At 47.8% G+C, this 72,089-nt stretch overlaps 1 pseudogene; it reads right to left on the reverse strand.

Annotated features, from left to right (window-relative positions):
- Positions 1–15,735: 15,735 nt before the first annotated feature.
- Positions 15,736–38,890, reverse strand: LOC140912996 (prostaglandin D2 receptor-like; annotated as a pseudogene).
- Between the last annotated feature and the right edge of the window lie 33,199 nt (positions 38,891–72,089).

Genomic DNA, 72,089 nt, shown 5'->3' on the forward strand with positions numbered 1-72,089 from the left:
CCCTTCCTAATGCAAATGGACCAGTTCTTAGAGGGTGTTCCTGAGGAAATAGAAAGATACATCCTAGATGGGAAGCCCAAAACTGTAATCGAGGCGGGGGAGATTGGAGCCAAATGGGTGGAGGTGGCAGAAAAGAAAAAAACTGGTCGCAGTTGGAGCGGATACCAGAAGGGACAACCTCAGACCACACCCTTTTACCGGGGACCACCCAAGGCCCCACCTACCTCCCAAAGAATCCTCCAGACACCTTATCATCCCACCACACCATTCTCCAGCAACCCACCTCGCCCCAGTGACCCGTCAGCTAGACGATGTTTTAAATGTAACGAGCCGGGACATGTAAAGGCCAACTGCCCCAAGAACCCCAACAGATTACAGTTCATTGCACCGGAATCACACCAGAGGTCCTCAGGCCCAGATACCTCCCAGATACCCTTGGAGCGGTGGGAAACTGTGAGTGTGGGCGGGAAGCAGGTCACCGTGTGGAGGGACACTGGAGCACAAGTGTCAGCTATCCATGCTTCCTTAGTGGACCCCAATTTAATCAACCCAGAGATCCAAGTGACGATTCAACCCTTCAAGTCCAACTCTTTCAATTTGCCTACAGCCAAGTTGCCTGTGCAGTTCCAGGGCTGGTCAGGAACGTGGACTTCTGCAGTCTATGATGATTATCCCATCCCCATGCTGTTGGGGGAAGACTTGGCCAATTGTGTGAAGCTAGCCAAGAGGGTGGGAATGGTCACCTGCAGCCAGGCTAAACAAGCTGTCGCGCCTAGCTCTATTCTGGAAACTTCTACCAGGACCTGGTCAGAGGTGATGGACCCAGACCCCAGGCCAATGTCTGCAACAGCAGTAGTGGATCCAGTCCCAGAGACCCAGATGGAACCAGTCCCAGAACCGGAACCAGCGGAACAACCAGCACCAGATCCATTGCCAGCACTGAATCCAGTACTTGCAACCCCAACACCAGAGGGCCCCACCGAACCTGAACCGGCAGCAGCCCATAACCCTACACAAGAGGCTCAGCCGGAGCCTTGACCCCAACATAGTGCACCAGCGGAGAGTGGTTCACAGTCCACGGAAACAGTCCCATCCCGTACATCGCTTCCAGAGGGACCAAGCATAGGTCCACAATCCAATGAGGAACTGATGTCTCCAGCATCAAGGGAACAGTTCCAGGCTGAACAGGAAGCAGATGAAAGCCTCCAGAGAGCTTGGACGGCGGCACGGAGCAACCCACCACCTCTCAGCTCTTCTAATTGATCCAGGTTTGTTGCAGAAAGATGACTTTTATACAAGGAAACTCTTTCTGGTGGACACCAGGAAGACTGGCATCCTCAGAGACAGTTGGTAGTTCCAACTAAGTACCGGGCCAAGCTCTTGAGCTTAGCCCACGATCACCCTAGTGGCCATGCTGGGGTGAACAGGACCAAAGACCGTTTGCGGGGGGTCATTCCACTGGGAGAGAATGGGCAAGGATGTTTCTACCTATGTCCGGTCTTGTGAGGTATGCCAAAAAGTGGGAAAACCCCAAGACCAGGTCAAAGCCCCTCTCCAGCCACTCCCAGTCATTGAAATTCCATTTCAGCGAGTAACTGTGGATATTCTGGGTCCTTTTCCAAAAAAGACACCCAGAGGAAAGCAGTACATGCTGACTTTCATGGATTTTGCCACCCGATGGCTGGAAGCCGTAGCCCTAAGCAACACCAGGGCTAAAAGTGTGTGCCAGGCACTAGCAGACATTTTTGCCAGGGTAGGTTGGCCCTCCGACATCCTCACAGATGCAGGGACTAATTTCCTGGCAGGAACTATGGAAAACCTCTGGGAAGCTCATGGGGTATATCACTTGGTTGCCACTCCTTACCACCATCAAACAAATGGCAAGGTGGAGAAGTTTAATGGAACTTTGGAGGCCATGATACGTAAATTTGTAAATGAGCACTCCAATGATTGGGACCTAGTGTTGCAGCAGTTGTTCTTTGCTTACAGAGCTGTACCATAACCCAGTTTAGGGTTTTCACCATTTGAACTTGTATATGGCCGCGAGGTTAAGGGGCCATTACAGTTGGTGAAGCAGCAATGGGAAGGATTTTCACCATTTGAACTTGTATATGGCCGCGAGGTTAAGGGGCCATTACAGTTGGTGAAGCAGCAATGGGAAGGATTTTCACCTTCTCCGGGAACTAACATTCTGGACTTTGTAACCAACCAAAAAAACACCCTCCGAACCTTTCTAGCCCTTGCTAAAGAAAACCTACAGGATGCTCAAAAAGAGCAAAAAGCCTGGTATGATAAACATGCCAGAGAGCGTTCCTTCAAAGTAGGAGACCAGGTCATGGTCTTAAAGGCGCTCCAGGCCCACAAAATGGAAGCATTGTGGGAAGGGCCATTCACAGTCCAGGAGCGCCTGGGAGCTGTTAATTATCTCATAGCATTCCCCACCTCCAACCGAAGCCTAAGGTATACCATATTAATTCTTTAAAGCCCTTTTATTCCAGAGAATTAAAGGTTTGTCAGTTTACAGCCCAGGGAGGAGAGGACGCTGAGTGGCCTGAAGGTGTCTACTATGAAGGGAAAAGTGCTGGTGGCGTGGAAGAGGTGAACCTCTCCATGACCCTTGGGCGTATGCAGCGACAGCAGATCAAGGAGCTGTGCACTAGCTATGCGCTGACGTTCTCAGCTACCCCAGGACTGACTGAACGGGCATACCACTCCATTGACACAGGTAATGCTCACCCAATTAAAGTCCAACCTTACTGGGTGTCTCCTCAAGCTAACACTGCTATAGAGCGGGAGATCCAGGATATGTTACAGGTGGGGGTAATCCGCCCCTCTGGCAGTGCATGGGCATCTCCAGTGGGTCTAGTTCCCAAACCAGATGGGGAGATACGTTTTTGCATGGACTACCGTAAGCTAAATGCTGTAACTCGCCCCGACAACTATCCAATGCCACGCACAGATGAACTATTAGAGAAACTGGGACGGGCCCAGATCATCTCTACCTTGGACTTAACCAAGGGGTACTGGCAGGTACCGCTAGATGAATCCGCCAAGGAAAGGTCAGCCTTCACTGCCCATGTCGGGCTGTATGAATTTAATGTACTCCCTTTCGGGCTGCGGAATTCACCCGCCACCTTCCAAAGACTTGTAGATGGTCTCCTAGCAGGATTAGGAGAATATGCAGTCACCTACCTTGACGATGTGGCCATATTTTCGGATTCCTGGGCAGAACACCTGGAAGATCTACAAAAAAGTCCTTGAGCGCATAAGGGAGGCAGGACTAACTGTTAAGGCTAAGAAGTGTCAAATAGGGATAAACAGAGTGATTTACCTTGGACAGCAGGTGGGTCAAGAAACTATCAACCTGCTACAGGCCAAAGTGGATGCTATCCAAAAGTGGCCTGTCCCAAAGTCAAAGAAACAGGTTCAATCCTTCTTAGGCTTGGCCGGTTATTACAGACGATTTGTACCATAATACAGCCAAATCGCCGCCCCACTGACAGACCTAACCAAAAAGAAACAGCCAAATGACGTTCAGTGGACCAAAGAGTGTCAGAAGGCCTTTAAACAGCTTAAAGCGACACTCACGTCTGACCCTGTACTAAGGCCAACAGACTTTGACAAACCATTCCTAGTAACCACAGATGCGTCCGAGTATGGTGTGGGAGCAGTTTTAATGCAGAAAGGACCTGATCAAGAATTCCACCCTGTAGCGTTTCTCAGCAAGAAGCTGTCTGAGAGGGAAAGCAACTGTTCAGTCAGTGAAAAAGAATGTTACGTCATTGTCTACGCTCTGGAAAAGCTACACCCATATGTTTGGGGACGGTGTTTCCACCTGCAAACCGACCATGCTGCGCTACAGTGGCTTCATACCGCCACGGGAAATAACAAAAAACTTATTCGATGGAGTTTAGCTCTCCAAGATTTTGATTTCGACATCCAACACATCTCAGGAGCTTCTAACAAAGTGGCTGATGCACTCTCCCATGAAAGTTTCCCAGAATCAACTGGTTAAAATCATCCTTGAGATGTGGAAAATATTGTTAGTCTTTATGTACTTGGTAGTATATTTAGAGGTGCCTGTGTCTTATTAACTCCGTTTTTTCCTAGAGCTCCAGGAAGAAATCCCAGCCAGCGTTTCACCCTATCTGTGATTTGTGGGGCGTGTCATAAATATAAAGGGAAGGGTAAACACCTTAAAATCCCTCCTGGCCAGAGGAAAAACCCTTTCACCTGTAAAGGGTTAAGAAGCTAGGATAACCTCGCTGGCACCTGACCAAAATGACCAATGAGGAGACAAGATACTTTCAAAACCTGAGGGGAGGGAGAAAAAAAGCCTCTCTCTCTGTCTGTGTGATGCTTTTGCCGGGGACAGAACAGGAATGGAGTCTTAGAACTTAGTAAGTAATCTAGCTAGATATGCATTAGATTCTGATTTCTTTAAATGGCTGAGAAAATAAGCTGTGCTGAATAGAATGGATATTCCTGTCTGTGTGTCTTTTTGTAACTTAAGGTTTTGCCTGGAGGGATTCTCTATGTTTTGAATCTAATTACCCTGTAAGGTATTTACCATCCTGATTTTACAGAGGTGATTCTTTTTACTTTTTCTTCTATTAAAATTTTTCTTTTAAGGCTCTGAATGTTTTTCATTGTTCTTAAGATCCAAGTGTTTGGGTCTGTGGTCACCTATGCAAATTGGTGAGGATTTTTATGAAACCTTCCCCAGAAAGGGGGGTTCAAGGTTTTGGGAGGATTTTTTGGGGAGGGGGAAGACGTTTGCAAATGGACTCTTTCTAAATTATATCCCGGTTAGACGTTTGGTGGTGGCAGCAAAAGTCCAAGGGGAAAAGGTAAAATAGTTTGTACCTTGGGGAAGTTTTAACCTAAGCTGGTAAAAGTAAGCTGAGGAGGTTTTCATGTAGGTCCCCATATCTGTACCCTAGTGTTCAGAGTGGGGAAGGAACCTTAACAGCAGCCCACACTGGAAATGCCAAAGTCAGGGCAGGCGCTGATGTTTGCAGTGTTTTCCACAGGCACTGATGGTTTTAGCTCATAGCTCACTCCCAAAGATAACAAAGACACAGAGAGCACAGCTGCTAATGGCGACCTGAAGCTGCCCAGGCCCATACTCCTCTAGCTTGTTTACTGCAATGGTACCAGCTGAACTCATCGCTAGGTGGTGCGGGTAAGTGTCCCATGGCAGAGGAAGAAATAGGCAGTTGTTCCTAGAAACCTATGGGAGAGAACTGCAGAGTAACTCCATGAAATTTTCATTGAAATCTCTCAGGAGTATACAAGGGACATCCCTTATGCACATACACAAACTGGTCCACATGCCCCTCACCCCCCACATAGCACAACAAGAGAATGAAAAGCAAATGTTTTCTAAACCTTTAATCATTTTTGTTCCTCTTCTCTGGACTTTCTCCAATTTGGCCACATCTTTCCTGAAATGTGACGCCCAGAACTGGACACAGTACTCCAGCTGAGGCCTAATCAGCACAAAGGAAGCTCATAGAAGGAAGGTAATATGGATGGGAAGCGTTCAGCTGTTGTGACCTGCACTGGATGTGCCATGTTTGTCTTTCTTCCACAGGACAGAAGTGACAGAAGTGGAAGAAAGTGTAAGCTGGTCTCCATATTGGAAGAGAAGATTCAAGGTCTGGAGCAACAGGTATTGACCCTGTGGTGCATAAGAGAAACTGAAGATTTCCTGGTCAGACATCAGGATATGCTTCAATGGGCACAAGGTTCTGAAGATTCAGAGCAGGCTGCACATCGGGGACAGGAGGACGGTGAGGAAATTTGGCATCATGTGACCTCCAGAAGAAGAAAGGGGAGCGTCCATGTATCAGCAACGCAGATACAGGTAAGGAACCGTTTTCATGTTCTCTCCACAGGTACTAATGCAGAGAGTGGACTAGATCATGTGTCTGAGGGAAGGGAGCAGAAGGAGACTCTGCCGATTGGAAGGCATGAGATGCACTGTCCTAGGGTTGGGGGTTCCATGACCAGCGCTCCCAAGAGAAGGAGGCGGGTGGTGGTGGTCGGGGACTCTCTCCTCAGGGGGACTGGGTCAACTATCTGCCGCCCCGACCGGGAAAACCAAGAAGTCTGCTGCTTGCCAGGAGCTAGGATTCACGATGTGACAGAGAGATTGCCAAGACTCATCAAGCCCTCGGATCGCTACCCCTTCCTGCTTCTCCACTTGGGCACCAATGATACTGCCAAGAATGACCTTGAGCGGATCACTGCGGACTACGTGGCTCTGGGAAGAAGGATAAATGACTTTGAGGCACAAGTGGTGTTCTCATCCATCCTCCCCGTGGAAGGAAAAGGCCTGGGTAGGTACCGTCGAATCGTGGAAGTTAATGAATGGCTACGCAGGTGGTGTCGGAGAGAAGGCTTTGGATTCTTTGACCATGGAATGGTGTTCCAAGAAGGAGGAGTGCTAGGCAGAGACGGGCTCCACCTAACGAGGAGAGGGAAGAGTATCTTCGCAAGCAGGCTGGCTAACCTAGTGAGGAGGGCTTTCAACTAGGTTCACTGGGGGAAGGAGACCAAAGCCCTGAGGTAAGTGGGAAAGTGGGATACCGGGAGGAAGCACGAGCAGGAGCGCATGAGAGGGGAGGGCTCCTGCCTCATACTGAGAAAGAGGGGTGATCAGCGAGTTATCTCAAGTGCCTATACACAAATGCACGAAGCCTGGGAAACAAGCAGGGAGAACTGGAAGTCCTGGCAAAGTCAAGGAATTATGATGTGATTGGAATAACAGAGACTTGGTGGGATAACTCACATGACTGGAGTACTGTCATGGATGGATATAAGCTGTTCAGGAAGGACAGCCAGGGCAGAAAATGTGGGGGAGTTGCACTGTATGTAAGAGAGCAGTATGACTGCTCAGAGCTCCGGTATGAAACTGCAGAAAAACCTGAGAGTCTCTGGATTAAGTTTAGAAGTGCGAGCAACAAGGGTGATGTTGTGGTGGGAGTCTGCTATAGACCACCGGACCAGGGTGATGAGGTGGATGAGGCTTTCTTCCGGCAACTCACATAAGTTACTAGATCACACGCCCTGGTTCTCATGGGAGACTTCAATCACCCTGATATTTGCTGGGAGAGCAATACAGCGGTGCACAGACAATCCAGGAAGTTTTTGGAAAATGTAGGGGACAATTTCCTGGTGCAAGTGCTGAAGGAACCAACTAGGGGCAGAGCTCTTCTTGACCTGCTGCTCACAAACCTGGAAGAATTGGTAGGGGAAGCAAAGGTGGATGGGAACCTGGGAGGCAGTGACCATGAGATGGTCGAGTTCAGGATCCTGACACAAGGAAGAAAGGAAAGCAGCAGAATACGGACCCTGGACTTCAGAAAAGCAGACTTTGACTCCCTCCGGGAACTGATGGGCAGGATCCCCTGGGAGAATAACATGAGGGGGAAAGGAGTCCAGGAGAGCCGGCTGTATTTTAAAGAATCCTTACTGAGGTTACAGGGACAAACCATCCCGATGTGTAGAAAGAATAGTAAACATGGCAGGCGACCAGCTTGGCTTAACAGTGAAATCCTTGCTGATCTTAAGCATAAAAAAGAAGCTTACAAGAAGTGGAAGATTGGACAAATGACCAGGGAAGATTCTAAAAATATTGCTCGGGCATGTAGGAGTGAAATCAGGAAGGTGAAATCACACCTGGAGTTGCAGCTAGCAAGAGATGTTAAGAGTAACAAGAAGGGTTTCTTCAGGTATGTTAGCAACAAGAAGAAAGTCAAGGAAAGTGTGGGCCCCTTACTGAATGAGGGAGGCAACCTAGTGACAGAGGATGTGGAAAAAGCTAATGTACTCCATGCTTTTTTTGCCTCTGTCTTCACAAACAAGGTCAGTTCCCAGACTACTGCACTGGGCAGCACAGCATGGGGAGGAGGTGATCAGCCCTCTGTGGAGAAAGAAGCGGTTCATGACTACTTAGAAAAGCTGGACGTGCACAAGTCCATGGGGCCGGATGCATTGCATCCAAGAGTGCTAAAGGAGTTGGCGGATGTGATTGCAGAGCCATTGGCCATTATCTTTGAAAACTCATGGAGATCGGGGGAAGTCCCGGACGACTGGAAAAAGGCTAATGTAGTGCCCATCTTTAAAAAAGGGAAGAAGGAGGATCCTGGGAACTACAGGCCAGTCAGCCTCATGTCAGTCCCTGGAAAAATCATGGAGCAGGTCCTCAAGGAATCAATTCTGAAGCACTTAGAGGAAAGGAATGTGATCAGGAACAGTCAGCATGGATTCACCAAGGGCAAGTCATGCCTGACTAATCTAATTGCCTTCTATGAGGAGATAACTGGTTCTGTGGATGAAGGGAAAACAGTGGATGTGTTGTTCCTTGACTTTAGCAAAGCTTTTGACACTGTCTCCCACAGTATTCTTGCCAGCAAGTTCAAGAAGTATGGGCTGGATGAATGGACTATAAGGTGGGTAGAAAGTTGGCTAGATTGTCGGGCTCAATGGGTAGTGATCAATGGCTCCATGTCTAGTTGGCAGCCGGTATCAAGCAGAGTGCCCCAAGGGTCAGTCCTGGGGCCAGTTTTGTTCAATATCTTCATAAATGATCTCGAGGATGGTGTGGATTGCACCCTCAGCAAGTTTGCAGATGACACTAAACTGGGAGGAGAGGTAGATACGCTGGAGGGTAGGGATAGGATAGAGAGGGACCAAGACAAATTAGAGGATTGGGCCCAAAGAAATCTGATGAGGTTCAACAAGGACAAGTGCAGAGTCCTGCACTTAGGACGGAAGAATCCCATGCACTGCTACAGACTAGGGACCGAATGGCTAGGCAGCAGTTCTGCAGAAAAGGAGCTAGGGGTTACAGTGGACGAGAAGCTGGATATAAGTCAACAGTGTTCCCTCGTTGCCAAGAAGGCCAATGGCATTTTGGGATGTATAAGTAGGGGCATTGCCAGCAGATCGAGGGACGTGATTGTTCCCCTCTATTCGACATTGGTGAGGCCTCATCTGGAGTATTGTGTCCAGTTTTGGGCCCCACACTACAAGAAGGATGTGGAAAAATTGGAAAGCGTCCAACGGAGGGCAACAAAAATGATTAGGGGACTGGAACACATGACTTATGAGGAGAGGCTGAGGGAACTGGGATTGTTTAGTCTGCGGAAGAGAAGAATGAGGGGGGATTTGATAGCTGCTTTCATCTACCTGAAAGGGGGTTCCAAGGAGGATGGCCCTAGACTGTTCTCAGTGGTAGCAGATGACAGAACGAGGAGTAATGGTCTCAAGTTGCAGTGGGGGAGGTTTAGGTAGGATATTAGGAAAAACGTTTTCACTAGGAGGGTGGTGAAACACTGGAATGCGTTACCTAGGGAGGTGGTGGAATTTCCTTCCTTAGAAGTTTTTAAGGTCAGGCTTGACAAAGCCCTGGCTGGGATGATTTGATTGGGGATTTGTCCTGCTTTGAGCAGGGGGTTGGACTAGATGACCTCCTGAGGTCCCTTCCAACCCTGATATTCTATGATTCTATGAGAGTAGAGTGGAAGAATTACTTCTCGTGTCTTGCTTACAACACTCTATGATTCTATGATTCATGAGCATTTTCCACAGTCCAATCTGTCAACCTTAAGAAAAGTGTGGGTTTTTTTCAGGTGGCTGTATCTCAGGAACCCCTTGATCAACTGACTCCAAATTTGGATCATGAACCCAATCCTATACGCCCGTGCCCCCCACCGAGGCATGCCAAACATCGAGGCAATCTGAGTAGCCATGGGTCTCCAGGCATGCTTTCGGGGTACAGATCTTCTGTCTATCAACCGCTCCTGAGAGCTGGAATCTGCTGTCAGCTTCTAGCCCCTGGGTGTAATGCTGACTCTTCAGACTCCCTCACACTTAAACACATCCTCTCCCAGAATCCCTCCCCAAAGGTGGGAAGTTTTGCAGTTACAGTTTAACTCTCTTGAGAGGCACATGATAATTGTGAGGCAGATACACATACACAGTTTGCCCAGAGTCCAACACAATAGCTCTTTTATGTCATCACATAAAGCACAGGAGAGAACAGAGAAAAGAAACATCCTAAGATGTTCATCATTAGCTCACCCTTCCCTTGGGAGTCCTTGGGGTACCAGGTGTGTTCAGGAAACAGGCACAATCCAGCCTTATGAAGCTGTTACATGCTGGGTTGGTTCTCCCTTGTAGAGATTTCTTCCCAGCTTCTGTGACCTTCCTCTCTCTTGCCCCATGCTTTCTTTTCCTGTGTGTCTGTCCTCCCTTCTCCCCTTTGTGACTCCTTATTTAAACCTTTGACTAGTCACCTGACTTTCTTTGTTCTGCATCTGGTAAATTTCCACTGCTCCTGCTTTCCCCACTGTGATGGAGCGGGACTGTTCTTAATGTTTTTTCTGAATATTGTGGGGGTGCCTCAGTTTCCCCTAGGCAGTTCTTAAGTATCTAGGTGGTGGGATAAGGGTGTATGATCTTTGCAGAGCCCTAGAGGGCAGGTGTGTACAGGGGTCTGGACACAGAGAATGGCTGACACCCTGTTTCCTGGAAACTGATGGCCTGGTCCTTCCCCCCTGCCAGGTGAGAACTAAAGGGTTGGAGAACAAAGGAATCAGGTGACCTCCTGGCCTGGAAAAGGGACAAAGCCCAGAGGAGGAGAGGCTGGAGAGAGTTTTCAGTTTTGGGCTGGGTGGTCGAATGCAGGGAACCCCAAGGCTGGGGTCTAAGCTCCCTGCCCCCCAGAAGAACTTGGCTGAGGGGTCCTGGTTGTACCCATAAGTTCTGTTTTAGATTGTGTTGCTATTGTCCAATAAACCTTCCATTTTACTGGCTGGCTGAGAGTCATGGTGAATCCCAAGCAGAGGGGTGCAGGGCCCGGACTCCCCCACACTTTGTGACAACTGGTGGTAGCGGTGGGATCTACTGCACCCCGTGGATGGTGCTTCCTGCAGTAAGTGACTGGGGAGCAGTAAAATGAAGGGGGATGGATGAGGACCAGGTGTGCTGAAGGCTCAGAGAGGAGCAGTTTTGGGGGGGCGGTTAACCCCTCGGAGCGTGTGACCAGCGACAAGGACTTTTGCAGTAACTGGGTCCCCCTGGGGATTGCAGTGAGCGGTCCCAGGGGCGGAGGAGTCTGCAGCTCAACCCTGGCAAAGAGGTGGTGACCTCGAGAAGGGCTGGCACCCTAGGGGTTCTCCCTGGAAACTGTGGGGAGCGGCGAGCACACAGGCCTGCGAGTGGCCAGCAAGGAGATGTACAGCAAGCGCCTTAAGAGCGACCTGGCGGAGCTGTGCAAGCAGAGGGGGCTGCGCATTGGGAGGCTCACCAAAGAACAGCTGATTGCCCAGCTGGAGGAGGGAGATCGCTGAAACAAACTGATCCCTGTCTCTGAGGGAAGCAGTCTGGCAGATGCAGTGCAGACACCGGTGTCTGTCCCAGCGGGGAGTGAACAGGCAGCTGCTGAGGGCTTCCCGAGACCCCTTCTACCTATGCCTAGGGGAAGGGCCGGGAGGAGCCCAGAGAATACTGAGGGCACTGTGACCCCTGCGGCCAGCAGGGGATCCTCCTGGCAGAGCTCCCCATCGCTGGATCTGAGGCGGCTGCAATGGGAGAAGGAGCTAAAACTGAGAGAGTTGGAGCTCAGGCAGCGGGAACTGCAGGAGGGCGGGAAGAGCTGGAAAAGCAGTGTCAGGAGCGGGAAAAGCAGCATCAGCACGAACTGGAGGAGAAGGAGAAACAGAGGCAGCATGAGCTGGACTTGGCCAGGCAGAGAAGCAGCGAGCCCCCGGCTGCGGTGGGTGATGGGGAACCCCAGATGGCACAGAGCTTTGATAAGTGCCTCCTGGCCCAGCGTAAGGAGGGGGAGGACATGGATGACTTCCTGGATGCCTTTGAGACAGTCTGCGAGCTGCACCAGATTGATCCTGCAGGCAGGCTCTGGTCTCTCACCCCCTTACTGGACCCCAAGGCTGTGGCATTGTACTGCCGACTAGAAGAGGTGGAGAAAGGGGACTACGAACTATTCAAAAAGGCCCTGCTCTGCAAGTTTGGGCTGACTCCTGATATGTATCGGGAAAGGTTCCGGAGTTAGTGTAAAACCCCTGAGGCCTCATATCTGTAACTAGCCGTCTGCATGGAGGGATATGCCACCAAGTGGGCAGAGGGGGCCCAGACGAAGGAAGACCTCGTTAAGCTGATCGTATTAGAGCAACTGTATGAGCAATGCCCATCTGACCTGAGGCTATGGTTGGTGGACAAAAAGCCAGAGAACCCATGACATGCAGGGTAGCTGGCCGATGAGTTTGTGAAGAGCCGGACAGGGGGTGGCAGGGAGGAGTCCCAAAGGAACAAACCCACCATGATGCAAAGAGAGAGTCACCATGGGACCTCCCAGCGGGGAAATATGGAGAACCCCTTCCCAAGGGGAACATCCAGTGTCAGGGCCAACCGACTGGCTCGAGGGGACCAACGGGACATGGGCTGCTATCACTGTGGCCAGAGAGGCCACATACGGACCCAGTGCCCCAAGCTCAGGGACAAACTGAGCAGACCGAACCCACACAGGGTTAACTGGGTAGGGATCCAGCCGGATGAGGGGCAAGCTTCCCAGCAAGGGGGCTAGCAGCTTATCAACTGCTCACGAGGGGGGAGGGCCCCAGGCCAGCTCCTCTGGGGGGCTGGATGCCCCGGACTCAAGGTTCTCCGTTTACTGGGTGGGCGCGGGGCTGTCCCTGCGGAGTGAGTGCCTTGTTCCCCTGGAGGTGGATGGGAGGAAGGCCCAGGGATACTGGGATACAGGCGCGGAGGTGATGCTGGTCCTGCTCGAGGTGGTGGCGCCAGATTGGGTGATGCCCGACACCTACCTGACCCTGACGGGGGATGGGCGGGACCCCATTCAAGGTGCCCGTAGCGTGGGACGGACCATGAGGAGAGGCTGCCAGGAGAGGTTCCTGTGGGAGAAGGGGTTCCTGTACCGAGAATGGGCTCCCCCAGGGGAAGTGGAGCCATGGGGGATCAGGAGGCAGCTGGTGGTACCCCGGAAATATCGCCGCAAGCTGCTGCACCTGGCCCATGACATCCCCCTCGCAGGGCACCAGGGAATCCGGCTTCCCCGGCAGAGGCTGCTGCAGAACTTTTACTGGCCCGGGGTCTTTACCACGGTCCGGCAATATTGCCGATCCTGTGACCCCTGTCAGAGGGTGGGGAAGGCCCAGGACAAGGGGAAAGCGGCTTTGAAACCTTTGCCCATCATAGAGGAACCTTTCCAGAAGGTGGCCATGGACATAGTGGGACCTCTCAGCAAGGCGACCCGGTTGGGGAAGAAATACATTCTGGTGGTGGTAGATTTCGCCACCCGCTACCCCAAGGCAGTGCCTTTAGCTTCCATTGAAGCCAACACCATGGCAGATGCGCTGCTGACCATTTTCAGCTGAGTGGGGTTCCCCAAGGAAGTCTTGACAGACCAAGGGTCCAACTTCATGTCGGCCCTGCTCCGGTGCTTGTGGGAGAAATGTGGGGTCTGGCACAACTGGGCCTCTGCTTATCACCCCCAATCCAATGGGCTGGTAGAGAGGTACAATGGGATGCTAAAGATGATGCTGAAAACCTTTATGAACCAGCACCCGCAGGACTGGGACAAGTACTTACTGCACCTGCTGTTCGCATACAGGGAGGTACCCTAGGAGTCTACTGGGTTTTCGCCTTTCAAACTGTTATATGGCAGGAGGGTAAGGAGACCCCTAGACCTGATGAGAGACGAATGGGAGAGGAAGACCACTCCTGATGGAGAATCAGTGGTGGAGTATGTTCTGACCTTCCAAGAGAGACTTGCTGAGTTCATGGGCCTGGCTGGGGAGAATTTAGCCAGAGCCCAGAAGGTCTGGTATGATTGCACGGCGCAGGCCTGTGCCTATGCCACCGGGGATCAGGTGATGGTTCTCATCCCCATAAGAAAAAACAAACTGCAGGCCACCTGGGAAGGTCCCTTCAAGGTTGTCCAGCAGCTAAATAGGGTAAACTATGTGGTGGAGCTGTCGAACCGGGCGCACCACCGCCGGGTGTATCATGTGAATATGTTGAAGCCATATTATGCCAGGGGGAATGTGGTGTTGGCCGTGTGTGGACATTGGGAGGAGCAGTGAGATGACCCTTTAGTAGTGGATGTAGAACTGTCAAATCCACTAGATTCATCCACTAGAACTGGTCAAATAATTTTTAACAGTGTATGATTAATTTAGCCTATTTGATTTTTACAAATTAATTAATTTGTTATTAAGCATTCTGACAGTTTGTGAGAACAGCTTTTCAGCCCAGGTTTTGTTCAAGAACAGCTTTCTGTAACTATTTAGCTGACTAGACTTAAATATTATTTTTCCCCATTTTATTTACTTGTGTCCAACTGGAGCCAGGTTCACAGATCCAGGTGAGACCTGCAGTGGGTCAGGATGTAGCATAGAGGCACAGGACCTTTGCATGGATGTACCTTGCCTCCAACAGTTCTCTCACAATGTACCCAGAACTCAGGAAAGTGGAAAGACAAAGTGAATGTGAAATGAATGGGTGAGACATGAACAATAGTTAAATGTAAGTGAGACAAAGCAGCAACATTTATATGCAAATGTAGGCAAATACATGTAAATATATGCTTTGATTGCAAATTTTGTCAGGTATGCAGCAAGGAGCAAGGCAGGCATATTTCTGAATGCAAATGAAAGAAAGTTTATGATGTTTTAAATTCTCATGGTTTTTAAAACTATCTATTTTTTTGGAGGGAGGAGTCTGACTTAGGATTGTTGAACATAAGGTTGGCAATGCTGCTCACATGCAGCCTCTGCCAGCAACCCACCAACATGGAGCTTCGAACTGCAGGGGGAGGAGGAAGTGCTGCAGGGTTTGCATTTCCTGAGCTCCCTGCAGCCAGTTTAGGGTCAGCCATTTGAGTGTCACATCCTGATTTAAAAACCAACCAAAACCCCCATCTTTTTTACATGCTTGTATAACTCCAAAATGGCCAAACTGACTTTTCAAGCAACAATGAAGCTGTCACTGGACTTGGCTTGGGCTCAAAATTAATTTTGTTGAAAAAAGTACAAGGACTTTTGTGTACATATATAATCAACTTAGGCCTGGTCTACACTTAAAAGTTACATTGGTTTAGCTATGTTGGTCAGTAGTGTGAAAAAATCACAGGCCTGACCAATATAGCTATGCCGACAAACCCCCCATTGCAGACAGAGTGTCTTTTGGGGAGGGGGTGTTCTTACACTGACAGAAAGATGTGGAGGCTCATCCACAAAAGGGGCATGGTACACCCTGCTGAGAGCACAGCGATTTTAACAGGTTTTGGCAGGACTCCTATGAAGGCTGAAAAATTTCAGGACCACACCTGTCTGCATAGGCACTGAATTCCTTGCTAAATTCAGTTTCCCTAAATTCACTTTGGACTAGTGAAGAATATGAACCTGCCATTTGATCCAGGCTTTGCTTTAGTTTCTTACTCCCATCTCTCCCAAGCAGTTCAGCAGATTTTCTGTGAAGCAGGTGATTACCCTCTTTTGCAGCCTCACTCACTACTGCAGTTACTTCTGCTTCATCATTTGCTCTCTGAATTCTTCCATCAACAAGGTTTGCCAGGCCCTTCATGAATGTGATTTGCTGACTGGTTAGCACATTTCCCAAACCACTGAGATTTAACACAATATTGATAACTACCGGCTCCACTTTTTGTAACCATTCCAATTTCTACTTCAACTCTTCCTTCTTCTCCTGCTCCCTGTCAGGTTTTTTCTCCAGTGCGGCTGCATCTTCTCTTTCCATCTCATTCAGAGTTTTCTTGATCTTTTGAGCATAAAAAGCGAATATCGCCTTCACTGTCTGCAATGACAGGAAACAGAAATGAAACATTTAAAAGAATTAATTTAAGCCCATTACAAAGGCAGAAGTGATTGAATCATAGACGACGATACTGTCCTATATAAAACCCCAAATCTGGGATGCTGTGGCCAGTGGCAGATCAGATTTCACACACACACACACGGTGACTGATACACCGTACTGTTGAGCTGACGGGACTGTCTGTGGAGGGGGGAAAAGGAGTTAGGTCTACATGGCTCACATAGTCCCTGGTGTCTCTACTGACAACATTAACACGGGGGACTTAATGCTAGTTCTGTTGGCAGTGTTTCTGAAGGGACACTTGTCCCCTAGGAAGAGGACCAAGACCGCCAACTCATTTGTCAAAGGGCACTGACCAGCCATCAGATCATCCCAACAGTGTGATGGAAACTCCACCTTGTTCACCCTGGGGCAGCCTCCCCTGCTCCCCCAAGCACTTCCATGGGTTTTCTCATGGCAGTGGGTGACTTGACCCATCAGCAGGTGTAGACACTGTAAAACTTCCCCAAGGTACAAATTAATTTTACCCTTTGCCCTTGGAATTTCCACTGCCACCACCAAACTTTAACTGGGTTTACTGGGAAACGTAGCTTGGACACGTCTTTCCCCCCCAAATCCTCCCAACCCTTGCACCCCACTTCCTGGGGAAGGTTTGGTAAAAATCCTCACCAATTTGCATAGGTGACCACAGACCCAAACCCTTGGATCTTAGAACAATGAACAAGCATTCAGTTTCCTTACAAGAAGACTTTTAATAGAAGTAAAGGAATCACCTCTGTAAAATCAGGATGGTAGATACCTTACAGGGTAATTAGATTCAAAACATAGAGAAACCCTGTAGGCAAAACCTTAAGTTACAAAAAAGACACACAGACAGGAATAGTCATTCTATTCAGCACAACTCTTTTCTCAGCCATTTAAAGAAATCATAATCTAACACATACCTAGCTAGATTACTTACTAAAAGTTCTAAGACTCCATTCCTCTTCTGTCCCCGGCAAAAGCAGCATACAGACAGCCCCAGACCCTTTGTTTTTCTCCCTCCTCCCAGCTTTTGAAAGTATCTTGTCTCCTCACTGGTCATTTTGGTCAGGTGCCAACAAGGTTACCTTTAGCTTCTTAACCCTTTACAGGTGAGATGATTTTTCCTCTGGCCAGGAGGGATTTTAAAGGGGTTTACCCTTCCCTTTATATTTACGACAGTGGGTCAATATCAAGTCATCAAATTAATCTAATTTTCAGGCGGATTTAAACATATAAAATAAACTAGGGAGGTTCTCACATTGCATAACTCACATAGGCTGAGCTCATTGCACCCACCTTGGGTTCCCTGCATCCCTCCATTTCCCCAAGTAGCTCCCTGCATCCCACCCACCCACCCCCCTCTATTTCAGGGGTTTCCTGCAAGTCTCTCCAAACTCTCCCCCCACACACACACCAGAGGTTGTGTGTGCCTTCCATTTCCCCCTTCTCCCATGGCAGGGGTTCTGTGCAGGGTCCCCTTCCCATTCCAGGGTCTCCTAATCTCCCCCAAACCAGGACTTCTGTGGGCCCCCCATTCACCCTTCCTCCCATGGCAAGGTGACCCATTCTCCTCCCATAGCACTGGCTCTGTGAGAAACTGCATTACTCCTTTGCCCTCATTTCTCCTTTTCCCCCCATGCCAAGGGCTCTTTCTGTCCCCCATTCCCTCATGCTAAAGGCTCTATGTGCCTCCTTCCCCCACTTTCTGCACCCCCCCCACCCAAACCAGGCATAACTCCATAACTCCATAGTAACTAGGGTGACCAGATTTAACAGGGAAAATATCAGGACACACAGAGGAAGCAAAAAACAAAAACAGAACCCGCCAGAGCTGCAGAAGAAAAACAAAACAAAACCAAAAAACGCCGGAGCAGCGAAAGCTGCAATATCGGGACAAATGGTGTCCTGACCGTGCATCAGTCGGGACGTGGGACAAAGACCTTAAAATCGGGACAGTACCGATTTTATTGGGACATCTGGTCACCCTAATAGTAACAAAGATTTTAGTCTGGGAAATGCCTTGGCTTCTTAACTAAAAGTCTCACACATGCTCACTAAACCAGAAACCTCATTAGAATGTGACCATGTGACGTTCCTAATGATTTGAAGATTGGTAGTTGTGAACAATGGAGATGTGGCCCTTCCTAAGGCATTAAAGCCCTCTATCCCTTTCATAACCATATAATTTTGACAGATTTCTATGTCCTCCTTTTGGCTTATGTCCTCCACTCTTATTTTTGGACTGTACAGTTTTAGTGTGGTGGCCATTTTGAATTTTTTTATGGGGAACATTAGGATATTTGTGTGTGTGTTTCACATTTAGAGCCATTGTAAAGGTTAGAAGAAAAATATTTTCAGAAGAAAATAGGCTTTTTACACATTTTAAATAAAGAGAGGCTATAGAACAGCTGAGCAAAGCAAACGTTTCAGCCTGTTATGGACAGAGAGAGAAAATAAACTTGGAGAGGCTGCAGAGAAAGTTTCAAAACAACAGGAAAAGAGGAAAGCCTGTAACCCTGGCCAAGATACACACAGCTGGGAGCACATGGCTCTCCTTTGTCTTAGATAACTCTGTTTTAGTTCTACAAAAAGCCTTACTTCTTAGAGTCCAGACTGTGCCGCCTTCTTATGAATACGCAAGCGAACATAAGGTACCGGAGAGAGGCAGAAGAGAGGACAAAGGAAAGAGGACTGTGTGATGGAGTCATCCTGGAGATGGAGCAACTAAAATCCCCCGAGGAGCAGAAACTCTCAGGTAATGCAGCAGACTCCTGGAAGACACTCCAGAGCCTCCTCATCAAACCTACCTCTATTCCCTCCTCCCCCTATCTCCTTCTCCCCCTAACCCTCCTTCCTCTGCCTGAACAGCTGATCACAGGCACACAGGAGCCACGGGGGGCGGAGGGGGAGGAGCTTATCGGGGGGGCTGCCGATGGGTGCTGAGCACCCATCATTTTTTTTCTTTGGATGCTTCAGCCCTGGAGCACCCACAGAGTCAGTGCCTATGGGCATGGGCAGCGAGTTCTATGGGCCCATGGAGCTCGGGCACCAGGAATATTCCTGTCCCAGGGGGCCGGCTCCAGCAAAGAACCCCTGCCGCCCCCGGGCGATTTAAAACAGCCCGAGGGCTCCCGCCGCCACCCAGCGGGGCTGAGCAGCTTCCCGCGCACTAGTTCCATGGGGCTGCCAGCAGGTCCTTGCAGCCCGTGTGAGGGGGTTATGCCGCTGTGCGCTGCCCCTGCCCCAAATGCCCCTGCGGCCAATGGGAAGCTGCAGGGGTGGTGCCTGGAGACAGCAGCGTGAGGAGACCCCCCGGCCTGCCCCACCTGGGAGCCGCTGCCGGAGGGGGTGCCCCAAGTAAGCATCAACCCCCCCCATCCACTTCCAGAGCCGGCACCCACACCCCCTCCACAAACACACCCTCTGGCCCCCAAATTTCCTCCTGCACCCCCACCGCCGCACCTCCTCTCACCCCGAAAACTCCCTCCCAGAGCCTGCACCCCTCACCCCCTCCTGCACCCCCCTCCTGCACCCCACACCCCCTCCACAAACACCCCCTCCGGCCCCCAAATTTCCTCCTGCACCCCCACCGCCGCACCTCCTCTCGCCCCGAAAACTCCCTCCCAGAGCCTGCACCCCTCACCCCCTCCTGCACCCCCATCCTGCACCCCACACCCCCTCCACAAACACACCCGACCCCCAAATTTCCTCCTGCACCCCCACCGCCGCACCTCCTCTCGCCCCGAAAACTCCCTCCCAGAGCCTGCACCCCTCACCCCCTCCTGCACCCCCATCCTGCACCCCACACCCCCTCCACAAACACACCCTCCGGCCCCCAAATTTCCTCCTGCACCCCCACTGCCGCACCTCCTCTCGCCCCGAAAACTCCCTCCCAGAGCCTGCACCCCTCACCCCTCCTGCACCCCCATCCTGCACCCCACACCCCCTCCCCCAACTCCCTCTTGCATTGCCACCCCTCCCCTGCACCTATTTTTGTCCCCAAACTCCTCCCAGAGCCTGCACACCCACCCCCTCCTGCACCCCCGCCCCCTGCCCAGAGCCTGCACCCAGCACCCAAACTCGTTCCCAGAGCCTGCACTCCAGACCCCCTCCCCACCCAAACTCCCTCCCAGAGCCCGACCTCTCACCCCTTCTGCACCCAAATTCCCTTCCAGAGCCTGCACCCTGCACCCCTCTTGCACCCCAATCCCCTGCCCCAGCCCAGCACCTGCACCCAAACTCCATCCCAAAGCCTGCACCCCAGACCCCGTCCCCCACCAAACTTCCTCCCAGAGCCCAACCTCTCACCCCTTCTGCACCCAAATTCCCTTCCAGAGCCTGCACCCTGCACCCCTCTTGCACCCCATCCCCTGCCCCAGCCCAGAGCCTGCACCCAAACTCCATCCCAGAGCCTGCACCCCAGACCCCGTCCCCCACCAAACTTCCTCCCAGAGCCCAACCTCTCACCCCTTCTGCACCCAAACTCCCTCTCAGAGCCTGCATCCCCACTCCCTCGTGCACCCCAATCGCCTGAACCCCAGACCCCCTCCCCCACCCAAACTCCCTCCCAGAGCTTTAGGCAGGTGTGTGGGGGGAGTTTGGGTGGGGGGGGGGTGAGGGTTCTGTGTGTTCTGGGCACCACCAAAATTTCTACAAACCTGCCGCCCCTGCCTATGGGTAGCCCTGAACACACGTATCTGTTTATCAGGCTTCTGTCCTTAGTATCCTCCTTTATGGCTGTGAAAGCTGGGTCACATACTCCAAGCAGGAGTGGAGATTGAACAGTTCCCACCTCTGCTTTCTTGGAGTCACTTGGTACCAGTGGATCATCAATAACGAGATCCATGAGAGAACCAGCCTACAGTCTATGCAGACTATGCTGGACGCTCGCTTGCTTCACTGTCTGGGACACGTGACTCGCATGCCTCAAGATCGTCTGTGGAAGGCCGTGCTCTGTGGCCAACGTAAGAACTCCTGTGACGCAGAGGAAGGCCAAAGCTCCGATACAGTGACAAGGGTCAAGCAAGGTCTCAAGAAATTCAGGATTCCCAGTGACAACTGGGAGAACTCTGCCCACAACTGCTCAGCTGGGAGGAACTGGGTTAAAACTGGTGCAGTCACGGTGGAGAGCCATCAGAGAGCCCAGGCTGAGGCTCACAGACAAGGAAGGAAGCAGAGTGGGCTCCAACCTCTATCTGGCGAGAAGACCTGTAGCCACTGGGAGAAGGTTTGCTGCTCACGTATCAGACTCTTTTCCCCATACCATCGCTAAGCACCACTGGGGACCAACTTTGTTGCATCTCCTTTCATCTGTCAAGATGTTTGACGGCCATATACCATATGCGCTGTAGTTCATATCTGATTGTGTAGGTCTGGTATATAAGTACAGCTGGGAATACTCAGGGGTGATGGCCACCCTCTCCCCTGCAGAGGGAAATAGACCTGGATATAATCTGATAGGGAACCATCACAAATGCTAATTGGATTGTACCTGGGTCAGACGCAGCAGGAAGGAGAGTGACCCCAGACAAAACCTGGCAAAAGCTGATCAGGGTGGAGGGATTGGTTCCCCTTACAGGGAATATGGGACACCCAAAGAAAGTGATGGCATATTTTAAACTAGTTTCCCCCACAGACATGAAGCCAGAGAAAGACAGAGGCAGGAGTAAGGGAAGGAGCTCCGCCTCCCGCCTCTCCATTGGCTATGGTAGCATTGCAGGGGATATAGAAATCTATGTGTGGTGAAAGGATCACTCGCCAATTGTTCCAAAGTCAGAATACAATTTTGTTGGGTTTTTTTCATGAAAATCTTTTGGTTAATGGGATTAAATTGGGAGACAAGGGGGAAGATAATCTCCATCCAAGAATATTAAAGGAACTGGCACATGAAATTACAAGCCCAATAGCAAGGATTTTTAATGAATCTGTACACTTGCGGGTTGTGCCCTGTGACTGGAGAATTGCTAATACTGTTCTTATTTTTAAGAAAGGGAAAAGAAAGTCAACCTGGAAACTACAAGCCTGTTAGTTTGACCTCAGGTGTATCCAAGGTACTGGAATTTTGAAAGAGAAAGTGGTTAAGGACATAGAGGTACATGGTAGTTGGGATAAAATACAACATTGTTTTACAAAAGGTAGATCCTACCAGTCCAACCCAATTTTCTTCTTTGAGAAGATAACTGATTTTTCAGACAAAGGAAAAGCAGTAGATCTAATCAACCTGGATTTAAATAAGGCATTAGATACAGTTCCACATAGGGAATTATTAGTTAAATTTGAGAAGACGAGGATTAATATGAGAATAGAAAGGTGGATAAGGAACTCTTTAAAGAGGAGACTACAATGGGTCATGCTGAATGGTAAACTGTCAGGCTGAAGGGAGTTTACTAGTGGTGTTCCTCAGGGGTCAGTCTTGGGATCAATCTGATTTAACATTTTTATTACTGACCTTGGCACAGAAAGTGGGAGTGTGCTAATAAAATTTGCGGATGACACAAAGTTGGAGAATATTGCTAATATGGAGGAGGACCGGAATATCATATAAGGAGATCTGGAGGACCTTGAAAACAGGAGTAATAGAAATGGGATGAAATTTAATAGTGTGAATTGCAACATCATGCATTTAGGGACTAACAAGAACAATTTTTGCTATAAGCTGGGGATGTACCAGTTGGAAGTGACAGAAGAGGAGAAAGACCTGGGTGTATTGTTTGATCACATGATGACTACGAGCTACCAATGTGATGCAGCCATGAAAAAGGCTAATGCGGTGCTAGGATGCATCAGACGAGGTATTTCCAGTAGAGACAGGGAAGTGTCAGTACCATTAAACAAGGCACTGGTAAGACCTCATCTGGAATACCGTGTACAATTCTCCTCTCCCATGTTTAAGAAAGATAAATTCAAACTGGAATAGGTGCAGAGAAGGGCTACTAGGAATGGAAGATCTACCTTATGAGAGGAGACTCAAAGATTTTTGCTTGTTTAACGTAACCAAAAGAAGGCTGAGGGGAGATATGATTGCTCTCTATAAATACATCAGAGGGATAAATAACAGGGAGGGAGAGGAGTTATTTTAGTTTAGCACCAATGCGGACACAAGAACAAATGGCTATAACTGGCCATCAGTAAGTGTAGGCTTGAAATTAGATGAAGGTTTCTAACCATCAGAGGAGTGAAGTTCTGGAACAGCCTTCTAAGGGGAGCAGAAGGGGCAAAAAGCCTAACTGATTTCAAGACTGACCTTGATAAGTTTATGGAGGGGATGGTATAACGAGACTGCCTACAATGGCATTCGGCAACAGCCAGTCTGTGACTCCTAGTAGACAATAACACCGACGGCCGGTGATGGGACAGTAGATGGGGAGGGCTCTAAGTTACTACAAAGAATTCTGTCCCAGGTGTCTGGCTGGTGGGTCTTGCCCACATGCTCAGGGTCTAACTGATGGCCATATTTGGGGTCAGGAAGGAATTTTCCTCCTTGTGAGACTGGTAGAGGGTTGGTTTGTTTGTTTTTATAGGCTTCCTCTGCAGCATGGGGCATGGGTCACTTGCAGGTTTCAACTAGGGCAAATGGTGGATTCTCTGTAACTTGACATTTTTAAATCATGATTTGAGGACTTCAGTAACTCAGCCAGAGGTTCTGGGTCTATTACAGGAGTGGGTGGGTGAGGTTCTGTGGCCTGCAACATAGAGGAGGTCAGACTAGATGATCCTGATGGTCCCTTCTGGCCTTAAACTTTATGAATCTATGCTCTAGGTATCAGTGATTCCTGAATGGAGAATTGCAGGACCCCAGAACTAATTTGTGTGAACTATATTTGAATAAATGGTTGAGAATTAATGGTAATTTTATGCCATTGTTCTTCTTAAAGGAAAATTTCTCCTTCAGCAGGTTCTGAAAAACAATTTTCTACTGCAGAGAACTCCAGGAGAAAACTGACCTCTTCCAAAATGGCTGCTGCTCACCCTAGTTCTAAAAGGACTTGAGGCCTCAGGATCCTTGCCTATGATGCTAGCCTCCATCACTCACACTTTGAACAAGCTCCTTTGTGCTTTCTCCCATGCTGCCCCCCCCGCACTTGGGAGGAGGTCGCAATAAATATCAACAAAACTACTTAATCTTCCGCCTTCAAATCCCTCCTCAAAACTCTCCTTTGCTGCAATGCCTAAAAATCCCTGTTTGTACAGTGCCTAGCACAATGGAGAGTCCTGGTCCATGGCTGGGGTACCCAGGTACTACCGGAATACACCTAATATGATTCTTTCCAGAGGGACCTAGGGTTGTGAGGCAGCTCCTTACCACCTGCCCTTAGTGTGAGGAAGCTTTTTCTATGCCTGTACTGGGTCAGCTCCCCAGCTTGGCCAAGGGTAACACAAGCCCTCCCCTCACGGCCTCAGAGGCCCCGCTCTCACTCTACAGGTTAGCACTTGGTACATTCCAACCCTTGAGCCCCTCCCTGGTGTGTCCAGTCTCTGATCACTGGACACTCTCAGTATGCACACATCTGCTGCTTCCAAAGAAACAGTGCACCCCAGCTTACCAGTTACACCTCAGATCATCGCTCCACTCAACTCACAGCACTTAGATATGTTCATAGTGAGATCCAATATCAGTTCATTTACCAAAGCACAGAGGTTCAAGTAGTAGCAAGTAGAAGTATTGAAAACAAATGGCTACATATAAAATAAAATCACCACATGCATTCTAGAGCCTAGACTTAATTAACAAGCTGCTCTCATGTCTAATAAATAATTGCTCATCCAAAACCATTCCAACGCTTTTCATCCAGGCAATCTGTGACCTTATTTCATGAGACAAACATGCTGTCACTTGATTTCCTTGGTAAAGGACCCAGGATGTCCCTGGGCACCTGTCATAAATATAAAGGGAAGGGTAACCATCTTTCTATATACAGTGCTGTAAAATCCCTCCTGGCCAGAGGCAAAAGCTTTCACCTGTAAAGGGTTAAGAAGCTAAGATAACCTCGCTGCCACCTAACCCAAAATGGCCAATGAAGGGACAAGATTCTTTCAAATCGGGGGGGGGGGGGGGAACGACAAAGGGTTTGCTCTGTCTGTGTGATGCTTTTGCTGGGAACATATCAGGAATGCAGCATCACAACTCCTGTTAAGTTAGTAAGTAATCTAGCTAGAAATGCGTTAGATTTCCTTTTGTTTAATGGCTGGTAAAATAAGCTGTGCTGGATGGAATGTATATTCCTGTTTTGTGTCTTTTTGTAACTTAAGGTTTTGCCTAGACGGATTCTCTATGTTTTAAATCTGATTACCCTGTAAGGTATTTACCATCCTGATTTTACAGAGGTGATTCTTTTACCTTTTCTTTAATTAAAATTCTTCTTTTAAGAACCTGATTAATATTTCATTGTTCTTAAGATCCATGGGTTTGGGTCTGTGTTCACCTGTACAAATTGGTGAGGATTCTTATCAAGCCTTCCCAAGGAAAGGGGGTGTAGGGCTTGGGGGGATATTTTGGGGGAAGACGTCTCCAAGTGTGCTCTTTCCCTGGTCTTTGTTTAAAACGCTTGGTGGTGGCAGCATATGGTTCAAGGACAAGGCAAAGTTTGTACCTTGGGGAAGTTTTTAACCTAAGCTGGTAAAAATAATTTTAGGGGGTCTTTCATGCAGGTCTGCACATCTGTACCCTAGAGTTCAGAGTGGGGAAGGAACCTTGACATGGTGTTAGAGGTGAGATCATTTTGAACCAGAAGCACAGCAAGATTTTAAAAGGTTTTGTAAAAGGTGATTACAGCTGTAGATTCTGTCTCTCTGCCTGGGGGACAGAGCAGCAAGCCTAACAAAAGGATTTTTCTGTAGGCTGAGAACAGCTATCACATAAAATAGGTATCAGGTTACAGCACAGCAAAATTTTACAAGCCAGGTTTTTTTTTTCTTTCTAACTCTCAGGTATAGCTAGGTTAAAAACAGAGAGGTTAGAATGACAGAGAGCAATACTCAACAGAAGCTGGAATTAGCCAGATTTGAGGCTAAGGAAAAACAAAAGGAACATGAAAGACGGGTAAAACTCAGACAGATGGAGATGGATGCACAAGCAGCCAAAGAAAAAGAAAGGGAGGCTGCCCACAGAAGAGAAATGGAGGCAAAAGAAATGGAGGAGAAAAAAAAGAGAGGAAGCATGCTTTGGAGATGAAGAAGGCAAAGACTCAGCAAAATATACTGAATAATCCTAACAATTCTTCTCCAACAATCCACATATGGGAGCTACTATGTCCACAGTATGATGAATCCAGTGATATTGCTGAAAATTTTCTCACCTGTGCACACTCCATCAAATTCCTAAAGCTCACAAAATAACCACACTGGTCGCAAAATTGACTGAAAGAGTTCTGAACATATTCAATAAGATGCCTATTGATAAGGCTTCTGACTATAATAAATTCAAGGATTTGGTTTTAAAGCAATTTCAAGGTACACCTGAAACTTACAGAGTAAAATTTAGATTCCTTAAGAGAGGGCCTGGACTAAGTAATGTAGTTTATGTAAATCAGATGAAGGATCTGTTAGATAAATTGGTCAAAGGAAGGGGTGAAACTAGCTTTGAGAAGTGTGTGATTTGATGACACAGGAGCAATTCCTGAATATGTCCAAGGAGGATACAGACTCATAGGCTCATAGACATTAAGGTCAGAAGGGACCATTATGATCATCTAGTCTGACCTCCTGCACAATGCAGGCCACATAATCTCACCCACCCACTCCTGCAATAAACCTCTCACCTATGTCTGAGCTCTTGAAGTCCTCAAATCATGGTTTAAAGACATCAAGTGCAGAGAATCCTCCAGCAAGTGACCTGTGCCCCATGCTACAGAGGAAGGCGAAAAACCCCCAGGGACTCTTCCAGTCTTCCCAGGAGGAAAATTCCTTCTTGACCCCAAATATGGCGGTCTGCTGAACCCTGAGCATGTGGGCAAGACTCACCAGCCAGATACCCAGGAAAGAATTCTCTGTAGTAACTCAGATCCCACTCCATCTAACATCCCATCACAAGTCATTGGGCCTATTTACCATGAATATTTAAAGATCAATTAATTGCCAAAATCATGTTATCACATCATACCATCTCCTCCATAAACTTATCGAGTTTAATCTTGAAGCCAGATAGGTCTTTTGCTTCCCTTGGAAGGCTATTCCAGAACTTCACTCCTCTGATGGTTAGAAACCTTCGTCTAATTTCAAGTCTAAACTTCCCAATGGACAGTTTATATCCATTTGTTCTTGTGTCCACATTGGTATTGAGCTTAAATAATTCCTCTCCCTCTCTGGTATTAATCCCTCTGATATATTTATAGAGAGCAATCATATCTCCCCTCAACCTTCTTTTAGTTAGGCTAAACAAGCCAAGCTCCTTGAGTCTCCTTTCATAAGACAAGTTTTCCATTCCTCGGATCATCCTAGCAGCCCTTCTCTGTACCTGTTCCAGTTTGAATTCATTCTTCTTAAACATGGGAGACCAGAACTGCACACAGTATTCCAGATGAGGTCTCACCAGTGCCTTGTATAACGGTACTAATACCTCCTTATCTCTACTGGAAATACCTCGCCTAATGCATCCCAAGACTGCATTAGCTTTTTTCACAGCCATATCACATTGGTGGCTCATAGTCATCCTGTGGTCAACCAATACTACAAGATCCTTCTCCTCCTCCTTTACTTCTAATTGATGCGTCCCTAGCTTATATCTAAAATTCTTGTTATTAATCCCTAAATGCATGACCTTACACTTCTCACTATTAAATTTCATCCTATTACTATTACTCCAGTTTACAAGGTCATCCAGATCCTCCTTTATGATATCCTGGTCCTTCTCTAAATTGGCAATACCTCCCAGCATTGTATCATCCGCAAACTTTATTAGCACACTCCCACTTTTTGTGCCAAGGTCAGTAATAGAAAGATTGGTCCCAAAACCAATCCCTGAGGAACTCCACTGGTAACCTCTCTCCAGTCTGACAGTTCACCTTTCAGTATGACCCGCTGTAGTCTCCACTTTAACCAATTCCTTATCCACCTTTCAATTTTCATATAGATCCCCATCTTTTCCAATTTAACTAATAATTCCCCATGTGGCACGGTATCAAATGCCTTACTGAAATCTAGGTAAATTAGATCCACTGCGTTTCCTTTGTCTAAAAAATCTGTTACTTTCTCAAAGAAAGAGATCAGGTTGGTTTGGCATGATCTACCTTTTGTAAAACCATGTTGTATTTTGTCCCATTTACCATTGACCTCAATGTCCTTAACTATTTTCACCTTCAAAATTTTTTCCAAGCCCTTGCATACTACAGAAGGCAAACTAACAGGCCTGTAGTTACCCAGATCACATTTTTTCCTTTTCTTAAAAATAGGAACTATGTTAGCAATTCTCCAGTCATATGGTACAACCCCTGAGTTTACAGATTCATTAAAAATTCTTGCTAATGGGCTTGTAATTTCATGTGCCAATTCCTTTAATATTCTTGGATGAAGATTATCTGGGCCCCCCGATTTAGTCCCATTAAGCTGTTTGAGTTTCGCTTCTACCTCAGATATGGTAATATCTACCTCCATATTCTCATTCCCATTTGTCATGCTACCATTATCCCTAAGATCCTCATTAGCCTTATTAAAGACTGAGGCAAAGTATTTGTTTAGATATTGGACCATGCCTAGATTATCCTTAACCTCCACTCCATCCTCAGTGTTTAGCAGTTCCACATCTTCTTTCTTTGTTTTCTTCTTATTTATATGGCTATAGAACTTTTTACTATTGGTTTTAATTCCCTTTGCAAGGTCCAACTCTACTTGACTTTTAGCCTTTCTCACTTTATCCCTACATGTTCAATAAGGATAAGTGCAGGGTCCTGCACTTAGGACGGAAGAACCCAATGCACAGCTACAGACTAGGGACCGAATGGCTAGGCAGCAGTTCTGCGGAAAAGGACCTATGGGGGTGACAGTGGACGAGAAGCTGGATATGAGTCAGCAGTGTGCCCTTGTTGCCAAGAAGGCCAATGGCATTTTGGGATGTATAAGTAGGGGCATAGCGAGCAGATCGAGGGACGTGATCGTTCCCCTCTATTCGACATTGGTGAGGCCTCATCTGGAGTACTGTGTCCAGTTTTGGGCCCCACACTTCAAGAAGGATGTGGATAAATTGGAGAGAGTCCAGCGAAGGGCAACAAAAATGATTAGGGGACTGGAACACATGAGTTATGAGGAGAGGCTGAGGGAGCTGGGATTGTTTAGCCTGCAGAAGAGAAGAATGAGGAGGGATTTGATAGCTGCTTTCAACTACCTGAAAGGGGGTTCCAAAGAGGATGGCTCTAGACTGTTCTCAATGGTAGCAGATGACAGAACGAGGAGTAATGGTCTCAAGTTGCAGTGGGGGAGGTTTAGATTGGATATTAGGAAAAACTTTTTCACTAAGAGGGTGGTGAAACACTGGAATGCGTTACCTAGGGAGGTGGTAGAATCTCCTTCCTTAGAGGTTTTTAAGGTCAGGCTTGACAAAGCCCTGGCTGGGATGATTTAACTGGGAATTGGTCCTGCTTTGAGCAGGGGGTTGGACTAGATGACCTTCTGGGGTCCCTTCCAACCCTGATATTCTATGATTCTATGATTCTATGTTCTGACCTCAATAAGGTAGCTTTCCTTGCTGATCCCTCCCATCTTCCACTCCATGTATGCTTTCTGCTTTTTCTTAATCACCTCTCTGAGATGCTTGCTCATCCAGCTTGGTCTACAACTCCTGCCTATGAAATTTTTCCCCCTTTCTTGGGATGCAGGCTTCCAACAGCTTCTGCAGCTTTGACTTGAAGTAATCCCAGGCCTCATCTGCCTTTAGATCCATAAGTTCTTCAGTCCAATCCACTTCCCTAACTAATTTCCTTAATTTTTGAAAGTCAGCCCTTTTTGAAATCAAAAACCCTAGTTGCAGATTTATTTTTGTTTATCCTTCCGTTCAGTTTAAACTGAATTAGCTCATGATCACTTGAGCCAAGATTATCCCCTACAACCATTTCTTCTATGAGGTCCTCACTACTTACCAAAACCAAATCTAAAATGGCATCCCCTCTAGTCGGTTCAGCAACTACCTGCTGAAGGAATCCATCAGCTATCACATCTAGGAAAATCTGAGCCCTATTATTATTACTAGCACTCGTCCTCCAGTCTATATCTGGGAAGTTAAAGTCTCCCATGATCACACAGTTTCCATTAGTATTTACTTCATTAAAAACATTAAAGAGGGCTCTATCCATATCCAAATTAGATCCCGGCGGTCTACAGCACACCCCAAGCACTATCCCAGGGGAGGCTCTAGTAGTTTTCTTCCCCAATGTGATTTTTGCCCAGACGGACTCTGTCTTATCCATTCCATCGCTTCTTATTTCTTTACATTCTACCTCATCATTGATATACAGTGCTACTCCACCACCTTTACCTTTATTTCGGTCTTTCCTAAACAGCACAGACCCTTCAATACCTGTAGTCCAGTCATGACGACTATTCCCCCATGTTTCTGTTATCCCTATAATATCTGGTTTCACTTCCTGCAGCAGTAGCTCTAGTTCCTCCATTTTGTTACCTAGACTCCTCGCATTGGTGTACAAACATTTTAATTTTTGCTGTTTGGCCTTGCTCACATTCTGTACCCTATTAGGCATGGACATTCTACAGCCAGTATGACCTATTAGACTGGTATCCACACTGCCCTTCCTACATATATACATTCTCCAACCCACAGCTGTATCCTTTCTTACTTCGTTTTCTTCCCTCTCAATGCTAAAATCCGGCATGGAGATTACCTGGACATCTCCCAACCATCTCCCCCAAATTCCTAGTTTAAAGCTCCCTTAATCAGTTGTGCCAGCCTCCATCCTAGAAGTCTATTTCCTTCCCTACTCAGATGAAGTCCATCCCGAGAGAACTGTCCTCTGTCCATGAATGCCTCCCAGTGGCCATACATCCCAAAGCCCTCCTTATAGCACCACTGCCTGAGCCATCTATTTCCTTAAGCGTTGATAGTCATAATCTTGTCACACCTTTGTTGCCCTTTTCTAGGAACAGGCAGAATCCCACTGAAGATCACCTGAGCCTCGATTTCCTTAAGCGTCTTCCCTAGCCTAGCATAGTCTCCCTTGATACGTTGCAGCGAGAATCTACTGGTATCATTTGTTCCCACTTGAAGGGTAATCAGTGGATTCTTTCCCGCTCCCTTTAGGATCCTTTTCAACCTCAGGTCTACATCCCGTATCTTAGCACCTGGACGACAGCACACCCTTCTATTCTCTGGATCAGCTCTGGTTACAGGCCTGTCTATTCTTCTCAGTAAAGAGTCCCTGATCACGTAGACCTGCCTTTTCCTGGTGACCATGCCATTTTCCGGTCCATCCCCTGTTCCCTCTGGCTGCAAGTTCTTTCCATTCCTATTCTCCCTTGTAATCCTCTTCAATCCATCCTGTATCCTCCTGGGGCTCATATTTGGTGTAGTCTCCATTGACTCTTCCCCTTTTCCTATAGGACTAGCTGCTCTTCTCTTCTTTCTTGCTCTTCCACCTTCAGTGACTACCTGCTCAGCCCCTTCTTCATTTTCCAACTCAGCAAACCTATTCTTGAGCTCTATTTCTCCTTCACTAGCCCGTTTTTTCCTCTGCCTGGTTCTCTTAGTCCCATGCTTCTACTGTCCATTTTCTTCACCAAGCAGTCTCCCCTCAGAATTCTGCAGTCCTGCTTCCATCTGCAAGTCTGAGCTATTCCCTTCAGCTGGCTCATGTCTTATATATGATATAAAGCAGTGTTTATGGGATAACAAAATGGACTCAGCAGAAAGTCTTGCTTCTTATGCTGATCAATACGAGCAGTCCCAGACCGCCAGAGAGGAGGGGCAAGCTGGAACAAAACGGGTGGAGGGAGGAGAGAGGAACAACCCTAGTCACAGTTGGAGCGGATACCAGAAGGAACACCCTCAGACCGTACCCTACTACCGGGGGCAGCAGCAGCAACCCAGCCAAGGTAGGCCCCAAAGATAATGGGAAAAGTGGGGCCTTGCCCTCCCCTGTGGGTGGTCACACCAGCAGAGTCCTCTCCCCACAACAGCAGCAGCAGCCCCCAAGAAGTGGCGAGCAATCAGCTGGCACTGCCAGGACAACAACTCTGTATAGTGTGATACAGGAGGGCCAGGGAGCACTGGGATAGTGGTCGAGGGGAAATACATAAGCACTAGGCTAATTAAGGCATAGTTCCCTGTAGACTAGGGAGCGTGGCTACAGGTTAATTGGAGCACCTGCAGTCAATTAAGGCCCTGTCAGGAACCTAATAACACCCCCCGCCCTGGGGCATCAGGAAGTCAGAGAGAAGGAGTGAGGATTGGAGCTGTGCTATGAGACTTGAAAGACCAAAGACCTGAAGTAAGGGAGTCCTCCTTCCCCCAGTGTCTAAGGACTGCAGGTACCCCACCCAAGGGGGAAGAGAGTAAGAACCACAGGGGTTGAGAGGGGCTGGGGCTCAGAGGGAGGAGCAAACCCAGACCCCTTCCCTGCTTCCCTCTTTTACCACCTTCCTGGGTCACTAATGGGGCCCTCTGTGCCCCAAGAGCAAGGGAAAAGGGTGACATCTTAGTCCCCTGCCAAGAAAAGCCCAGCACCCACCATACTAACATTGTTCATCTTGTCACAGGACATAAAGTAGATATCTGGGGATTTGCAGGGCTCTGGTCATAACCTCTGCCTTTTCAGTTAGGGGTGAACTCTTCACATACCTCAATGCTCTCTAGTGGGATATCCCTATGGCATTCAGTCATGAAATCAGTAAGAGGGTCCCCCAAACAGAATATAATTTTTATAGCAAAGATTAGGACTGCTTCTCCGTGTGTGTCCACAGTTGGAGCCATTTTAAAAGTTAGAAGGAAAAACTATTTTTTTTCAGAAGAAAATAAGCTTTTTATATGTTTTAAATGTTAGTAAACAGAGGAATAAAATGCTAAGGCAGAAATCTGTTAACAGACCTTTTCAGAGAACAATAATTTTTATGCATTTAGGTTATTTTGAAATATAGTCTGAGAATAACTGTATGTGTGTTTTGAAATAGAGGCATTAAATATGAGTCAAAGTGGGGGTGGGTTAAACAAAACCCAAAGTGAGAGAGGATGCAGAACAGCTGAGAAAAGCAAAAAAGACTTTCAGGCATTTACAGAAAGAGACCATGAACTCAGAGAATGTTTCAAAACAGGTAAGGAAGAAAAGCTGTTTCTCTCTTCCCACCAGCTGTCTCTGCAGCTGCCACTACTCAAATGTCAAAACAATGAGGAGTCCTTGTGGCACCTTAGAGACTAACAAATTTATTTGAGTTTAAGCTTTCTTATGCTCAAATAAATTTGTTAGTCTCTAAGGTGCCACAAGGACTTCTCGTTGTTTTTGCTGATACAGACTAACACAGCTACCCCTCTGAAACCTGTCACTATTCAAATGTCAGTAATTCCAGGGCAGTCAGCCTTGGACAAGCCACGACTCTTTGCTGAGCCAATCACCAGGACTGGATTAACACTCCTGTGGGCCTGGGGCTATTAGATTTTATGGGGCCACTGGGGGTTTGGAGTGCGGGAATGGGCTCAGGGCTAGGGCAGGAGATTGAGGTGTGAGAGGGGGTGGGCTCTGGGGTGGGGCTAGGGATGGGATGGGGGTTGGGTGTGGCAGGAGGTGTGGGGTAAAGGCTCTAGATGCAAGTTTAGGTGCGGGAGAGAGTTCAGGGCTGGGACAGGGAGTTGGGGTGGAGGTGCAGGGTCTGGGAGGGCGTTTAGGTGCAGGGGAAGGGTAGCTTTGGGCTGGGGAAGGAGGTTGGGGTGCAGGAGGGGGTGTGGGGTGCAGGCTCTGGCCAGGAGGCACTTGCCTCGGGTGGCTCCTGGTCGGCAGAGCTAAGGCAGGATCCCGCTTGCCCTGGCTCCACACTGGTCTGCTCCTCGAGGTGGCCAGCATGTCTGGCGGAGGGGCCTGGCTGCTCTGCATGGTGCACGCTGCCCGTGTCTGCAGGTGCTGCCCCCGCAGCTTCCATTGGCCACTGTTCCCGGCCAATGGGAGCTGCAGAGCCAGTGCTGGGGGCAGGGGCAGCACACAGAGTTTCCCTGAACGCCCCTTGCCTAGGCCAGAGCTTGCGGATCCAGCCACGTGGGGGGTTAGGGGGCACTGAGGCTCGGGGACTGGTGTCTGGTCTGCGGCATGGATTCTTGCCGAGGGCTGGATGAAAAGAAGCAGCAGGCTGCGTCCGGCCTGTGGGGCCCCCCTTAGCCCGGGGCTCTGGGCTGCAGCCCCTAAAGCCCCTGCGCTAATCCAGCCCTGCCAATCACAAGCTATTCTTTAGGACTGGTTCAGGAAAATGCAATTCTATGACATCTAATGCCCCAAGAGGTGTGGCTTTTGTTCAATGATTGGGCTAAAACATACAAGGGTTTGTAGAAATACACCAGCCTTTTAAAAACTAGTGCTAGCTTGCTTTTTAAAGTTTGGCCTACAGGAAAACTGCTCTAAAAATTACTACATGTAAACTGGAGATAAAGGTTGAGGTTTACACACTTCACACAAAACCCACACAGGCTACCTCAAAAGACCAACCAACCAGTCTATGTAAAACAGATAGCAACATATTTTACCAGACAGAGGGCTATTTCTCCTCCACACTCTTTCTTTCCTAACCTCTTAAAAATCTCAGTGCTGTTAAACCAAGTAAAGTTTTAACCAACAAACTTTTAAAGCACCAACCAAAAGGAGCATGGGTGTAGATTTCCTTTTTTAGAAAATTGATGTAAATTTAGCAGACACTCTTATTTGTTTTTAGTTTTGTACCAGGAATCAAATAACCTCTTTTTTTTACATAAAGATTTTAGCCCTTGTCTTTAAAAATGGTACGAAGACTCTCATGAAAGTCTGTTCTGTGCCTTTAAGAGCAGAGCATGGGCTAGTGAGAAGGAGCTGAAAGTTGTCTAAGCTCCCACCAGTCTCTCTGCAGCCCAAGCTTCTCCAGCTGGGGGTCACAACCCCCAGTCCTACCATGGTGATCAGTGGGGAAGGGTCAATGGGATGGTTATAGGGGAGATCCCCTCTGCTGGGGTGATGAGTAGGGACAGAGAGACAGGAAGGTCGATACGGGAGCCAGCCTGGGGCTGGAGGCAATGAGCAGGGCCCCAGCGTGTACCCGGCCTTCTCCTAATTCTGCCTGTGCATCCCCCCGCTAATGACACAATCCCAGCCCAGGCCCAGCTACGTACCTGTTCCAGTAATGCTGGTTCCTAGAAGGCAAAAGAAGAGACAAAGGACACAGTTATACCCACAGTAACAACTGCAAGAACAGCAGCCTCTGGATCACCCCCTGCCTCTATTCATTGCATCCCTTATCCCCAGCCTCCGCATCAACCCTCCCTCTATCCGCTCTTCCCTAAATAACTTCCCCGCTCCCTATTTCCTCCTGTCCCTCTCTGTGCCCCCTTCTCTTCCTCCATTCCCTCTGCCCTCTCCCTGTGCCCCCTCCCGTTCCTGGGATGCCTCCTGCCCCCTCCATGATGCCTCCCCTCCCTCTGTTTCTTCCTTCTTAATTCCATGGCCTCTCCCCTCTCTGTATTGTATCCTCCCCCTCCCCATGTCCCCCACCTCCACCTTAATCCCTCCTCCCCCTTCCTGTGTCTCCTCTCCTACATCTATTCCCTCCTGCCCCATCCCAGATCCCGACTCCTTCTATTCCCTCTCCCTGTACCCCCTCCCTTACCTCTCTTCTCTCCTGCCCCTCCCGTGCCCCCTCCCACCTCTGCCCCATCCCCGTCTCACTCTATTCCTTCTTTCCCCTCCCCCAGAACACTCCCCTCCCTCCATTCCCTCCTCCCTCTCTCCCCAACTTCGATTTCCTCATCGCCCTCTTCTCTCATTCTTCCTTCCTACTCCTACCCCTGCACCCTGTCCTCCCTCTATTGCCTGCTCCCCCTCCCCGTGCCCCCTCTTGTTCCTCCATTCCCTCTTGCCCCTCTGTGGCCCCCTCCCCTCTGTTCCTATATCCTCCTCTCTCCATTTTCTCCTCTCTGTGCCCCCCCCCACTGTATTCCATCCTCCCCACTCTATGCTTCCTCCTCTCCTTAGGATAAAATATCAGAGTTGGAAGGGACCTCAGGAGGTCATCTAGTCCAACCCCCTGCTCAAAGCAGGACCAATCCCCAATATTTGCCCCAGATCCCAAACGGACCCCTCAAGGATTGAACTCACAACCCTGGGTTTAGCAGGCCAATGCTCACACCACTGAGCTATCCCCCCTCCCCTCCTTCTGTTTCCTCTTCCCTTTCCCTGTGTCTCTTCTCTTCCCTGTATTCCCTCTTCCACAGGCCCTTTCCCCCTCCCCTTCCTCTATCCCCTCCTCCCCCTCCCTCTGCAAATATTGACAACATTAAAATCCAACAAGTGCATCTCTCTTCACCCCTCCCCAGCCTGTCCTGCAGGCCCATTGTGGGGTGGGGGTGCTGGAGGGGCCTGGGCTTGGGCAAGGCAGGGGAAAGCACAGTAGGTGAAGGTTCATAGAGAGACACTAACAATGTGTTTAGTACCAGGGTGTAAGCCCCCACCAGTCTCACTCCAGGGTTTCTCCAGCTATGGGTGATGACGAGCCCCAGTCTTGCCACAGTGATTAGTGTGGAGGGGTTCCAGCTGGCTGCTCTGGGTAATGGTTGGTGGGAGGGCTATAAGGGAGATCCTCTCTGCTGGTGTGATGAGTAGGGACAGAGAGACAGGAAGGTCGATATGGGAGCCAGCCTGAGGCTAGAGGAAATGAGCAGGGCCCAAGCGTGTACTTGGCCTTCTCCTAATTCTGCCTGCTTATCCCCCCTGCGAATGACACAATCCCAGCCCACGCTCAGCTATGTCCCAGTGACGTCCCTTGAGATGATGGTTCTCCCTTCAAGGCAAAAGAAGGGACACAGGACACAATTATACCCACAATAACAACTGCAACACAGAGGACCCTGACCACCACCTGCCTCTATTCATTGTAACCTTCTCCCCAGCTTCCCCATCGACCCTTCCTGGGCACTTTTAGGTCTATTGGAACAATCCTATGTCTTTATTCATAAACAGGACACTCCCCTTCTGACTGGTTCTTCCTGTAGATTTCCTCTCTTGTAGATATCACAATCTCTCGGCACCTGGCTCAGTACACAAAAACGCACACGGTGTGAGGCATAGAATGCAACGTACACACATGGCCAGACAGGAAGATAGGCGTCTGTTACTTCCTGCCTGGGGGGTACATTCCTGTGATTTGTTTCCTCCTGGCAACCTGCCTTAATCCCAAATCCTCAAGAATATAATTTTCAGACTAGATCCATAATTCCCTAACTATGATCCCTACCTACATTTTGCAGTGATGATGACGGCTAGAGGGCCACCTGCTGTCGGTAACAGACCTCACATGCCACCCTTTGGTGAACAATAATGTAGAGACTTGACCCAGAAGATCCCTGTAAAACCCTCTGCACGCGCTGTGCCCTCCGTCATTTGGCACCAAAAGCTCCCTGAATCACACCTCACACGCTACATGGATGCAGCAGGGTCAGCCACTGGCTGATCTGCATGAATTGGCTCAGAACCCTCTTGTCTGGTGTCATATTCTTCAAGCTCCGCACTCCAGTGTCGCAGTCTGGAGTCGGTGCCTTTGTTCTGGAGCAGGGGCTGGTAGACCCCTGAATTCTCTGCTGAACGGGGGAGGCCGTAGCTGCCGGGCTGCCCACACAGCCACGTAATGTTCTTTGTCTGTGACACCGTCATTTCGTTCACTGGGCGTCAGTTTTTGTTTTACTAAAGCAGCAGGATGCTTTTTATTGCCTTCACCAGCTGGCGTTAGCAAGGCCCCCAGACCTGTGTTACCTGCACCAGTGAACAGAGCCAAGACTTTGTCCAAGTCTGGACTGGCCAGAGCAGGTTTCTCTGACAGCACCCACCAGCCAGAGCTGTTTGACGGCGCCCGGGGCTGGACACTGACCAGCGAGTGGCTGGTGGGAGGTGCTCGGGGGAGGAGGCAGAGAGTGTGCAGTGGGCGGGGGGGAGTGTTTCAGGAGAGGGGGTGGAGAGGAGTGAGTGGTGGGTGGGCTGGGGGGCCTCGGATGAGGGGGCAGAGTGGGGTCGGGAAGAGGTGGAGCGAGGGCGGGGCCTCGTGGTGGAGCGGGAGTGGAGCATCCACCGGGGAAAAACACAAGTCCGTGGGCCAGCAGGAGGAGGGGATCCAGCTGCATCATGTGCTCTGCTCTGTGGGGGGCGCTGTGCCTGGCCCGCCACCGGGCAGCTCCTGCCCTGCAGCCAGGGTCCACGCGGTCGAGGCTGCGCACGGGGGCCAGCACCAGCAAACACAGCAGGCCCACGTTGCGCACAGAGCAGCCCAGCACGGCGGTGACACTGCTGGCCGTGCGGATGAAGCACCAGGTGCCGTACTGCACGGGGGTGCGGAGCCCAGCAGTGGCAGGGCGCAGAAGGGGGCGCAGAGCACGATGGCAGCTGGGACCAGCAGTGGCAACCGAGTGGTGGCTGATGTGGGGCTGGTAGAAGTCAAGGGGGGCCCAGGGGAACAAGCACTCCAGGGCCATGGCCAGCAGCAGCAGCCTGGGGCAGCCCGAAGAAGGCCATGAGGAAGGTGAAGAGCCGACACAGGCTGCCCGGCTCCCCCCACCCCACCGCTGCTCCCCAGCCCAGGTCGCTGAGGCTCCAGCTGTGCGCGTAGTGACCAGCACCATGGGGCGGAGCAGGCCCTTGCCCAGCAGGTCAGTGACCGACAGCCTGCTCACCCGCAGGGAGAAGGCAGGAGCCCCCTGCAGCTGGTGCTGGCCCAGCAGGAAGGTAGCGAGTTCCCCGCAGCCCGGCACCGAAGAGCAGCAAGCTGGCAGTGCCGACTGGCCGCCCTCCATGGTGCGGCTGCTCCAGCAGCAGTAGCCACCAGCTTCCATGGGAGGCTGCAGGGAGAGCCTGGCTCGGCGTGTGGCCCTCAGGGGAGGAGGGATGGCGAGAGTGGTGAGCACGGTTCTGCCTTAGTGCTGCCTGGAGGGCATGGAGAGGGCTCCCCGGAGGTGTGGCAGCTCCGCATGGCATCGCCCGCTCCCCACCTGGCTGGGCAGAGGCTCCCGCCCCAAGCCCGCCTGCACTCACCCCCATTCTGGCAGCCCAGGCCTGCCAGCTACTGTCACTCGGACGGCACCCCCTGACCACGTCGCCCACCCCTAGGGCTGGCCCTGATTGTTATGAGCTGAGCAGGAATTGCTGAAGAGAGCAACATCATCTGTGTGAGCTCCAGCAAAGTCCTGTGACCCCACTAACAACTGTTAACAAGCCTCTGAAATGTGGCTCCTGCATTAATTAACCCAAATGGCAACACTTGACATTCATAAAGTCCTAAATCAGGTATGAAGGTGGATTTTTTTCTGTGCTTCGCTTTCTAAGGGAATTTGTCAGACCAGGGCTGCTCACTCAGCTGCCGTGACTCACCCTCCAGCAGTGACTCAGCCCCTGGGACACGCTGCAGCCGCCTATCCCTGAGCAGGGCCCAGGTCAGGTGACTCCCAGCCACAGGTATTTCACTGATCCCGCCTGAGCTACCAGTTAGTGTGTGCAACAGCATCACCTGGAGACAAACCCTCCTGCTGCCTCACAATGTTGTTGCCTTCTTCCAGCCCACTCCGGCCTTGTCTGTGCCCTACTCTGGCCTTGCTCCAGCCCTGCTCCTGACCCGCTCCATCCCTGCATCTTCCTGCTTACCCCCAGAACCCTGGAATGACTCCAGCCCGGCTTCAACCTTTGGCCTGCAGCTGGACTCTGACTACGCTACTGATTTGGCTTGTCCATGGACTCTGACCTCAGTTCTGACCCACAGTCTGTCCCCAGACCCCTGTTTCAGTGCCACTCTCAGCCCGATCCCGACCACCACGCCAACGACCAGGCCTGACTGCCTGGAACCAGAGCCTGACACTTTATTAAATCCAAGGTGATCAGGAACTTTGCCCTGACTAAAGTGTCTAGCACGTCATCAATTCTGGGCATAGGGTATGTATCAGGAGCCATGACAGTGTTACATTTTCTGTAACCAACAGAAATCCTTATGGCTCCATATTTCTTGGGATCCATAACAACTGAACATGCCCAGAGACTGTTTGACTCTTTAATTATTCCCATGAGCAGCATGCTTGCCATCCCCTTATGAGCTTACTGCTGCATTTCATCCGTTGCCTGATGTGCTCTGCAGGTTGTGATCCCACAATGTAAAACTTAGGGACTATCTTGTGAATCAGGCCCGGCCTACTCAACAATACTTGCCAGTGACTCTGCAGCAGAGCCATGACCTGCCTCTTTTCAGTTAGGGTGAACAATTCACACACTTCAGTGCTCCCTGGTGGGATATCCCTATGGCATTCAGGAATCAAATCAGTGAGAGGGGCTGTCTTACAGTCCTCTGCACAGTGTATCATCTTGACAATGGCTTCACTATTGTGATACACTTTTAACCTGTTTATATGCACAGTCCGAGGTGCAACGCTGCTGCGGGGCCTTTGTACATTGCAGGTAACAGCGTGACCCCTCTTTACCACCTCAGAAGGCCCTTCCCATCAGTTTTGCAGTTTGTACTTTTCTCCAAGGAGTAACACCAGCAGCAGATCAGCTGCATCAAATGATCGCTCCCAAGAACAGCAGAACCCCCTTTATCTGATTTAACTGGCAGGGCCGGCTCTAGGCACCAGCAAACAAAGCACGTGCTTGGGGCGGCACATTTTCAGGGGCGGCGGTCCGGCCATCATTTTTTTTTTTTTTTGCTTCGGGCGGCAAAAGCCTAGAGCTGGCCCTGGCAGCAGCAGCAGCGCATCATGCGTAGGGGGGGGCGCCCTGAGGCCGCTGCGGTTCACGCCGCGGGGGAGCAGCGCCCGCACCTTGTGGCTGGGCCGGGCAGGCTCCGAGCAGGGGCACTCGGGCTGGGGCCGCCCTGCAGGGCACACGGAGCTGCCTGCAGGTGCAGCAGGGCGGAGGCCCCCTAGCGCCGCGCCCGGGGCTAGGCAAAGCGGCCCGAGCCGCCCAGGGACTGCAGCAGGGCGGCCAGAAGCAGCAGCAGCAGCGGGGGCATAGAGGGCGGGGCACTGCCGTGCAGGGCCTGTGTCCCACTCTCCGGAGCTCCGCTCCCTCTGGGACTGCCCTGCCCCAGCTCCTCAGCCCCCTGCCAGGGTGGTCCCCCGGCTCTGCCCTCCCGGGTCCCAGCCGGTCCTGGAGGCAGGAGCCCTGGCTGGAGGGACCCTGGGCTGAGGCAGAGGCTGCTTACCCTGACCCTGCCAGCGCCAGACCGACTGGAGGCGAGGGGGAAGCCCAGGGCTGGGGTGGCAGGGGGTGCGGGTGGGGGAGGGCACTTGTGGGGGGAGAGCCCAGGGCTGGGGTGGAGGTCAGCCAAAAAATTTTTTGTCTGGGGCGGCAAAAAACCGAGAGCCAGCCCTGTAACTGGGACTGGGGCAGGATTGGATAACCAAAAATTCAGGTTTCAGAGTAGCAGCCGTGTTAGTCTGTATTCACAAAAAGAAAAGGAGTACTTGTGGCACCTTAGAGACGAACCAATTTATTTGAGCATAAGCTTTCGTGAGCTACATCCGATGAAGTGAGCTGTAGCTCGCGAAAACTTATGCTCAAATAAATTGGTTCGTCTCTAAGGTGCCACAAGTCCTCCTTTTCCTTTTGCAAAAATACAGATAATTCGGATAATGGGAAAGTGTGAGGCTGTAGCACCATCTAGTAGCCACAGGAGAGCTTGCCAGCTTCTGGACCTGTGTGCAGTGGTTATTCGGTTAATACAGAGAGCCGGATAATGGAGGGATAAATAAACAGGGTTCTACTGTATTATGATCATACCATTCTCTCTGAGCTGCTTGGCTTTATGGAGGTTTTGCTGCACTATCCCCATCATGGATTTTGAATCCTCTCTGAATCTCTCCACATATTCCGCAACTGATTCCCCCTCTGCTTCCGTGCCACCCTCCAAGGAATCCCTGATGAGATCAGGGACCTCTGACCTTTCTCCCATGCAGGAGGTCAAACTTGGACGCTTGGGGCTCCACCCAGTAAGCAAATAACAGCAAGGGCAACATAATATCCCAGGCACTTGATTTCTTGTTCTCAGCATACGTTGCATACGTTCTCAGCATTGATGTTAGTGTCCCATTGGTCATCTCAACTAAACCACTGGTTTCTGAGTAGTATGGGACAGATTTGAGCTGTTTTACCCCACACGTCCTCCATAATCACTCAATAGCTGGGACATGAAATTCAACCCTGTTCTGGGAAGATCTCATTTGGAAAGCTCACCCTGCTGAACATGGAGAACAGCACCTCAGAAATGTTTTCAGTTTCCACGTTAGACAGAGCAATTACCTCTGGATACCTGGTGGCACAATCCACCCCCACAAATATAAATCTTTTTCCTCTCTGAGTTGGCCTGGGAAAGGGCCCCATGATATCTAGAGCGACCCTGAACATGCTTCTTTGATTACTGGTAGATGATGCAAAGGAGACGTGTGGAGACCTACAGGCTTTTTCGGCTTTTGACACAGGTCACACGTCCTGCAGAATTCCTTTCCTTCGTTTTGTATATTGAGCCAATGAACATTTTTCCCCAAGTCCATGGTGGGGTGAGGCTGCTGGAAGGAGGAGGGGCCTGGGCTCTGGCAGGGCAGGGGAAAGCACCGCGGGCAAAGGGTCATTCTGAGACTGTGACACTGTGTTTAGTACCAGGGGTGTCAGCTCCTACCAGGCTCACTGCAGCCCAGGGCTTCTCCAGCTGGGGGTCACGACCCCCAGTCCTACCATAGTGATCAGTGGGGAAGGGTCAATGGGATGGTTATAGGGGAGATCCCCTCTGCTGGGGTGACGAATAAGGACAGAGAGACAGGAAGGTCGATACGGGAGTCAGCCTGGGGCTGGAGGCAATGAGCAGAGCCCCAGTGTGTACCCGGCCCTCTCCTTATTCTGCCTTCGCATCCCCCTGCTAATGACACAATCCCAGCCCAGGCCCAGCTACATACCTGTTCCAGTAATGCTTGTCCCTAGAAGGCAAAAGAGGAGACAAAGGACACAGTTATACCCCTGCTGGAGGCCTTGTGGTTCTGCCACACCCCGCTCCAGAATAAAGACCAGTAGAGAGATCCTCCAAGCAGGTTAGAGTGGCTGCAGCCAGTCAGAGTCAGGAGGCCCATATAAAAGAAGCTGAAGAACAGAGAATCACGCAGTTGCTGTGCAGAGCTCAAGGAGTGTAGACTGCCTGGTTGGCAGAGTAGCAGTTCCACGGGCAGCTCAGTGTGGAGAGCTCCCGACAAGCAGGGCAGAGCCCTGAGATAAGGGCAGAGATGGCACAGGGCCGTGCGGAAGTGGCCCAGGGAATTAAAGCAGCTGTGGGACCTAAATGAATGGACGCAGCAGACAGCTGCTAGCTATAGGGTCCCTGGGCTGGGACCCAGAGTAGTGGCTGGGCCTGGGTCCCCCCAACCCCTTTTAGCCACTGCAGGGGGGAAGGCCTGGACTTTGAGGTGCCCCAGAAGGGGACCTGAGCTATTATGACCCAGCTGAAGAGCTGGAGCCAGAAAGGCCCTGAGAGGGTGAAGGCATTGCCTCCAGGGAAGGAGCTCTGTGGCACCGCTGTCTTCCAGAGCAGGACCCCGAGAGAGGCCCCCCGTTGGACTTGTATCCCAGAAGGGGTGTGTTTTATTTTTCACATACAGTGTGTGTGAGATTTGGCTGGAGGGCTGAGTCACTGAAGAGCCACCAAAAAACATAGAAGAGAATGCAGGATCACGCACTTGGCCGGGGGCGCTCGTGAGGGGTGAGTGCATCCTGTTACACAACCCCAAAGTATGCAATATTGGTTATAGATTCAGATGAGTTAGACTCAAATACAAACTGTGTGTCATGGCTATGCAAGTGTTCCTCACGTGGACCCCTATCAAACCAGCCATTGTTATATAACAACTGCCAGATCAACCCCTTCACTTACGAGAGGTGACGTGGACTTGGACATGGACCTGGTGAATGTGGCTGCAAGGAGATCAATTCATACTATGTGCAGGTGACAGAGGCGATAAGCACACTGCAGCTTTGGTCAATCTGTTATGTTGCTCAGGGGTGTGAGTAAGCCACTCTGGAGCGACGTGAATCCCGCTGGCCTTTGTGCCAGTTTGGAAAGGCAATGTCAGAGGGAGAGCTTCTCCTGCCAACATAGCTACTGCCACTTGCGGGGGCTGGAGTAATTAAGTTGACTGGAGAGTTTTCTCCTGTAGGCTTAGAGCATCTGCGCTAGCTGAGTCTAGTAGTGTAGTGTACTGTAGTGTAGCCAGAGCCTTAGTTCTTTCCCACCCGGCCAGTTCTCTTCCAAGTATCCTGTGGGTGATCACGGAGTATGGGAAATGTCTGGCTCTCGTATCTCTATACCAATGCCATATTCAATGGCCCTTAGAACAAACCTTCAGCCACTTTACCTCCATCCCCAGTTAAGGACACCTTTCAATATTCACGGATTCCCTCTTGTTCCTCTAGTTGATCAAAACTGTTGCACTGCAAAGGCCTCCCTGTTGGCTGGCTGGGAGCATGAATGACAACAAATGGTTTCTCTCCACTATTGAAATTATCTTGCTACCAGGCTTCCCACCCAGCTACCTACCAGCTTCTTTAAGCAGCTTAACTCTCTCCTCAGCTACTGTTTGGAAGGACAGGAAACTTCAGTTGAAGGGGTCTGTTCTTTGTGGCCCTCCAGAAAGATGCTGCTGGCATATAGACAGTGTAACCACCTGACCCTGGCCTCTCAGCCTAGGGGGCATGGTAGGGAGAAAGCCAGTGCAACCTATACTCCAGCGTTTCAGGACAGGCAGAGCCCAGGGGTTGTCTGGAGCCTCTCACGGAAGCACTTGGCCAGTAGCCTGATTCGAACCAGGGGCTGTTAGCCTGAGCACCTGAACTGACTGCACCTGCCACAGTGTCACTAGGGGACTGAGGCGGCCCTTGGGCAATCAAGACCCAAACCACAGGGAACAGGAGGATTTTCAAAGGAGGGCCAAGAGGCCATGCAGCTCAAGCCTTGTGTGGGGAGGCCGGGTCCCACAGGGGGCAGGTCAGATTCTCAGACGCTGGGATGGGTGTGGAAACAGCACTGAAAATGCCTCTGAAAACCTGCCCCTCCAGGTGCTGGGCAAGGGACTGGGGGGCAGTTGCAGGTGCCAGACACCCTGAAGGAATTCCTGAGCACCAAGACAGAGGAGTATTTCATGGTATGCAGGGGAGCCAGTGGAAGAAATCACAAGGGCCATCAGCCACTTCCTGAGGCAGTTACCCAGTGATTCCATGGCAGGACCTGACATCTCTCACCGCTACCACTGATTTACTTCATTTTTTATACTGGGCCAACAGAAACTTTTCTTTAGCCTGTCATGGACCCTCTATTCCCAGGTGACCAGCAAAACGACAATCGTGGTAGTAACATTAACTCTGCCTGCTGCTGTGAGGGCACAACCAACTGTCTGTAGGACTCCCCAGGACTTCTGCTTTTCCCAACTGGGGATCCCCTGTAAATCCTTCCCTCGTCTATAAAAAGCCTCCCCCTGTTCTCTCTCTCTGGGGCGCTACTGTGGCTGGCCTCCCTTCTGCTTTCCAGTGAGGGGGTCACACTTTCCTCTGCAGCAAACTCCATTGGGCTTTTGCTTGCACTGAGAGCTCTCTCAGGTAAGGGGAATGACTCCCCCTCCTCTGGAGACACATTGCTACTTTCTGGTGATAAGGGTGCAGGGGTCTCTTCTCCCCTCTCAGCTGCCTCTCCCTGCTCTGCGTTTATCTCTGGGAATTGTGGGACCTATTCCCTCTTACCAGGGTCACAATACTCACAGCTTTGGGCAGTGATATGGCATTACCCACCAATACATCGGCTGGTAGATTCTTAAGAACCCAGACATTTAAGGTACCCCCTAAACCTTCCCCTCTAATTCAATGTAGGCTAAAGGAACCATGGTTATAAATTTTCCCAAGGCCAGGAGTGTTACCTTCTCCCCTGGGATTATATCACCCTCCTTAACCACAGCCCTCCTGACTAAGGAAATCCATACTGCAGTGTCTCTCCACCCCAGCACACGTTACCATTTCCCTTGGTTGATTTCATAAACTCTTTGTGCCCCTCCAGGAGCTCAGAACTGACAAAATTAACTCGATTTTTCTCTGGCACCAGTGAAGGCGCTGATTCGAGGGTTGCTACATTAACCTGGACAGATCAGGAATTGTATTTGGACTTGCCATACTTAGGGCATTGTTTCTCCATGTGAACAAGGGATGCGCATAAGAAACACTATTTTGGGCCGTCCCTTTGGGCTGGGGTTAATTAGGGTTATCAGGAGCTGACTGGTCCTGGGGTGGTGGGTGCTTAGTCCCTCCCTTTTTCCCCGGGAATAAACCGGGGCCCCCCTTTCGCACCAGGCTTTTGCCCTTCCCTTTGGGACCTGCACACTGTAGATGGTCTCACTTGCATGTATAAATCAGTGGCAGCGGCTGCCTTTTCCACAGTTTCTGGGACTTTTCCCACATCACTGCCCTCAACTCACCAGAGCAGACATCAAAGAACTGCTCCTGAGCAATTAGATCTACCAACTGATCATAAGTTTCTGCCCCTTTCCATTTTCTCAAGTAATCCCCCGTTTTATGAACCTATTCCCTGTGATTTATCACGTTTTTTGAGGTTTCTAAACTTTAGGTGAGACACTTCTGGAATAATTTGGAACATTTTAAACACAGGTCCCTTGTACCAAGTGTCTCTGTCTACCAGAAGCAAAGGACACCACCATCTCCTCCAAGGCAGCCTGGCTTCACTCTCTTTGCAAACAGTGAGAGATGACAGCCATTTTGGAACTGGGTAATACTTTGTGAGATTCTATGCCCATCTCATAGATAGACTTTCAGTCATGTAAATAATGACAACTCCCCCGTCCGCCAATGCATTTATCCTAGAAATGGTATGAGGTCAACTCAACAGCCAGGGCAGGACAGAGGAGACACAGGGTTGTCTGGGGAAGGAGTGGGGAGTGAGGAGTAAATTGCATCACTCAGAATTCAAATAATAGTTTTCCACTCAAAGTTTCCAACTCTGCTTCGGCTGTTCTGTTGAACATTGTATATAATTAAAGACAAAAATACAAGTTAACCATATAATCTCTATTGATGACACTGCAACCACTGAATCCCCTCTCCTCCAGCTGTATCCCCACTCCCACTGCAGTATCGCCTCAGTCCCTGATGGACAGTCACTCCCCCTGCTGTATCACAGCACCCCCGCCGCATCTTACAGGCTCCCCTCCCACTCAACAACTGTAGAATTTATACTTTTCCATCTCACTCCCTTTCCATTTGATTGTATTTGTTCTCATCAGGCCATCTCCTCTGTCTGAGTTTCCCTTTCCCCATTCATTCATCATCGGACTATGCCATTAGTAGAGTGGATATTGGCAGATAGGAAGTTATAACACTCATGTTTTAGACAGCAGTGGGCTGCTTTCAACTGAACTGCTCATCTACAGAGGGAAAATCAGGTGAGATGAGGGGTATATGAAGGAAGCAGGTTTCATGCAGAGTGAGTGACTGGCCTTCCATCTCTGTGCTATGGACCATCACAGCACTGTCAGTATTAGTTCCCTGCGTCCTTTGAATCTTGCACCTTCACATTGATGGGACCTTGTGATTTTTTCAAAAGGGGCTTAATAGAAAGAAGCAAGAGAGAAGGAGAGAGAGCAAAGGCCATTTCCCTCCTGTGCCTGCCCAAGCACGCACGCACACCCTCTCTCTCTCAGGCTCTGCTGCTTTCATCTGTTCTGCACACCCTGGCTGTGCATTGCCAGACTTTACCATGTCTGGGTTGTGCTCTGCGTACCACCCTAGACTGTTTTCAGGGGTTTTTAACACTTGGCTTTGGGATCCTTTCCACACCCTGGTAATAAGAAAAGGAGTACTTGTGGCACCTTAGAGACTAACCAATTTATTTGAGCATAAGCTTTCGTGAGCTACAGCTCACTTAGCTCACGAAAGCTTATGCTCAAATAAATTGGTTAGTCTCTAAGGTGCCACAAGTCTCCTGTTCTTTTTGCGAATACAGACAAACACGGCTGTTACTCTGACACCCTGGTAATGTAATTTACTCAGAATTAGCGATGTCCCCTCAGCCATAACGCCATAGTAACAATGTTTTTACTCTGGGAAGTGCCTTGGTTGCTGAACTAAACATCTTGTCCATGCTCGCTAAACCAGACACCTAATGAGGCTGTGACCGTGTCCTTCCCTCCACTCTCATTTTTGGACCGTGCACTTTAGGTCTGATGGCCATTTTGAATGAATTTTATATTTTTATGGGGAACATTAGGACTGCTTGTGTGCGTGTGTCTCTCACATTTAGAGCCATTGTAAAGGTTAGAAGAAAATAGGCTTTTTACACATTTTAAATGAGATTGGGGAAGAGGAATACAGTGGTAAGCTGGAAATATGTTAACAGGTCTTTTTAGACAAAAATTATGTTTATGCATTTAGGTTCAGTTTTAACTAAAGACTGAAAAATTATTATTTTTTTGAATATTAAATATTTAGTAACAGAATGTAGAGAAAATAAAGAGGGGGAGGGGGTGGGGAGTTAAACAAGAACAAAGTGAGAGAGGCTGTAGAAGAGCTGAGAAAACAAAAGCCTTTCAGCCTGTTACAGAAAGAGAGAGAATAAACTCAGAGAGGCTGCAGAGAAAGTTTTAAAACACCTGGAAAGGAAGGAGGAAAGGAAGAAAGAGGATGTCTTGCTGTCCTATTCATGCACTTGTACATATTAATGGAAAGGAAAAGGTTGTGGCAGATGCACTCGCCAAGCAAGAGCGTCCTGAGCCGAGTAAAAAGGGAAAGGACACGTCTTCTTCCTTAGAGGTTTTTAAGGTCAGGCTTGACAAAGCCCTGGCTGGGATGATTTAACTGGGAATTGGTCCTGCTTCGAGCAGGGGGTTGGACTAGATGACCTTCTGGGGTCCCTTCCAACCCTGATATTCTATGATTCTATGATTCTTCTGCCCCAGGTGTGCCCAAGACAGAAACAGGGCTGCAAAGTGTCATAATGAAGAAAATCCTTCCTTCGTGCAGTGGTTCCCAACCTTCTCTCTGTCACGGCTCACCTCAAGCTCCCGGGGCTCTTCCCCCCGCCCCGGCTGGCAGCTGCAGGAGGGAAGGGGAGGGGTAGAGGAGCCAACCCATTGATCACACAGGCAGGGATTGGGGGGAGAAGGGAAATTGAGCTCTGATTGGTTGCTCCACCCCCAGAGGAGGAGGAGCAGTGAGGCAGATAGCCAATCAGAAGTTGACTTTCCTCACCTTGCTCTCACATGTACCTTTTCTAAAAATTCTGCAGCACACCTGTTCGGGCCTGACGGCACACCAGGGTGACATGGCACACGAGTTGGGAAACGCTGCCTTAGTGTGTGAAAAGTGAACGACCAGTTCGGAGGAGTTGAGGAACTGCCAAAATGAACCAGGCAGAGAAACTGGATTAATCTAAACTAGGGCTGTCAAACACTTAAAAATATTAATTGTGATTAATCATGATATTAAAAAATGTAGTCGCGATTAATCACAGTTTTAATCACATTGTTAAACAATAATAGAATACCGTTTATTTACATATTTCTGGATGTTGGCGGGAAGTGTGTGTGTGTTGGGGGAGTGGGTGAGACAGAGTGTGTATGAAAGAGAGACTGAGTGTGAGAGAGACTGTGGGGGGGGGAGTGTGTGACGGGGACAGACTGTTTCTGTGTTGGGGGAGTGTGACTGAGCCAGTATGTGTGATGGGGAGTGTGAGAGAGGGACTGTGTGTGTTGGGGACTGCGTGAGACAGTGTGTGTGTTGGGGGAGTGAGGGTGGCAGTGTTCTGTCTCTGAGCAGAGCACTCACCAGCCTGAATGCTTGTTCCGACAGTAGCAGCTGCGGGCAGCTCCCATCCCTGACCCAGAGGTAGCTGCACAGACAGGCTCCCCCTGTTCCCCGACCCCAGCTCAGTGGTGACCCGGTACATGGGAGGGGCTGAAGCCGGGAACAGCAGGGCTGAATTCCAGAGCCCTGAGCCCGGTGCTCCCCCGGGGGCAGAAGCCCTGAGCCATGGGCAGAGTTGGCTGGCAGAGCCCTCAAGGAACAGAGACCGCAGGGAGCCCTCTGGGCAAACTGCCCCTAGCTCCCGCCTTCCCTGAGCCCTGAGCTATCCTGGCCCGGCACCCTGAGCAATCCCCTCCCTGCACCCTGAGCTACGCCCCTGCCCACACAAAGTCCCTGGTTACCCCTCTCCCCCTGCACCCTGAGCTGCCTGCAAACTTTTGGAGCTGAGCCCCCGCCCCCTCCCCTTGAGTTATACTTTTTTGGTAGCGCCCCCACACAGAACCCAGGCAGGCGGGTGGCCTGCTGAGGTGAGTCAGGGGGTGGAGGTGGTTGTGCCTCCCCAGTCCCCACCCTACGGAGCTGGCTTGAGCCCCGCTGGCCCCTGCCCACCCAAAATAGAAGTCAAACTACACCTATGCCTGATCCCCCCGGCTGCATTCCCCCTCCCCGACTGGGAATTCACCCGCCTAACATATCCCCGCTACCCTCTGGTGGGCATTCCCTCCCCTGATGTATCCCCCCCCAGTCACATTATTGGCTTGAACTGGTAACATATAGAACATGCTTGCAACTAAGGTCCTGTAGTGGCAGCAAATCTTGTATAAAGGGGGTCAAATCAGGTGTCTAAAACAAGCTTATGGTTTGCTGGTTATGATTATGGTGTCTATACGGGTGGATCATTTTTGTAGTTAAAGTTATGAATATTGGCTCTACGCTGTCTGTATTTCAAACTTGTGCTATGCTTCTGGGTGACACCCCAGACAAGTTGGTGTCAGCTCTGCCTAGTCTGCTTGATGGCCCATTAAGGACCATCAGCGGTACAACTGACCCATTGAGAGAAGGCAGATACACCTTGTGACTCAGCAAAGTATGCAGGGACTTGCCCATGTGACTCCAAACTCCATTTTGCTGGAATTTTTCCACAGTAAGAACAAAGAGGTGTTCTTACCCTTGGAAAAGACGATAAAAGGCTGATGCCTCATCTCCATCTTGTCTTCAATCCTGCTTCATTCTCTAGAAGGACTTTGCTACACTGAAGCTTTGAACCAAGGACTGAAAAACGCATCCCAGCTGTGGATGTTCTCCAGAGACTTGATCTGAACCTGCAGTTTATTCCATCACTGCTGCAAGCCTGAACCAAGAACTTTGCCTTTACTGTATGTAATTGATTCCATTTAACCAATTCTTGCTCTCATCTATATCTTTTTCCTTTTATGAATAAACCTTTAGATTTTAGATTCTAAAGGATTGGCAACAGCGTGATTTGTGGGTAAGATCTGATTTGTATATTGACCTGGGTCTGGGGCTTGGTCCTTTGGGATCAGGAGAACCTCTTTTCTTTTACTGGGGTATTGGTTTTCATAACCATTCGTCCACATAACGACTGGCACTCGTGGTGATACTGGGAAACTGGAGTGTCTAAGGGAATTGCTTGTGTGACTTGCGGTTAGCCAGTGGAGTAAAACCAAAGTCCTCTCTGTCTCGCTGGTTTGGTTTGCCTTAGAGGTGGAAAAACCCCAGCCTTGGGCTGTAACTACCCTGCTTTAAGCAATTTGTCCTGAATTGGCACTCTCAGTTGGGTCCTGCCAGAACCAGAATCGTTACACCCCCACTGGCCATTATAAACAATGCATTACTTCACCATGTCAGGGTGAGCAGGGCCCTGTCTCTCCTCAATGGTCCCCTGCTCCTCAAGCAAAGAGCCCATGGACACCCACTCTGGCTACTAATCCATGGTTATTGGTTCAGGCTCTCAGTCAACAGATGTATCTGTCTCTGTCCCTCACCAGGAGACCCCAGCGCCTCTTCCACGTCGCCCCCCCCTTCCCTCCCTTCCATCTGTTCTGCAGGCCCTGGCTGTGCATTCCAGACCTTACCGTGTTTTGGTTGTGCTAAGTGCAACCTGGACTGTGAATTTATTGGGTTTAGCTACGTCTACACTTAAACCAGCAGGGGCACCATTGTAATGCTTCAGTGTAGCCACTCACTACAGGGGTTCTCCTGTCACTGTGGTTAATCCACTGCTCTGAGAGGCAGTTACTCCCATGTCTGCAGCATGTTGCTGGGGAGTGGATGGGGAAGAGGAAGGAAGGGGTGGAGCCTTGGTTCCTCCTCCCCTACCTGCTGGCCAGGTAAGTGAGCCTGAACCAGCACAGTGTGTGTGTGTGCACGCATGCAGGGGAGGATCCAGGGAAGAAGCTCCAGCATTACAAGGGGGAAGCCAGGGACACATTGTGACTCAGAGGGGTGTTTGTGAGGCACTGCACTTTCAGGGGCTGCTCCTCAAGGGTTCAGTCACGGCTTTGTCCCAGGCAAGGGGCACCACATGGTTGCACTGTTCCAGGAGCAGCTCAGGAACCCTACTGTGACTCAGAGTTGCCCTCTATTTCCCACTTTCCCCCTGCTCTGAGTGTTGGGGGGAGGGATGCACCTTGCATGTGTTCTGTGCCTGGCCCAACGTACTTCCCCCAGCACACTGGGAGAGCTCTGCTGCCTTGTGCACTGGGGCATAGAGCCAAGCCTCCGTCCTCTCCATGCCCCATCCCAGCTCTTTCCTGCTCCGAGGAGGGTGCCCTTGCAGGCTAGAGGCAGGAGACACTGATCAATAATAAGGGCTGGGGAGCCCATGGAAATGTAATCAGCAGTCAGGAGAGGTAAGAGTTGAACTCCTGGCTTCCTGTGCAGGGTCACAGGCTGCCTGAATGGGCCAAATTTTTTCTGCAAAACAGGTACTTGGGAGGTCTGCCCATGAGACTCGGGTAGGGTCCAGATTGAAGGGATTCCCTTCTCTTCCCACATTTCAAAGGGATGTTTGGGCCCCAGCTGACTAAGCTGGCTCTGAATCTGTAGACTGGCCCCAGAACGTTATTGTGGGTTCAGATCATTCTACATATCTACTGCTCTGTTTCTAGTTAGCTGCTCTTCAGGTCAGGACAGTTCCTTGTGCAATTCGTCAGCAGGTTAATGATACGTGAGTGTGAAGCAGGGTCAGCTCTGGGTCAGTGGAGATGCTGATGTAAATAGAAACTTATGTATAAGAGCTTCCTGTAACAGAAAGTCCCTCGTGACATTATTTGCTGGGTTCTGCTGACTTAATGTTGTCGGAATGAGCACAGGGAGAAGTCAGGCTGAATGGGAAACTGAGGGGAGGCGGAGGGCCCAGTGGGCAGGAAAACTCTATGAAATGGCTCCATCTCCAGAAGCCCTGTTCTGTCCTTGACTCTGTGGCCTAGTGGCAAGGATGCTAACCCGAGGCTTCTCTTCCTGCCTTTGCCACAGACCTGCTGTGTGATCTTGGGCAAGTCGTTCCTGCTCTCAAGTGCGGGGTCCACAGTGGTCATTAGCACCTTGCAGCATAACAGAAAATTATCCCTGCAACACCCGTGTGAGGTAGGGAAGTATAACCCCTCACCCCCCCCCCCCATTCTCCTGTTGGTAATAGCTCACCTTAAGTGATCACTCTGGTTACAGTGTGTATGGTAACACCCATTGTTTCATGTTCTCTATGTATATAAATCTCCCAGTATTTTCCACTGAATGCATCCGATGAAGTGAGCTGTAGCTCACGAAAGCTTATGCTCAAATAAATTTGTTAGTCTCTAAGGTGCCACAAGTACTCCTTTTCTTTTTGAAGAATGATTGCAGGTCTTGTGAATTATGTCAAAAAAGGGAAAGTCATGTAGGACCCCAGAAAGTTCCTCTCTGCCCATTGCCTGTAATACAAGACACATTTTATAGGATAGCAATGGATATTGAAGGCCCTATGCCATGGCCTACCCAGAGGGGGGAAGATATATACTGGGGGTATTGGATTTTGCTATTAGGTACCCTGAAGTAGTTGCTCTAACTAACAGAGGCTGATTCTGTGGCAAGAGCCCTTTTCACTATTTTTAGCTGAGTGGGTTTCCCTAAAGAGATTTCATCTGACTGTGGGACAAATTTCATATCTCAGATATTCGGTGAGTTATGGAGGCTGTGTGGGGTGCCCTATATCATCCAGAGACAAACAGACTGGTGGAGAGATTTAATGGGACATTGAAATCAATGATGGGACTGTATGCCCAGAGATGAGCCTAAGTCTGAGCCCAATACTGTTGAGCCCAAGACTGGAATGAATTGTTACCTTATTACAATGAATTGTTACCTTATTTGCTATTCACAAGAGTCTACAGGGTTTGCCCCATTTGATCTTCTATACAGAAGGAAAGTGCCATAGATCTTATCTGAGGCTCCTGGGAAGGAGAAACTGGGACAGAAGAGGAGCCTGTAACTGAATAAGTACAAAGATTCAGCAAAAGTTAAAGGACAGGATGGAAATAGTTCAGACTAACCTCAGGGACAGTCAGTCCAAATGAAAGGTGTGGTATGACCAACATACCTGAAAACACACTTAGAACTGGGGGACTTGGTGTTAGTATTAAGCCCTGTGAGAAAATACAAAATGCAAAATTCTTGGGAAGACCCTTTTGAGGTGATAGAAGGGGTAAATGAAGATCAATATCTTGCTTAAAGGCCTCATGGTAATCCTGTCCCACAGGGCATGAATGTAAAGAGACTTAAAGCTTTAAGTTAGACTTAAAGCTTTATGACAACAGGAAAGCCATGGTAAACATGATCTGCTGTGCAACTGTGGAAAGCGTGGCCCGCCACCTCATCGATTTGATGGCTGAATGCCAAACTGAGTCATCTCTGGAAAGCATCGATATCTGCAGAGAATTAACACCAGCTGAAAAGGGAGAGGTGTTATCTACACTGCAAGCACACAGACAAGTGTTTTCTAGCAAGCCAGGGAAAACTCACCTGCTGACTGCTAAAATCATTACTGTAGTACCACAGTCATCTCCCAGAAGGGCCTACCATACCACTGCAGAGGTACAAGCGTAAATTCACACAGATACAGAGAATGCTGGGCCTGGGAGCGATTAAGGGGTCTGACAGCTCTCGGGTGACACCCGAGGTCTTGGTCCCTAAGAAAAACAACACTGGAAGGTTTTGTGTTGATCATAAAAAGCTCACGGCTGTCACAGTGCCAGATGCTTATCCCATGCCTGGGATGGATACTATGCTGGATACCTTGAGCAAAGCTAAATATCTCAGCTCTTTTGACATAGTTAAGGGATGCTGGCAAATTCCTTTAGATGAGGATGCACTGACATGGAAATATAGGAGTTCGGAATGTTACCATTTGGGTTAATTAATGCAGGAGCTACTTTTCTGTGGCTGGTCAACCAGGTGTTAAATATATTACAGGACTTTGCAAGGGCCTACGTTGCCGATATAATGGTGTTCAGCAACATTTGGTATGATCGCACAAAACACTTGGGAATTGTGTTGTCAAAGCTCAAAGAGGCAGAGACATTATAGTCATGGCCTTTACAACCTCCTCTGACAAAGAGTTTCTTAGATTCATAGATTCATAGATATTAAGGTCAGAAGGGACCATTATGATCATCTAGTCTGACCTCCTGCACAACACAGGCCACAGAATCTCACCCACCCATTCCTGCGAAAAACCTCTCACCTATGTCTGAGCTACTGAAGTCCTCAAATCATGGTTTAAAGACTTCAAGGAGCAGAGAATCCTCCAGCAAGTGACCCGTGCCCCATGCTACAGAGGAAGGCGAAAAACCTCCAGGGCCTCTTCCAATCTGCCCTGGAGGAAAATTCCTTCCCGACCCCAAATATGGTGATCAGCTAAACCCTGAGCATATGGGCAAGATTCACCAGCCAGATACTACAGAAAATTCTTTCCTGCGTAACTCAGATCCCACCCCATCTAACATCCCATCACAGGCCATTAGGCCTATTTACCATGAATATTTGAAGATCAGTTAATTACCAAAATCATGTTATCCCATCATACCATCTCCTCCATAAACTTATCAAGTTTAATCTTAAAGCCAGATAGATCTTTTGCCCCCACTGCTTCCCTTGGAAGGCTATTCCAAAACTTCACTCCTCTGATGGTTAGAAACCTTCGTCTAATTTCAAGTCTAAACTTCCCGATGGACAGTTTATATCCATTTGTTCTTGTGTCCACATTGGTACTGAGGTTAAATAATTCCTCTCCCTCTCCGGTATTTATCCCTCTGATATATTTATAGAGAGCAATCATATCTCCCCTCAACCTTCTTTTAGTTAGACTAAACAAGCCAAGCTCCTTGAGTCTCCTTTCATAAGATAAGTTTTCCATTCCTTGGATCATCCTAGTAGCCCTTCTCTGTACCTGTTCCAGTTTGAATTCATCCTTCTTAAACATGGGAGACCAGAACTGCACACAGTATTCCAGGTGAGGTCTCACCAGTGCCTTGTATAATGGTACTAAAACCTCCTTATCTCTACTGGAAATACCTCTCCTGATGCATCCCAAGACCACATTAGCTTTTTTCATGGCCATATCACATTGGTGGCTCATAGTCATCCTATGATCAACCAATACTTCAAGGTTCTTCTCCTCCTCTGTTACTTCTAATTGATGCGTCCCCAGTTTATAACTAAAATTCTTGTTATTAATCCCTAAATGCATAACCTTACACTTCTCACTATTAAATTTCATCCTATTACTATTACTTCAGCTTACAAGGTCATCCAGATCCTCCTGTAGGATATCCCAGTCCTTCTCTAAATTGGCAATACCTCCCAGCTTTGTATCATCCGCAAACCTTATTAGCACACTCCCACTTTTTGTGCTGAGGTCAGTAATAAAAAGATTAAATAAGATTGGTCCCAAAACTGATCCTTGAGGAACTCCACTGGTAACCTCCCTCCAACCTGACAGTTCACCTTTCAGTAGGACCCGTTGCAGTCTCCCCTTTCACCAATTCCTTATCCACCTTTCAATTTTCATATTGATCCCCATCTTTTCCAATTTAACTAATAATTCCCCATGTGGCACAGTATCAAACGCCTTACTGAAATCTAGGTTAATTAGATCCACTGCGTTTCCTTTGTCTAAAAAATCTGTTACTTTCTCAAAGAAGGAGATCAGGTTGGTTTGGCATGATCTACCTTTTGTAAAACCATGTTGTATTTTGTCCCATTTACCATTGACCTCAATGTCCTTAACTACTTTCTCCTTCAAAATTTTTTCCAAGACCTTGCATACTACAGATGTCAAACTAACAGGCCTGTAGTTACCCAGATCACTTTTTTTCCCTTTCTCAAAAATAGGAACTATGTTAGTAAGTCTCCAATCATACGGTACAGCCCCTGAGTTTACAGATTCATTAAAAATTCTTGCTAATGGGTTTGCAATTTTGGGTGCCAATTCCTTTAATATTCTTAGATGAAGATTACCTGGGCCCCCCGATTTAGTCCCATTAAGCTATTTGAGTTTCGCTTCTACCTCAGATATGGTAATATCTACCTCCATATCCTCATTCCCATTTGTCATGCTACCATTATCCCTAAGATCCTCTTTAGCCTTATTAAAGACTGAGGCAAAGTATTTGTTTAGATATTGGGCCATACCTAGATTATCCTTGACCTCCACTCCATCCTCAGTGTTTAGCGGTCCCAGTTCTTTTTTTGTTTTCTTCTTATTTATATGGCTATATAACCTTTTACTATTGCTTTTAATTCCCTTTGCAAGGTCCAACTCTACTTGATTTTTAGCCTGTCTCACTTTATCCCTACATGTTCTGACCTCAATAAGGTAGCTTTCCTTGCTGATCCCTCCCATCTTCCACTCCCTATATGCTTTCTGCTTTTTCTTAATCATCCAGCTGGTCTACAACTCCTGCCGATGAATTTTTTCCCCTTTCTTGGGATGCAGGCTTCTGCAGCTTTGATTTAAAGTAATCCCAGGCCTCCTCTGCCTTTAGATCCATAAATTCTTCAGTCCAATCCACTTCCCTAACTAATTTCCTTAATTTTTGAAAGTCAGTCCTTCTGAAATCAAAAACCCTAGTTGCAGATTTATTTTTGTTTATCCTTCCATTCAGTTTGAACTGAATTAGCTCATGATCACTTGAACCAAGATTATCCCCTACAACCATTTCTTCTATGAGGTCCTCACTACTCACCAAAACCAAATCTAAAATGGCATCCCCTCTAGTCGGTTCAGCAACTACCTGCTGAAGGAATCCATCAGCTATCGCATCTAGGAAAATCTGAGCCCTATTATTATTACTAGCACTCGTCCTCCAGTCTATATCTGGGAAGTTAAAGTCTCCCATGATCACGCAGTTTCCATTAGTATTTACTTTATTAAAAACATTAAAGAGGGCTCTATCCATATCCAAATTAGATCCCGGCGGTCTATAGCACACCCCAAGCACTATCCCAGGGGAGGCTCTAGTAGTTTTCTTCCCCAATGTGGTTTTTGCCCAGACGGACTCTGTCTTATCCATTCCATCGCTTCTTATTTCTTTACATTCTACCTCATCATTGATATACAGTGCTACTCCACCACCTTTACCTTTATTTCTGTCTTTCCTAAACAGCACAGACCCTTCAATACCTGTAGTCCAGTCATGACGACTATTCCCCCATGGTTCTGTTCTCCCTACAATATCTGGTTTCACTTCCTGCACCAGTAGCTCTAGTTCCTCCATTTTGTTACCCAGGCTCCTCGCATTGGTGAACAAACATCTTAATTTTTGCTGTTTGGCCTCACTCACATTCTGTACCCGATTAGGCACGGTCATTCTACAGCCAGTGTGACCTATTAGACTGGTATCCACACTGCCCTTCCTACATATATACATTCTCCTACCCATGGCTGTATCCTTTCTTACTTCGTTTTCTTCCCTCTCAATGCTAAAATCCGGCATGGAGATTACCTGGACATCTCCCAACCATCTCCCCCAAATTCCTAGTTTAAAGCTCTCTTAATCAGTTGTGCCAGCCTCCATCCTAGAAGTCTATTTCCTTCCCTACTCAGATGAAGTCCATCCCGAGAAAACTGTCCTCTGTCCATGAACGCCTCCCAGTGACCATACATCCCAAAGCCCTCCTTATAGCACCACTGCCTAAGCCATCTGTTGATAGTCATAATCTTGTCACACCTTTGCTGCCCTTCTCTAGGAACAGGCAGTTTGACTGTGTGTTGTGTCAAGAAATACTTCCTTTTGTTTGTTTTAAAGCTGCTGCCTATTCATTTCATTTGGTGACCCCTGGGTCTTGTGTTATGAGGAGTAAATAACACTTGATGATTTATTTTCCCCACACCAGTCATGACTGTACAGAATTCAATCATATCCCCCCCCTTAGTCGTCTCTTTTCCAAGCTGAAATGTCCCAGTCTTATTAATCTCTCCTAATACGGAAGCTATTCAATGTGTGATCCACTATCACTTCCAGATCCATTTCAGCATTACCACCACCTAGCCAGTTATTCCCCATTTTCTAGTTGTGCATTTGATTTTTCCTTCCTAAATGAAGGACATTGAACTTCTCATTATTGAATTTCATCTTATTGAATTCAGCTCAATTCTCCAAGTTGTCAAAGTCATTCTGAAGTCTAATCCTGTTTCCAAAGTGCTTGCAAGTCCTACCAGCTTGGTGTCATCTGCAAATTTTATGAGCATACTCTCTACTCCATTATCCAAGTCATTCATGAAAAATATTGAATAATACTGGTCCCAGGATGGACATCTGTGGGACACCATGACACAGCCTCTCCCAGCTTGACACTTAACCACTGATAAGTACTCTTTGAGTAAGGTTTGTCACCCAGTTGTGAGCCCTTTGTAGTAATATCACCTAAACCACATTTCTCTAGTTTGCTTATGAGAATGTCTTGTGGGACTCTGTCAACAGCCTTACTAAAATCAAGATAGCACATAAACTGCTTCCCCTCATCCACTAGGTCAATAACAAAGAAGGGATTTGGGTAGGCATGGCATGATTTGTTCCTGACAAATCCATACTATTTCTTATAATCCTATTATCCTCCAGGTACTTACAAACTGATTACTAATTTGTTCCACTATCTTAACAGGTATCAAATTTAGGCAAACTGGTCTATAATCCCCTGGGTCCTCTTTGTTCCCCTTTTTAAAGATAGGTTCTGTGTTTGCTCTTCTCCTGTCTTCTGAGACTTCACTTGTCCTCCAGGAGTTCTCAGAGATAATTGTGAAGGGTCTAAGATTCCTTCAGCTCATTCCTTAGGTACCCTAGGATGGATTTCATCACACCCTGCTTTAATACATCAAATTTATCTAATAACAGTTGTCGTGTAACAGAATAAACATGATTTTGGGGTGCCATTCCCCACCTGTTAGAAAAATGCACCAATCCCCTCTTTCATGATAGATTTTTTTTTAACAGCCACACCTAAATGTTCTTGGAAAGAGTTTACACAAATTAAACTGACCAATTTGGGTCTGAAAACCCCAGCTCCTTGTAGAGATGCTGGCCCCCTCTAATAATTGGGTGTCTCTGAGGCTTTCATTTGATAAGAGGGCCAGGACATTACCAACAAAACACAGGTTATTATCCTGGTTGTTTAAATCATTTAAATCTTTCCTTTCCCCTCCAGTAATTTTACCATGCAAAATAGTCTTTAAGGGCATAGCAATGCCCCCTTCCCCATTTCTAATGATTGTCACAACCGGCCTTTGAGTACCGATCCCCATGACCTCTGCATTACTTTGCAAAATGTTGATGTTATTTAAGAAATCTGCAGAGTTTAATTCTTCCCAAAGTCTCCCTTGGACAAGAAAGGATGGTTTAACCCTGGAGCATCTAACTGTAGCCTATTTGGGTATTAAACTCAGCAAGTTTTGAATTGCATCGTGAATGACTCTGATCACCTGAGTGAAAGACATCACACTGTCTAAATTAGCAACATGAAAATCTTGTGATTCTCCCTGAGGGGTGCCCAGGGTTGTGAGGCACCTCACCACCACCTGCCCTTAGCATGAGGCAGCCTTGCCGTGGCTGCTGTGGATCATCTCCCTGAATCCACCAGCCTCTAGCAACATAAGCATGGCTTTCCAGGCCTCTGCAGGCCTCACTGTCTCTGTACAGTTAGCAGGAGACCCACACCAACCCCCAAGTCCTCAGAGCATTCCCTGGAATGTCCACTGAACCCTCACAGAATTACCAGACCCACTGTTCCCAAATGAACAGAACACACCAGCTTGTACGATTCAGTGCAGGATCAGCACCTTGCTTCTCACCACAGCGCTTAGATTAACAGGAATGAGTTGATTAGCAAAGATTCAAGATTCACACAGTAGTGAGAAAGAATATTGGAAAAAACAAAATCATACCACACTTTCTAGAGACTAAACTTACCTTTGGAAGAGGTAAAACTTCTTTAGACAGGAGGTAACTTTCATCAGCATTGTCAGACAAGCCTGGCTGAGACCCCTTTTTTATGAAGCAAAAGTGTTGTTTTTTTATTTCCTCAGTGAAGGGTGCCTAGGTGTCTTCTCTGCCCCCCAAATACAGTCAAACAAACCTTTGAAGATCAGGTTCTTCCTCCTCCTGTTTCTCTTTCTCTCTCTCTGTTAGTTCCATCCTCTCTCTGCAGTTCACACAATCCTTAATTTGCATTCATTTCAAACGGGCGATAAGAAGCCCACTGTGGATGGAACAATGCTCAATTTACATGTGAACCGATAGATGAATAAATATTTCTTGACTGACAGAAAATCTGTTTTTCACCTTTGTCGGTGATGAGAACCCACAGACTTATTTTCAGTATATACACATACCTCCTTACATGGTATTTGTACATACATTTTATAATTATTTTGATTACCAGAGTGACACAGGCTCTTATTCAAGACCTCATATGACACTCTGGTGAACTAGGCTGTACACTCCAGCTCCATGGGATGCCCATCGGCATTAAGAGGTCCTCGGGTCACAACCCATCAAACTTAAATGCTCATTTGTATCTTATCCACTTGTACATGTTCCAGATACACCTGTGGAAACTCTTCAGGTTCATCAGGAACGGCACTTCCATTCCTTCAGAATCTGGAGTAGGGGGGTCAACAACCATTTCTTGTGATTCAGGGTTAGGTTTATCTGCACCTATTTCCTGAAGTTCTGGTTAGGTGGATCGATTTTGCTTTGTTGTCTGGGGGAATCTTCTGAGCATACCCTTCTTAATGTGATTTTAGTCTTTCTTAAAAGTGTTTTGGGTTTTTTTAAGTTTCTTTGATAATCTTCCCCAGTATTTCAGACCTCTCCCACCTTTTTTTCTCACCCCTCCCCCATTATGTTTGCAGGATTCATGTGTAGTCAATGCTGCACTTCACTATTCACAGCTTTAACCAACCTTACAAGCAATTCCTTAGTCTCTGTTATCTTTTAAGGCCTCCAGCTCACTTGGAGAACCTAGTTTTTGAAACACTTCAGAAATCCAGAGTTTTACTCTCTCTCTCTATTGCACACCTAAGAGCTGTAGAAGTCCTGACCAGCTCTTTACAACCATCACCAGGAGATCTTTGCTGGTCAGCTACAACACCACAGCCAGGGGTTCTAACTGGGCTCCTCAGGCTTATGTCCAATGAAGGCCCTGGAAATATTAGGCTGTTCAAAATCAGGATGATCAACTTCACTGTTGTGTGGGTGCTGCTTACCGCCTGTCTGCCCCTGAAAACTGGGGCTGCTTTGAAGTGATTTTCTGGGGTTTCTGAATTTCTTAAAGCAGGAATTCTCTTTGCCCTTTTTAAAGCTGGTTCCTGTGAGCTATCTTTTTTTTTTATGCTGGAGTTTGTCTTGGTTGCCAGAACAAACAACCTATATTTTAGTATTGTCTGTGTTAAATATAAAGTTTTGTATCATATAAAGCAACTTTGTTTTCTACTTGAAGGACGGGGATATGTAATTAGCAAACTGAGTCTGCGAAAGAACATGCCTAAACCTTTTTAGGATCCATCAAAAATTTTACTAGTTTACAACCAATTCCTAGGTTTTTATTAACTATATTAAAATGCCAGAGACCTGTACTGACATCCAGGCCAACAGGTCTTGAGCCCGGCACCTTAACTGTTGGACCACTCTTTCACCCAGCCAGAATCCGGCTCTTTTACAGTCTGCTAATCAAGTAAAGATATAACTTCGCAAATTTCAGCACTAATGTTTCTTTAATATGTAAATGCATAGCAATGCTGTTGATACTATACTGCCACATTCTTTTACACTGAAAGAAGCAATAATTATCTTTTTGCAACTTTGCACATGCATGGTCACATTTACTGCACATTAATTCTGCGTGAGAGACAAAACCAAACTGCTTAGCACTAGAAGGAAAAAACAAAAACAAAATAAAACAAAAACCAAGGGGGAGGTGCAGCAGGGGACAATGACCGTGGGGCAGAAGCATCCTTGTCTAACTATTTATCTCTGCAGAAAACAGGTTTCTAATTACACACCCTGCTAGGTCAAGTGAAAGACAAAGTAACTTTATGTGAAACAAAACTTCATATTTTAACACATATAATACTAAAATCCTGGGCATTACTACTGCCAACCAATTTTAATACACTTTAAGCCTTGCATATATTTAAATTAAAAACAAACTTTAAAATAAAAGGGGCCCACAATAAGAACTAAATTTTAAATTTAAAGCTATCCTGTTACTGACATCTCTTTAGTAACTAATACACAATATGCTTATAAAACATATGGACATTCCCTTGTATTTGTCTAAAGTACAGAGATAACCAGAAATCAATGACTTGTGTCTTTTAAAATTACAAATGGGGATATTGTTGTTCCCCAGGAACCTATTTCTTTACGAATTACAAACTAGAGCTGTCTAAACTATTTTTTACAGTGGATTTGGCACACTATGCAATTTGTTTGGGTAAAACTTTTCTAAACTTGAAGTGTGACAAAAGTCTGTCTCTCTGTTTACTTGATGATTACGTGTTCTGTTCATTCTCTCAGAAGCACCTGGCATTAGCCACTGTCGGAAGACAGGATACTGGGCTAGATGGACGTTTGGTCTGACCCAGTATGACCGTTGTTATGTTCTGCTGGAAAATGATAATTGTTTAATTAGGGAAATGAAGTAAACTTAGCAATGTCCCATTCTTGGCATCTGTTTAGGCTGTAATATATAGATTCAATGTAAAAACATGCTTACGTTATCTTTAAAAGGTTGGGATGGTATAGTTTTAAATGCTATTTCAATTCCCATTTTAATCCTATGATTAAAAAATGCTTTTGATGATGAAGCTGCAAAACCCGGCAATTTTGCAAAAAAGGAGGGGGGGAGATGTAGAGGGACATGTTTGCTAAGCTAACAGCGTCGGAGGGGACAGTCTTTATCTGTCTGCTTCCTGTAGTCACAAAACTACAACTTGTCTCGTTAAATTTTTTTTAATTGTAAAAATCCTCTGTAAGTGATGGGAGGGGGGGTATTTTTTGACCTCCAAAATCTTCACACTTTACAAATGATATCCTGCAAACAGGTGTTAATTTAAAGCCTATTAGAGGCTTCCTTACAGCTTAAGCCAATTAGGTGCTAACTGCCAATAAAGAATAAAGGTTTTGATGAATTACATTATTTTTAATCAATGGAATAAGGGAAATTGGAATAAAGGTTAGCCATGTGTAACATCACTCTACCAATTTTTAAAGCTATTTGCTAACAAAATGTTTAGAAAGAGGAAATCTGATTCCTGACACAGAATTAAAAATAAAGAAGGCAAATTGCTAAATTGACATAGGTTTTGTAAGAAGCCTGATAATCAAAAGGAGCATACTAGTCAGTTTCTTTGATATTTTAGCTCTAATTTACCCTTTCATATGCCACAGTGAATAAAGTGCTGTGTTCAGTGTGACTCAGGAAAATATGGGGTAATTAAATATCAATGGATAAATCCATGAAGTGCTGTTTAGAGTGACTGAGGAAAATGCTATGTTAATATTCTGTGAAATGTGATTCCCCGAGAGGCCGCTTAATTAACAAATACTTTCTGATTGGTTTAGCCAAGGAGGTCTGATTTGTGGCAAGCTCCCAAGGCAGAGTTTCTGCCATTTAGCCAGTAATAGCCTTGCAGGGTGAGACACTTTTCTCTTCTCTCTGCCTTTTTTTTTTGCTGTTTTAAAACTTCCTTGGTTACCTTCGAAAGGTGGCTCTGTCCCCTGTCCTATGTAGTGGCTCTATAGCTCTAGGCCACGTCTACACTACCCACCGGATTGGAGGGTAGTGATCAATCTATCAGGGATCGATTTATCTCATCTAGTGTAGACGCGATAAATCAATCCCCGATCGCTCTGCCGTCGACTCCGGAACTCCACCACTACAAGAGGCGGAAGCGGAGTCGACGGCGGAGCAGTGGCTGTCGATCCCGCGGCGCAAGGATGCGAAGTAAGGCCTGGTCTACACTGAGGAGGGGATCAATCTAAGATACGCAACTTCAGCTACAAGAATAGCGTAGCTGAAGTCGACGTATCTTAGGTCAACTTAGAATCACTTACTTCGCATCCTCGCGGCGCGGGATCGACGGCCACTGCTCCCCCATCGACTCCACTTCCGCCTCTTGCAGTGGTGGAGTTCCGGAGTCGATGGCAGAGCAATCAGGGATCAATTTATCGCGTCTACACTGGACGAGATATATCGATCCCCGACAGATCGATCCCCAATAGATTGATCATTACCCGCCGATCCGGCGGGCAGTGTAGACTTGGCCTAAGTGATTCTAAGTCTATCTAAGATACGTCGACTTCAGCTACGGTATTCTCGTAGCTGAAGTTGCGTATCTTAGATCGATCCCCCCCCCAGTGTAGACCAGGCCCTAGTTTCTCTCTCACACTCTAATACTTTGTGACCTGTGTGCAATAGTCTAATAAACTTTTAGACTTGTAGCAACTGCATAAAGTTATTTTTTTCTAAAAATTCCTGCTTATCTACAGTTATTCATATTTTTCCTGAATTCTTCTGTCATTAAACTTTGTACAATTATTTAATGACTATTTAGAAATGCACTAACTCCATAAAAAGCATATTTTCCATTAAAATGCATAATTCTAGATATATCTTAACAGTTTTGTCCATGGTTATTAAGATTTTGTAATTATTAAATTACTTTATTTAGAAAGGACTAATTGCATTAAATGTCACTTTCTCAAAAAATGCATTTTAACGCTATTCTTCTGTCATTAGGACTTGGTTCACCTGTTTATTAGACTTTATTTAGAATTGCACTAAAAAGTGTAACAAGCATAATTTCTGCAAAAAAATGAGGGAAAGGCATGAAAGCTACGTTTATTCATTTAGTTCTAATGCTTCCGATAAGGATAAATTAAATCATAAACATTTTAAAACTTTTTTTTTCAAAATGTCTGACAGTACCAAATATGTACCCGTCCAAAAATGAGACCCAAGGATGTGACATAAAGGAAAAAGGGGACAAGAAGGGAGACAGGTAGATCAGAGGAAGGTAAGGGCACTAGTAGAAATGCTGGTCCCTACCAATACCCACTCCTTAAGTGTACTGCTAGGAGGATTCAATTTTCTTAGACCACACATTTATAAATATGCGAAATAACTCACCCATTGGGGAAACTGCTAAAGAAAAAGACAAAATGGGAATGGGGAAAAGAGCAGAACTCCGCTTTAACCCTGCTAAAGCAGAAGGCTCTCACAGTCACAGCCCTGTGTTTCCCTGATGAATCACAGCCTTTTGTTATTTGTTTGGCGGCTAATAACATGGCCTTGGCTGCCACACTATTACAAAACAATGAAGAGGGAAAGCTAGGGCTAGTAGCAGATGAAATTACAGGAAATTACAAGGAGCAGAAATAAATTTTGTACGTTAGTGTCTAGCAGCCGTCTGGGCAGTAGAACCTTTTGAGCCTCTTACAAGAATGGCCCCTATTACTATCCAAAGCATCCACACTCCTCTCCACTCCTCCCACATTTTATCAGGGAGATTGATGGGAGGTAAAGTCGCAAACACCCAAATGGCTCAATGGATGCTTACTTTAATTAATAGAGAGGTAACCACAGAAACAGTGTCCAAGCCGGACATGCTAACACATGCCCTAATTGATAAAGGGAACAGACATGAATGTCCAGAGGCCACTCTGGAGCAAAGAATTGCCTTGGCAGAGGCACCCCCACTGGAAGAATTAGATACTGTGGACCAAGAAAAGCACATCTGGTTTACTGATGGGAGTGCAATGGTAGTAAAAGGGAAAAGATGTGTAAAATATGCTGCCATTAACTTAGAAGAGGAAGTTATTCAGGGACATTTAGACCATGGATCGGCTCAGCATGCCGAGCTCCACGCAATTTATCAGGCAATTATTTATTAAGGCAATATGAAAATTCCCCCCAGGCCCGTGTATATTTATGCTGACAGTGATTTTTGTGTGAAGGGGATACAGTTTTGGATACATGATTGGTATAGGAATGGGTGGAAAGCAGCAGATGGAAAGGATATTGCCTATTCAGAGGAATGGAAATGGATTTACCAGTGGGTAACAAAGAACCCTAAACAGTTAAAGGTGCAACATGTAAGGGCACACAGGTTTCAGAGTAGCAGCCGTGTTAGTCTGTATCCACGAAAAGAACAGGAGGACTTGTGGCACCTTAGAGACTAACAAATTTATTTGAGCATAAGCTTTCATGAGCTACAGCTCACTCCATCGGATGCTCAAATAAATTTGTTAGTCTCTAAGGTGCCACAAGTACTCCTTTTTTAAGGGCACACAGTAAAGGAATGGGTACGGAGGCCACCTGGAATAATCGGGTAGATACAATAGCCCAACATCATGACATAGCAGTTGTAACCAGAAGTCAGAAAAAAAAATGTCTGTGCTGACACATATGAGCCAACAGATGGCACTACAGACCTCCCTAACCGAGTTACAGGAAAAATAGAAAGACAGGAGTTACTTAATGTAGCCCATCAGTTTATGCATGAAGGAGTGGAAGGGACTTCAAGAAGGCTAAAGCAAGTAGCAGATTGGGAGTGTATGGAAGATGATGTTAAAACATGGGTGCAAAATTGGGTGTGGTGCGCTCAGGACAAGGCTTGTCCTGTGCACTGGCAACCCAGGATGCACCAACGAAGGTTTGGGTTCAAATTGATTTTACTGATAAATTGCCAAGGAGTAAGGAAGGATTCCAGTATTTATTGCTGATAATTGATTCCTTTTCAGGATGGGAGGAGGCATTTCCTACTAAAGATAATAGCACCAGGGTAGTGGCTAAAAAGTTTTTTAATGAGGTAGTATGTAGATATGGCACCCCCGAAATAATAGATTCTGACAATGGGGGAGCCTTTGTAGGAGAAATCTTTACCACAATGATACAAGTCTTGGGAATTAAACAAAAGGTCTGTATACCATACTGGCCTCAGTCCTCAGGCTAAGCAGAGCGCATAAACTGCACTATTAAGGAAGTGCCCCAGAAGGTAGTAAATCACACAAGAAAAGACTGGCTGGATAAATTGCTTCTGATTTTGGCTGCCATCCACAGCAGTAATAGACTAAGAACAAAAATTCAACCCTTCCAAATTTTGTTTGGACATCCAATGTGCCTAATGATTGATCCTAGTTACCTGGTACAGGGTCAAGAAGAGAGCTCTAATATAATCCAGCATGATTATTTTCAGTGGCTCAAACAGTTACAAGAAGATAAAACCACCCTCCAGTATAGGGTTAATCAGACCATCGAACACATGAACAACAAAATTCAGAAACAAAGGCCCACAAAGGCAGCCCTGTGGGAAACAGGAGACCAAGTCATGTACCTTAAAATGGGGAAAAGGGACACACACTGGAATCAAAATGGATAGGCCCTTACTCCATAAAGGACTGCCTTAGCCCATTGGTATACCATATTGAAAAAGATGGAAAACTGAAGTGGGTACATGTTTCACAAATTAAACTGTTTACATAAATAATGATGTTTGAATTCTTTGCAGAAAAGGACATCCTGGAACCTGAGCACAAAGCGCTGCTTAACCGGAGACAGATGCAAGGGCACCAGGAGGCTGCAACACGCCCCTACTGAAATGTCAGAGGAGGGCAGTTTGACGACTCTAAAGATGAGACAGGCACCTATCAATGGGGACAAGATAGTTGTGATTAAAACCAGCATGGAATAACTCCCTGAGAAACTTGATAAAAAAAACAAAATAAAAAATAAAATTAAAAAATTAAAAAACAAGCACTCGTCACACAACAATTAATTACAACATAACAGTGCAAAACTCATTGAATCATAGAATCATAGAATCATAGAATATCAGGGTTGGAAGGGACCCCAGAAGGTCATCTAGTCCAACCCCCTGCTCGAAGCAGGACCAATTCCCAGTTAAATCATCCCAGCCAGGGCTTTGTCAAGCCTGACCTTAAAAACCTCTAAGGAAGGAGATTCTACCACCTCCCTAGGTAACGCATTCCAGTGTTTCACCACCCTCTTAGTGAAAAAGTTTTTCCTAATATCCAATCTAAACCTCCCCCACTGCAACTTGAGACCATTACTCCTCGTTCTGTCATCTGCTACCATTGAGAACAGTCCAGAGCCATCCTCTTTGGAACTCCCTTTCAGGTAGTTGAAAGCAGCTATCAAATCCCCCCTCATTCTTCTCTTCTGCAGGCTAAACAATCCCAGCTCCCTCAGCCTCTCCTCATAAGTCATGTGTTCCAGACCCGTAATCATTTTTGTTGCCCTTCGCTGGACTCTCTCCAATTTGTCCACATCCTTCTTGTAGTGTGGGGCCCAAAACTGGACACAGTACTCCAGATGAGGCCTCACCAATGTCGAATAGAGGGGAACGATCACGTCCCTCGATCTGCTCGCTATGCCCCTACTTATACATCCCAAAATGCCATTGGCCTTCTTGGCAACAAGGACACACTGCTGACTCATATCCAGCTTCTCGTCCACTGTCACCCCTAGGTCCTTTTCCGCAGAACTGCTGCCTAGCCATTCGGTCCCTAGTCTGTAGCTGTGCATTGGGTTCTTCCGTCCTAAGTGCAGGACCCTGCACTTATCCTTACTGAACCTCATCAGATTTCTTTTGGCCCAATCCTCCAATTTGTCTAGGTCCTTCTGTATCCTATCCCTCCCCTCCAGCGTATCTACCACTCCTCCCAGTTTAGTATCATCCGCAAATTTGCTGAGAGTGCAATCCACACCATCCTCCAGATCATTTATGAAGATATTGAACAAAACCGGCCCCAGGACCGACCCTTGGGGCACTCCACTTGATACCGGCTGCCAACTAGACATGGAGCCGTTGATCACTACCCATTGAGCCCGACAATCTAGCCAGCTTTCTACCCACCTTATAGTGCATTCATCCAGCCCATACTTCCTTAACTTGCTGACAAGAATACTGTGGGAGACCGTGTCAAAAGCTTTGCTAAAGTCAAGAAACAATACATCCACTGCTTTCCCTTCATCCACAGAACCAGTAATCTCATCATAAAAGGCGATTAGATTAGTCAGGCATGACCTTCCCTTGGTGAATCCATGCTGGCTGTTCCTGATCACTTTCCTCTCATGCAAGTGCTTCAGGATTGATTCTTTGAGGACCTGCTCCATGATTTTTCCAGGGACTGAGGTGAGGCTGACTGGCCTGTAGTTCCCAGGATCCTTCTTCTTCCCTTTTTTAAAGATTGGCACTACATTAGCCTTTTTCCAGTCATCCGGGACTTCCCCGGTTCGCCACGAGTTTTCAAAGATAATGGCCAATGGCTCTGCAATCACAGCCGCCAATTCCTTCAGCACTCTCGGATGCAACTCGTCCAGCCCCATGGACTTGTGCACGTCCAGCTTTTCTAAATAGTCCCTAACCACCTCTATCTCCACAGAGGGCTGGCCATCTCTTCCCCATTTTGTGATGCCCAGCGCAGCAGTCTGGGAGCTGACCTTGTTAGTGAAGACAGAGGCAAAAAAAGCATTGAGTACATTAGCTTTTTCCACATTCTCTGTCACTAGGTTGCCTCCCTCATTCAGTAAGAGGCCCACACTTTCCTTGGCTTTCTTCTTGTTGCCAACATACCTGAAGAAACCCTTCTTGTTACTCTTAACATCTCTGGCTAGCTGCAGCTCCAGGTGCGATTTGGCCCTCCTGATATCATTCCTACATGCCCGAGCAGTATTTTTATACTCTTCCCTGGTCATATGTCCAACCTTCCACTTCTTGTAAGCTTCTTTTTTATGTTTAAGATCCGCTAGGATTTCACCATTAAGCCATTTATTGGTCCCAATAAAAAAAACAATCACTATATAAACAGGGTGCCTTGCCATGAAACTTTGGGTTTGTCCTTCCAAGGCTTTCCCGGAGCATCGTGTTGCGACCGCCGGAACCCGGCTCCTCTCTACTTGTGATCGACCTAGCTGGCCACTAGATTGATCTGGACGCTGGACTGGTAACTATAACATTGACTGGCGGGACAGAGAGAGTGAGAGTGAGTGAGTGAGTGTGTGTGTGACTGAATGCATATGCCAATTGTTGTATCTTCAATAAATGTAGTGTATTGCCTTTTCCCCTGAAAAAGATCCCGTGTGCTTCTTATAAGCATAACACAGGGGACTGGCTAGATGACCTCTTGAGATCCGTTCCAGTTCTATTAAGGGGGAGGGAAAGGGAGAACAGCGATTCCTCAGAGAAGGAGCATAGTGCTAGGTCAGAAGCCCATCCTGCTGTCGCTGGTTTTAGGACTTGCAGCAGGAGTTCTTGGGATAGGTGGGCAGGGGGCTCTTCTCTTCCCTCGTTCTGGTTCCTATCTGAGAACCTCCTGGGAGACTGTTGCCTATATGGCCTCAGCACCAGTCTGGGAGCCCTGAGCAGCAGGAAGCTCCGTACACTCTGTATGTGAGGGATCCACCAGCTGACCACAACCACAGTGTGACATTGCTCAGGGTGTGAGGGGGCTTAGTGTAGGACAAGTATAAAATTAAATAATTAAAGTTAGCTTGAGTTTGGTTAAGGAAATATGTATGTGTTGTAAAGAAAGGCCCTGACTAGCAAGTAGAAGGAAGACCTTGAACATAATAAGTGATAAGGCCAGAAGGAATAAAGTAAGGAGGATGTCTGGTTCAAAGAATAATTAATGA

The sequence above is a fragment of the Lepidochelys kempii genome, chromosome 6 (genome assembly GCF_965140285.1).
Source record: "Lepidochelys kempii isolate rLepKem1 chromosome 6, rLepKem1.hap1, whole genome shotgun sequence".
Taxonomy (NCBI): Eukaryota; Metazoa; Chordata; order Testudines; family Cheloniidae; genus Lepidochelys; species Lepidochelys kempii.